Raw genomic sequence first — 61919 nt, forward strand, 5'->3', positions numbered from 1 at the left:
TTCTAAAACTAATCTCAGTCTCTATAGTGCACATAGTTTTCCACATAAATCTCTCTCTCACCGTTAAGGCTATCGATGTGTTGAATCTATACCTCCCTTTGACATGGCCACACAGGCGTTAGCTGCGATATATAACGGGGAAAACACCAGAGAATGCCCGAGGGCCAATACCTTGAATATCTGGAAATTGTGGGTAGTACTGGCAGTCACCATTTCTCTAATAAAAGTTTTTTTCTACCTTTAAAATTTTACTTTATTAACTTGATTTTAAAATAGTAAGTGAACATTCATTATCATGAACAGCAAGATCCTAAGTACAGTTTCTTAATGAAAGTTCCTGAAGCATTATTTAACCAACAGTGTCTTGAATAGTAACAGATCAAAGAACAGCTCTCAGACTCAATTTCCAACGCTTAAACTCAAAATTCCTTTTTAAGCAAAGGAAAAAATACTGCATAGTGCAAGGTAAAATAAAAGATTCCAACGCCACATGGCAATACCAAAATTTTCCTAGATATCGCTTGTGATCTCTAAAGGCAATAAAATATTGATCACAATATTTTAATTAAAATAATAACTTAAATGCAATGAAATCTGATTACTATCAATGTACATTCAAACCCTGTAGCTTCTACCATGCGCACTGAACCACAAAATGTTTTCCCTCCGCTGGATAGGTCAGGAGTCCACTACACGCAACAAGCGGCTACACGGGTAGCAGGGGTTGTGTGGCGTGGGCTGGGCGGTTTTTTAGGTTAAATGGCCTTGGGCAAGTACAGAAAGGGCAACAGCCTCAACGGGTGCGGGGCAAAGTCAGGACATGCGGGGACCAAGCAGCAATCGGTATTGTAATTGTCAACTGTCGAAGCTGCGTTGGTAAAGTACCGGAACTTCAAGCGCTGATAGAAAGCACCGAAGCTGAAATCGTTATAGGTACAGAAAGCTGGCTGAAGCCAGAGATAAATTCTGTCGAAATTTTTACAAAGGTACAGACGGTGTTTAGAAAGGATAGATTGCATGCAACCGGTGGTGGAGTGTTCGTCGCTGTTAGTAGTAGTTTATCCTGTAGTGAAGTAGAAGTGGATAGTTCCTGTGAATTATTATGGGTGGAGGTTACACTCAACAACCGAGCTAGGTTAATAATTGGCTCCTTTTACCGACCTCCCGACTCAGCAGCATTAGTGGCAGAACAACTGAGAGAAAATTTGGAATACATTTCACATAAATTTTCTCAGCATGTTATAGTCTTAGGTGGAGATTTCAATTTAGCAGATATAGACTGGGACACTCTGATGTTTAGGACGGGTGGTAGGGACAGAGCATCGAGTGATTGTACTGAGTGCACTATCCGAAAATTACCTCGAGCAATTAAACAGAGAACCGACTCGTGGAGATAACATCTTGGACCTACTGGTAACAAACAGACCCGTACTTTTCGACTCTGTATGTGCAGAACAGGGAATCAGTGATCATAAGGCCGTTGCAGCATTCCTGAATATTGAAGTTAATAGGAATATAAAAAAAGGGAGGAAGGTTTATCTGTTTAGCAAGAGTAATAGAAGGCAGATTTAAGACTACCCAACAGATCAAAACGAAAATTTCTGTTCCGACACTGACAATGTTGAGTGTTCATGGAAAAAGTTCAAGGCAATCGTACAATGCGTTTTAGACAGGTACGTGCCGAGTAAAACTGTGAGGGACGGGAAAAACCCACCGTGGTACAACAACAAAGTTAGGAAACTACTGCGAAAGCAAAGAGAGCTTCACTCCAAGTTTAAACGCAGCCAAAACCTCTCAGACAAACAGAAGCTAAATGATGTCAAAGTTAGCGTAAGGAGGGCTATGCGTGAAGCGTTCAGTGAATTCGAAAGTAAAATACTATGTACCGACTTGACAGAAAATCCTAGGAAGTTCTGGTCTTAGTTAAATCAGTAAGTGGCCCGAAACAGCATATCCAGACACTCCGGGATGATGATGGCATTGAAACAGAGGATGACACGCGTAAAGCTGAAATACTAAACACCTTTTTCCAAAGCTGTTTCACAGAGGAAGACCGCACTGCAGTTCCTTCTCTAAATCCTCGCACAAACGAAAAAATGGCTGACATCGAAATAAGTGTCCAAGGAATAGAAAAGCAACTGGAATCACTCAACAGAGGAAAGTCCAATGGACCTGACGGGATACCAATTCGATTCTACACAGAGTACGCGAAAGAACTTGGCCCCCTTCTAACAGCCGTGTACCGCAAGTCTCTAGAGGAAAGGAAGGTTCCAAATGATTGGAAAAGAGCACAGGTAGTCCCAGTCTTCAAGAAGGGTAGTCGAGCAGATGCCCAAAACTATAGACCTATATCTCTGACGTCGATCTTTTGTAGAATTTTAGAACATGTTTTTGGCTCGAGTACCATGTCGTTTTTGGAAACCCAGAATCTACTATGTAGGAATCAACATGGATTCCGGAAACAGCGATCGTGTGAGGCCCAACTCGCTTTATTTGTTCATGAGACCCAGAAAATATTAGATACAGGCTCCCAGGTAGATGCTATTTTTCTTGACTTCCGGAAGGCGTTCGATACAGTTCCGCACTGTCGCCTGATAAACAGAGCAAGAGCCTACGGAATATCAGACCAGCTGTGTGGCTGGATTGAAGAGTTTTTAGCAAACAGAACACAGCATGTTGTTATCAATGGAGAGACGTCTACAGACGTTAAAGTAACCTCTGGCGTGCCACAGGGGAGTGTTATGGAACCATTGCTTTTCACAATATATATAAATGACCTAGTAGATAGTGTCGGAAGTTCCATGCGGCTTTTCGCGGATGATGCTGTAGTATACAGAGAAGCTGCAGCATTACAAAATTGTAGCGAAATGCAGGAAGATCTGCAGCGGATAGGCACTTGGTGCAGGGAGTGGCAACTGTCCCTTAACATAGACAAATGTAATGTATTGCGAATACATAGAAAGAAGGATCCTTTATTGTATGATTATATGATAGCGGAACAAACACTGGTAGCAGTTACTTCTGTAAAATATCTGGGAGTATGCGTGCGGAACGATTTGAAGTGGAATGATCATATAAAGTTAATTGTTGGTAAGGCGGGTACCAGGCTGAGATTCATTGGGAGAGTCCTTAGAAAATGTAGTCCATCAACAAAGGAGGTGGCTTACAAAACACTCGTTCGACCTATATTTGAGTATTGCTCATCAGTGTGGGATCCGTACCAGGTCGGATTGACAGAGGAGATAGAGAAGATCCAAAGAAGAGCGGCGCGTTTCGTCACAGGGTTATTTGGTAACCGTTATAGCGTTATGGAGATGTTTAGCAAACTCAAGTGGCAGACTCTGCAAGAGAGGCGCTCTGCATCGCGGTGTAGTTTGCTCGCCAGGTTTCGAGAGGGTGCGTTTCTGGATGAGGTATCGAATATATTGCTTCCCCCTACTTATACCTCCCGAGGAGATCACGAATGTAAAATTAGAGAGATTAGAGCGCGCACGGAAGCTTTCAGACAGTCGTTCTTCCCGCGAACCACACGCGACTGGAACAGGAAAGGGAGGTAATGACAGTGGCACGTAAAGTGCCCTCCGCCACACACCGTTGGGTGGCTTGCGGAGTATAAATGTAGATGTAGATGTAGATACCATAAACGTCCCTACATGTGATGCATACGACACCCAACGAATTACTACAAATAATTGAGCATAGATGTTATAATTAACCAGCTATGTAAATCTTTTCCTTTCCAAAAAAATAAAAAACACACAAATCAACTCTTAAGCTCAGTGGTTACATCCGTTAAAAAAAATACAATACATATCTTTCGATTTTGTCATGGTCTTGCGCTGTGCATCGTGCTGTCCTTCAGGATCATATGCAGCATGGGAAAGATTTTACACGATGTACAAACTGTTAACAGAGCGCAACCAACTTACAGAAATTGCCTGCTGGGGTTATACATCGATATAAATTTATATGAGACTGCTTCTACATCGTAAAGAACAAAATTATTTATTTAATTAACTTGCTTGCTCTTTGACTTTTTGTCTTTGACAAAGGTAAGATAGGAATTGCATTAAAACAAACTCTCTTTTTAATTTTTTGCCTAGATGCATACATTATAAAATTTTTACCTGTCTAATACAAACAACCTGTGAAAAAAAATTGACTATAGATGAATGTGTTTTCTTCGTGGTTGCTGTAAGGAGAGAACGGGTTAGTTACAGGATGAGTTGGCGATTGGAGGTTTCTGCTCCTCCGGTTCTCAGAGAACGCCAGGCAAAGTCGGGAAAAACTGCTACAACTCGCGATGAAGACGCCGTCTGCCTTAGCAGCTACAACATTCACAGCCGCTGTAAGATTTTCTCTTCTGGAAACTCGTTCGGAATGAAAAGGCTGAACTAACAGTGGCAGTGTAGTATCTTCTGACTAACAAACTGTTTGCTTAGGGAACGTCTTGAACACACAAGCTGACGGCGAAATATTGCACGTCGTTCGGACCGTGATAGTAGCAGGGAAGAAATCACTATGTACTGTACTGCAAAACACACTAACAGTTTTTATGTAGATCCGAGGATCCAACATCGAATAAAAGTTTGTAAACGATATTTACCCTTTTCACAAATTACATTTTTTTTTCTTGTTAATCGCGATTACATGTTGACCTCTGCACTTCATATTACTTCTATATGCAAACTTACCTGGCCTCAAAAGGCGCAATATCCAATCGACATTTCTTATCTCCAATAATTACGAGGAAATATAGATGCTCCTCTCTTTTTTTCCAGCAAAGAGCGTTGTCATCAGAGAAAGAGCGTTGTCATATCAATTTCCAGTAGCGCATCATTGCTGGTACTCGCAGCCGGAAAATTATAATCATATCACGTTACATAGGGACATTACAAGTTGTGGCTCGCAAAACTTGAAACAGGCAAGGGAGTAGATGCGGTACTACTCGCAAGGCAGTAAGAAAATATTGGGGGCTTTAAACCCTTGGGAGGGCCACACCAAACCACAGAATGAAGTCCCAAGCTAAATAATGAAAATACTATTGGCGATTTCGCCAAAAGTAGAACCATAAAATACCATAAGAAGTGAACTGCAATTAACACTATTGATAAGCGTCCAACTGAAAAGCCCCACAGTCGTTCTTTCCATTACTACAAACACTTAACAGTGCCTCCAAAGCTCACCTGTGGACACTACCAGAGTGTCAAATTACTCATTATAACTATAGATAATAGAGTTTAATACGCTGGGTGCTGACTTAGGTTACTTAATAAGACAAGCAATGATTCGGTCCCTCACCTGGATCCATCATTGATCCAAAACAGTCATTTACTTCAAAGCAGCTGAATAGATGACAATGCCGATTTCAGCGCTCTGCTCCCAGGCAGCGCTCTAACTGGAGACTGTAGTACCGAAGCAAAGCTTTCACCACTCACAAGTCTGATATATGCGCCACCAACGTGCACCCTTTTAGAATTTTTATATTCACCTCATACACCAAACTTCCCATAATTCTTCGTCAGAATCCAAGGGCAGAACCAAGAAATCACTTCTCAGCCCTTGAATGACCACACGATGACCGCCATCATGACAACACTGGCCCTATACAGTAGGATCTTCGAGCCCACGGTGTTTCGTCCCCAACCGACTGCTTCCACGGGGCCCACCGACCAAGCGGCGTTGCTCTCCAACGCCGACGTCGCTCCTCACACACAGTCCAAACTCCCAGCAACTCCCTTCTTCCTCCTGTTGCCTTGTGGCGCGCAGAAGGCCAACTCGCGAAAGATATTCAGCGACCAGAGACGCCAATCCGGTCTCGATAAGGACATCGCGGCGAGCACTGAGAAGGTGGGTGATTTCAAAAACAAAAAAAAGTTTAAATAGCGGGCCATACCAGCTCACCCTGATGACCGGACAAAGCCATATTCTCTGCACATGCCGGACCATTAGCCGCAGTAACTTTACACTGCAACATATACACATTTCAGACAAGCAGTGTAGTTATATGTGTACAGCACCTGGAAAAATTATGATATGCCCACACTCACTCCAAGTAGGTTTGCCGATTCTCTTCAGACCTAGCCTTCCAGTCAGTTCCAGAAGGTGCTGCATTCTGCCAAGACTCTGAAGTGTTGTAAAGTACAGATGTCGTGCACTGTGTGCTAACCAACAGTGATCCCGCAGACGAAAGGGCTGGGAAGACATCACTGATACAGATTGGTGTACTGTAATCAAAATCGCAGTCAGTAGTGCAACAAGGAAAACGTGAGGATATGCTTGGGAAAACCGATAAGGGGACGTTCTGTGTATCCATTTTGGTACAGCCATATTGCCCATCCTGTTTGTAGACTATGGCAGATCCAGTTGAACCTAGGCATTACTATATTGTGCAGCTGTTTATGAAATAAATCAAGCAGCTATTATATTCAGATATGCTTCTCAATGCGTTGAAATTACAATTCACCACATCGAAGCTATTTTCCCCTTATGTCACACATACATAATTTTTTCACATGAAGAGCAGCTTGATTACTTCCCACAAACGACTGGTGATATGTCAGACCGTAAACCACAGCACCTTTACGTTCAAGTAGCATAACATTTCCATCATTTATAGGCGTATAAAAAAAATTATGTTACGTCCACACTCGCACCTGCTGGATGTCGTTTTCACACTGAAGTAAATAAGTCCCCCACCAGCACATATTTGTCAATGAATAAAGGATGTAATTACAATTTAAAAACGCCCTAGCGTCTTTTTTTATTTCATAGTTTTCTCTACTTCCACGAAACCAGTTCGTATTTTTGATACTTGTAAATCCAGCCAACACACAATACCGTCTCATATACACTCCTGGAAATTGAAATAAGAACACCGTGAATTCATTGTCCCAGGAAGGGGAAACTTTATTGACACATTCCTGGGGTCTGATACATCACATGATCACACTGACAGAACCACAGGCACATGGACACAGGCAGCAGAGCATGCACAATGTCGGCACTGGTACAGTGTATATCCACCTTTCGCAGCAATGCAGGCTGCTATTCTCCCATGGAGACGATCGTAGAGATGCTGGATGTAGTCCTGTGGAATGGCTTGCCATGCCATTTCCACCTGGCGCCTCAGTTGGACCAGCGTTCGTGCTGGACGTGCAGACCGCGTGAGACGACGCTTCATCCAGTCCCAAACATGCTCAATGGGGGACAGATCCGGAGATCTTGCTGGCGAGGGTAGTTGACTTACACCTTCTAGAGCACGTTGGGTGGCACGGGATACATGCGGACGTGCATTGTCCTGTTGGAACAGCAAGCTCCCTTGCCGGTCTAGGAATGGTAGAACGATGGGTTCGATGACGGTTTGGATGTACCGTGCACTATTCAGTGTCCCCTCGACGATCACCAGTGGTGTACGGCCAGTGTAGGAGATCGCTCCCCACACCATGATGCTGGGTGTTGGCCCTGTGTGCCTCAGTCGTATGCAGTCCTGATTGTGGCGCTCACCTGCACGGCGCCAAACACGCATACGACCATCATTGGCACCAAGGCAGAAGCGACTCCCATCGCTGAAGACGACACGTCTCCATTTGTCCCTCCATTCACGCCTGTCGCGACACCACTGGAGGCGGGCTGCACGATGTTGGGGCGTGAGCGGAAGACGGCCTAACGGTGTGCGGGACCGTAGCCCAGCTTCATGGAGACGGTTGCGAATGGTCCTCGCCGATACCCCAGGAGCAACAGTGTCCCTAATTTGCTGGGAAGTGGCGGTGCGGTCCCCTACGGCACTCTGTAGGATCCTACGGTCTTGGCGTGCATCCGTGCATCGCTGCGGTCCGGTCAGGTCGACGGGCACGTGTACCTTCCGCTGACCATTGGCGACAACATCGATGTACTGTGGAAACCTCGCGCCCCACGTGTTGAGCAATTCGGCGGTACGTCCACCCGGCCTCCCGCATGCCCACTATACGCCCTCGCTCAAAGTCCGTCAACTGCACATACGGTTCACGTCCACGCTGTCGCGGCATGCTACCAGTGTTAAAGACTGCGATGGAGCTCCGTATGCCACGGCAAACTGGCTGACACTGACGGCGGCGGTGCACAAATGCTGCGCAGCTAGCGCCATTCGACGGCCAACACCGCGGTTCCTGGTGTGTCCGCTGTGCCGTGCGTGTGATCATTGCTTGTACAGCCCTCTCGCAGTGTCCGGAGCAAGTATGGTGGGTCTGACACACCGGTGTCAATGTGTTCTTTTTTCCATTTCCAGGAGTGTATATTCAGACTGCCAAGTTGATGTTTGTGTCAATGCATTCTCCCATAGTCCTACCATCCAGATCATACAAATATCCCCTGAGTAAGAAATCATTGCACATGCCAAATAGACTAGAGCACACCGATTCGGAGTTCACTTACAGGGGCCAGGCACATAGGTGGAGGAACCGCAAAACTGTTCTAGTTTAAGCACATCTTTAATTTCCCTTTGCTAAGCACCGTGCCTGTTTAACTCTTCGGAGCACCGAGGATGATCACCGCAAGACGGATCTGTTGTTGCAGTTGGAAAAATTGGGTTTGTTGCGAAAAAACAAAAGAACCTGTTAGAGTGTCATACAAAGGTTTTGTTTGTTAGTTTGTGAGAAACATCGACTTAATTATTCAGATGTGTTTAGGTCCTATAATAAATGGGTGGGAGCTGAATTTTGAAAAAGGAATACCATGTTATGTAGAAACCTTCAATTGCTTGAATGCAAAGAATGCTTTATTCTAAGTGTACAACAGAGTTCTTTGTCCCTTTCAGCGCACAAGCTGTATGTAATTCAATAATCACTATGAATCCATCGTCATTCAGTTAATCAACTTCAAGTGTGTGCATGATGTCTGTGAATAAGCTAATGCCATAATTCTAATAGTGAATTTGAGGGGAGGCAGTGAGTGCACTGTGCAAAGTATGGTCACGCTTTAGTTATCGCTATTAAAGGGGACTAGTGACTGCACAACTCCGCTTGTTCAAGAACATAGCTACAGCCACACATCAGAAAAAATACTCTACAGCTCTTACTTAATGTTACGACAGTTAGCCTTGAGGACTACGGTTTCACTGTGAAAAGAGTATGTTACTGCTTACAACGTGTTTGACTGGGTAAAATCAAGAAACGAGTGTAATGTACTCTCGGATATTTATATGAAACCGATTGAAAGTCGTAGCCATGTGAGTGCTTTTGATTAGTACATGTTTCCTACACAATATGTACCATTAATAAGTGCTATATATCGCACAGATTTTATTTGCTACATGGCGTTTTTAAAAGGGATGAACTCTTTTCAAAGCATGGGCCCTGCTTTATGCACTATAACTCAAATGTGCGCTCTCAGATTCATGGACTACTATCAATTTAAGATGTATTGGTTGTATGGCTGAAAAGGTCAATAATAATAATGTTCGTTCCATAGCCAAGTAAGATGCTACTACTTTTTAATGACCTATTTCTTCACTTCGGGGTCTGTATGATGATGAGCGTAGTCAGTTCATATTTAAAACATATGGCATACACAGAAGATACTGGCACAATTGAGACATTTGCAGCAAATATTGCATCACCGAGGTCTTTCAAGGATGTGAAGTGCGCTAAGACACGAAATAGTGCAAAGTGGTTAACACATTTCTACCATGGATGGAAATAAAAGAAAGGTTCAGGAGTGGAATTAAAATACAAGGTGAAACGATATCAATGATACGATTCGCTGATGACATTGCTATCCTGAGTGAAAGTGAAGAAGAATAAAATGATCTGCTGAACGGAATGAACAGTCTAATGAGTACACAGTATGGTTTGAGAGTAAATCGGAGAAAGACGAAGGTAATGAGAAGTAGTAGAAATGAAAACAGCGAGAAACTTAACATCAGGATTGATGGTCACGAAGTCAGTGAAGTTAAGGAATTCTGCTACCTAGGCAGTAAAATAACCAATGACGGACGGAGCAAGGAGGACATCAAAAGCAGACTCGCTATGGCAAAAAAGGCATTTCTGGCCATGAGAAGTCTACTAACATCAAATACCGGCCTTAATTTGAGGAAGAAATTTCTGAGGATGTACGTCTGGAGTACAGCATTGTATGGTAGTGAAACATGGACTGTGGGAAAACCGGAACAGAAGAGAATCGAAGCATTTGAGATGTGGTGCTATAGGCGAATGTTGAAAATTAAGTGGACTGATAAGGTAAGGAATGAGGAGGTTCTATGCAGAATCGGAGAGGAAAGGAATATGTGGAAAACACTGATAAGAAGAAGGGACAGGATGATAGGACATCTGCTAAGGCATGAGGGAATGACTTCCATGGTACTAGAGGGAGCTGTAGAGGGCAAAAACTGTAGAGGAAGACAGAGATTGGAATACGTCAAGCAAATAATTGAGGACGTAGGTTGCAAGTGCTACTCTGAGATGAAGAGGTTAGCACAGGAATGGAATTCGTGGCGGGCCGCATCAAACCAGTCAGTAGACTGATGACCCCCAAAACAAAAAAAAAAAAAAAAAAAAAAAAAAAAAAAAAAAAAAAACCATGGAGTTTACTGGGATGATCCTGGCATACTCTAAAGAGATATGGTGACGTCGCTTCGACTATTCGACCATCGTCTACCTGAAAGAGATCTCAAGTTTGCTGCTACTCAAGACTTGGAATTCTACGGGTATCTTGCTCTGCATCGACTCAAGAAGAAAAAGAAGTCTGAAAATAATGTTGCTGTCTCTGCCTATGAAAATGTACATTTTCTTTGAGAAATAAACGAAATTTTACCTCACAATCTGTATGAACTGTTTTGTCTTTTACATCTTGACAGTATCCAGTTTCGTCCAGATATTATGTCTGTGGTTCTCCTAGATTCAATTTTTTAGACATGTTTGCTATATGTCTTTGGAAGTGGACACATTCACATGCTTCCGGCTCCCATTAGCCAATTGATGCAACTATTTCAAATATCTTGTTAACTGTCATCTTAAACTTCAACTCCTTAATGTTACTCATCTTCAGAAAAATTAATGTCATTTGTGTCCTGCACAACTTTTATATATACACACCATGCAAAAATGGATAGGTTTTCTGTAAAGAACGACAACAACAAAAACGTACAGTAACGAATTTTTTCGTTTATTCAGTTCACACAAATACAATGCAGTTCTTGAGATTCTTCAGATTACAATTCAGTTCTTGAAATTACAATTCAGTTCTTGAGGTACAGTTCAGTTCTTGAGGTATTATATATTTCTTAGGGTACAATATAGTTCTTGAGGTACAATATGGTTCTTTAGGTACAATTTCACTCTGCTATTCCAATGCAGAGATACTTATAACTTACATGCTACAACAGTAACACTGGCTGAGAATGTTCTTTTATAGTTTTTTTCAGTAGCACTGTATGAGAATGTTTACAATTTTTCCATATACGAGGGTTGGAACTTTATTAGTGGCAACTAGTTGTTTACAGCTCGTACAAAATAGATACTGACCTTCGAAGTAGTCACCAGCATTGTGTATAACCCGTTGCCAGCGATGTGGAAGTCGTAGGATACTCTTAGCAATGCCAGTTGTGTTGACAGTTCGTATGGTGCGGTCTACTGCCTAACAAATTTGTAGCAGTTGTGAAGCGAATGCCATGAAGTGTTTCCTTCAGTTTAGAGAGCGAGTTGAAATTACAAGGGCTTGGCTCTGAGCACTATGGGACTTAACATCTGAGGTCATCAGTCCCCTAGGCTTAGAACTACTGAAACCTAACTAACCTAAGGACATCACACACATCCATGCCTGAGGCAGGATTCGAACCTGCGATCGTAGCAGCAGCGCGGTTCCGAAACTGAAGCGCCTAGAACCGCTCGGCCATATGGGGGCTTAAGCCAGGGGGGCGCAGTAGGTGGTATCCAAATACTTGTATGGGAAAACCACTCTCCTAGTTACAAGCAGAAAGCTTTCCCCGTCGGGAAATGCAGCTCGAGTGATATGCATATACCCCAAGGTAGAGTTTCTGGAGTGGCGCCTACATAAAACGTAGTGTGTCGAGGAAGTGGAGTGTAATATTTGGCGTCATTTGCTTGAAGAATGAAATGTATTTCTCTCCACCCTAAAGCAGGACACTGACCTGATTTTGCTGCCGATCGAAACCAGGCAAGCTCTCAACAAGAAAGTGAGAGTTACACCCACTTAAATTATGGAAGAAAAAGGGTATGTGCTTTGGTAGCTCATACTTCAAATTGCATGTAACGTGATCTGCACCACAGAACTTCACCATAAGATGACAGTGGTCCCTACGAGGCGTTTCCTCTTTTCTATCTAATGGCAGCCCACAAATATGACAGTCAACCACGTTATTGTACAAATCTTCATTCTCCTTCGATTTGGTCATTGGAAGCTTACCAACTTCCCATGAAATTTTTTCAAGCTCAGTGAGCAGCCAAACTGCAGGATTATCCCTGACATAAGATTTGTAGCAAGTAAGACTCGAATCATAGAACAATACAATTTTGTACACTGCCGCGTATAGTACGTATTTTTCTGTAAAGGTGGTACGTGAGGTCGTGATGTCACGTTCACAGCAGGTCAAAGGAGCAGGGAAGCATTCAAAGTCGGTGTACAGTACAAACGGGCACTTTTAAACTTCATGAATTTGTTTTCCTCAGTAGGCATAAATAACATGTACTGGGTCCCTGGAAGCGCAGTCTACTAGATGCGCCGCTAATAACTTGTCTGAGGCAAAATCATTTGGGCACCTTAAGCAAATATGCTGTTTATGTTCATGTTTACTCATCTGGGGGGCGAGAAGGAGTAGCATGTCACTGATCCAAACATAATGATAATTGCCTTTTCATGTTTACACGCATCTGACGCTCACCAGAAAGTTTTGGGAAATGCAGAACAAGACTGATGCTTTCTGTTTCCGACATTAATGCATGCCCTCTTATTAGCTTGTATAACCAGACCGTCCATTTATCGGATTGTAGACATGATATGGATGTCCAGGTGTAGTATTCGGCTGAGTGCTTTAACTGAGCCCCTAACTTCCATCTCGGGAAACCAGTCTATTATAACACACAAAGTGAATCACGAAATCACTCGGAGATTTACATGTTCCGCGACGTCACTCCATTTTCCCCCCAAAGGTAATCAAGACTTGTCTTTTGAATATAGAGTCAACTTTGTGGGGGGGGGGGGGAGGGGGGTACTACAGATCGATGCAGAGCACTGCCCTCCATTTAATGGTGGGATATGGCGGATCATTGACTATTTTGAGGAACACGAAAGGCACACCCTGAAAACCCGACAGGGTCGCGGTACCCTTCTGCCAGATTCTTGATCCTTGTGAATGAGATTCGCTCCTCGAAGGCGTCGGCAATCACCGAGTATTCTAACTGCAGTATGGTGTCACTGATCTGGTGTCCTTCACTAAAAGGGTTGGAGAGGGAACTGCCACTAGCCACAGTATCATTTTTATTACTAATTCTATAACTACAACTAGATAATGAAACTGCTTATGGTGACGTGTTGATGGGTACGTGCCATACCTCATGAGACTGGTGAGGACGGGACGATGGAGGAGGAGGACGAGCAGAAGGAGATGCTGCGGAATTGGACCAGTGTTAGCAGTCTTGTCGCTGAAGCCCTGACCCTCTTGCCAGAGGGAGTGTCGCTCATGGACTCCATAGCGGAGCTGGTCGGGTACGGAGCCGGGGGCAGCAACGGGGTTGGAGGCGACGGCCACGGTGGTGGCTTCCCGTGCGCCAGCTAGTGGCGCTCTTGCTGGCGAAGTGTGGCGCACAGAACCCCGTCTCGATGTTATTAGCTTTGCCGCCCCTGGTACCTGAGCCACGGTGTATTGCAGGAATTATTCCCCTGATGCAGCCTCTGTAGAAAAGAGAAAGAATAATGAACAAATTCAGCATGACATTCTAGACATAACCTGCTGCTGTTGCTGCAAGGAAAACGAAAACGCTGATTATTTTTAGGCAGAGTGAGTATGTATTGACCATTTCGCTTTAGCTCCTTGGCATCTCCCTATCTCCTCATGACGACGGAGGTCTTTCTCTCCCTCTCTTCCACTCGCCGTGGCATTTCACCCTTGCCTGAAGTGGGAAGGGCCCATCGATACATTTCACCGATATCGTCTACAATATAATGGTCTAATAATAACAACATTCGCACACAGACACTTTGGGAAACAAAAATATTTTTTAGTATTTTTTTAGAACATGCACTTAGGTGAGATCTGTGATGGGTATTGCATATCTCCAGTACATACCCCTCCCTGTCCTGTCCCCCTCCTTTGTGTGCCAGGAAGCCATCTACAACAAAGAATATGCACCATATTACATATACGAAGAAGTTTAACTATGTATACACAGAACTATGGAGACGAAAAAATTTATATATATATATATATATATATATATATATATATATATATATATATACAGAAGCAATACGAAATTCTTAGTGCTAAGAAAGGAAGTAACGTTTTAACGTTTTCGATCCTCCAATTTACCTATAACAATAACGACAACAACATATAACGTACAGGTTGAAAATTCTTAGAAAGAAAGTACGTATACATGACATATACTGCAACAGTACGAAATTCTTAATGAAAAAGAAAAATTTATCGATTTTGGTCACTCAAATTAATCTACAACAGCCTCGAACTTGTTGGTCGCAAAATGTTACGTATATATATTACTATTATTATTATTATTAGTCGTAAAGCTCCCAACATGGAAGACGCTAAGTAAAGATGGTTCACTTCTGGGGCTTCTTATTCTTCTTGTTTGCCCACCAGGTCTTCATTCTTTGCGAGAATTCAGCTTTTCTTTCTTCGCTCCATTTTGTTCCAGTTCTCGGCGCTTTTGTCTCTGGTTTGACCTCCCATTTGTCAACTTTAAGTTTGAAATTGTTTCTTTTGTTCATGTCTTCAGTAGTAATGTTGGCTAATTCCAGATCTTTCTTTACATTTTTGATCGATTCTCCTCCATTAACAAGGGATGCTACGTATCTTACTTTTTTTTTGTAAGTCTGTGATCGGGAAGTCTCATTATGTGGCCATAGAATTTTAGACGCCTCTTCCTCATGTCTATCTCTATGTTAGAATATTCTTCAATTTTAGAATTTTTCTGTAATCTATACCCCTCTTTGGTCCATCTTGGTCCCAGAATTTTCCTAATGATTTTCCTTTCCTCTTTCTTCAGGTTTTCCATATCTGTTTTCCTTTTAAGTGTCAAGGTTTCGCTGGCATATAGCATTATTGGTTTAATTACCGACTTATAATGTTTAATTTTTGTATTTATAGATAGACATTTTTTATTGTAAATGTTTTGGACCAGCCCTAGACCCCTATGAGCTTTTAATATTCTTTCTTGTTGTGAGTATTTTTCAGAAATTATCTCTCCTAAATATTTAAAGTATGGTACCCTCTTAATTTCTCCATATTTGGTTTGTAACTTAGAAATTTCTAGATTTGTTGTTGTAAACACCGTTTTCTCAAAAGATATTTGTAGGCCAACTTTTCCTGCACACTATTTTAAGGTTTCTATCTGTTTGACTGCCATTTCACTAGAATCTGCCATTATTGCAAGATCGTCTGCGTAGGCTAAGTAGGGGATTTGTAGGTCATCTTTTTTGGTTCCCAGTGATATTGGTTTCCAGTACTTTTCTTTTTTGAGTTCTTTTTCCCATTCTGCCATGACTCTATCCAGAACTAAGTTAAATAACAGAGATGATAATCCATCACCTTGTCTAACCCCAGTTTTTATCTCAAATGATTTTGAAAGTTTTCCCATGAATTTCACTTTGCATTTTGTATTTGTTAATGTCTGCTCTATGATGTTCCGTGTCTTCTTATCCAGTCCTTGTTCTTCAAGAATTTTAAATAGTGTGGGTCTGTGAATTGAATCATATGCCTTTTTAAAGTCGACAAAGACATATACTGTAGGCTTCCTTCGCATTTGTCTCATCCTTGTAATCAATTTCAAGTTTAAAATTTGTTCTGGACATGATCTGTTTGGTCTGAAACCAGCTTGGAAATCTGAGATTTTGGGTTCTAGCAGTTTTTGTGTTCTTTCAAGAAGACAAGCTGATAATATCTTGTATGTGACGGCAAGTAAGGAAATTCCTCTATAGTTGTTCACATCCGATTTATCCCCTTTTTTATGTAACGGATGTATTAGGGCACATTTCCAATCTTCTGGTATTTCTTCAGTAACCCATATGTTTTGAATAATTTTAACTAGCTCATTTCTTGAGTTAGACCCTAGACTTTTGAGAAATTCGGCTACAATTCCATCTTCTCCTGATGCTTTGTTATTTTTGAGTTTGTTTATGTGTTTGATAATTTCTTCTTCAGTTGGCGGTACAGAGTCTTGCTGTTGCGGGGCTTTAGTGCTGGATATTGGAAGAGCTTCTGTTGGTTCTGGATAGTTTAGTAGCGTTTCAAAATATTTGGCTAATTCTTCACAGTTTTCTTCGTCGCTTAGTGCCAGATTCCCATCTGATTTCCGAAAACAGACATTTTGAGGGATATACCCTTTAATTTGGTTTGCAAAAGTTTTGTAGAATCCATGCGTATTATAATTTTTAAAATCTGCTTCTATTGATTCCAGTTGCTGAGTTACATACTTTCTCTTCTCTTGTCTAATAAGTTTATTTGAAAGTTTCCGTGTTTCTAAAAAGTTTTGAAGAGTTTTCTCATTTTTATTTGAACTGTACTTCGCAAAGGCTTCTGTACGAACTTGAATTGCCTTTTCGCATTCCATATATATATGATATAGCTGCTGTTGCAGTTCCTGGCAGCGCTGCTGCTGCTGCAGCTGCTGCCACTGCTGTTGCTGTTGCTGTTCCTGCTAGTGCAGCTGCTGCCACTGTTGTTGCTGCAGGTGCAGCTGCTACCACTGTTGCTGCTGTTGTTGCTGGTGCAGCTACAGCAACAGTTCATGTTATTGCTACTAGTGCAGCTTCTGACAATGTTGTGGGTGTTGCTGCCGGTGCAGCTGCAGCCACTGTTATGGCTGTTGCTGCTGGTGCCGCTGAGCCATTGTTGCTCTTGCTGCAGGTGCAGCTACTGCCACTGTTGTGGGTGTTGCTGATGGTGCAGCTGCAGCCACTGTTGTTCCTTTTGCTGCTGGTGCAGCTGCAGCCACTGTTGCTGTTGGTGCTGGTGCAGCTGCAGCCACTGTTGTTGCTGTTGCTGCTGCAGCTGGTGGAGCTGCAGCCACTGTTGTTGGTGTTGCTGCTGGTGGAGCTGGAGCTGCTGTTCTTGCTGTTGCTGGTGGTGCAGCTGCTGCTAGTGTTGCTGTTGCTGCTGGTGCAGCTGTGGCCACTGTTGTTGCTTTTGCTGCTGGTGCAGCTCCCGCACTACTGTTGCTGTTTCTGCAGCTGTTGTCTCTCGGTTTCTTCTACTGCCTGGTGGATAAATGCTGAATCAATAAGACATGTATTGAGTGTGAAATACTTAGTGAAAAAAATTACAGTTTTCGATTCTGGTCCCTCGAAATGATCTACAGACGTGCTGTTTACACCAGTACCATGAAGATGCTGCCGATGCTGCTGCTGCAGCAGCTGCTGCTCCCACTGTGTCTGCTGTTGCACCACAGCATTCATTTCATCAACGCTTTGGTGCAGGTGGACATGCGCTGAGACCATAGGGAGAAGTGTATTCAATACTATGAAATTCTTACTGGAAAAGAAAAGTTACAGTTACCGTTTTGAATCTGTACTTACAAGGTAAATCCCCATCCTGCTCCAATGGTCTCTGCTGTTTGTCGTCACTGCCGCTGCCGGTAGTGCTTGATGCCGCTGAAAGCTTCATTTTTCACCTAAACTGGTAACAAGCACGCACGAAAGTACGACTGACGGTAGAGTGGCCCTTATAAACCCTCTGCCTCCTCCGCCCACTACTTCCCCTAGGTTCGAATCCTGCCTCGGGCATGGATGTGTGCGATGTCCTTAGGTTAGTTAGGTTTAAGTAGTTCTAAGTTCTATGGGACTGATGACCTCCGATGTTAAGTCCCATAGTGCTCAGAGCCATTCGAACCATTTGAACTTCCCCTAAGGAGTCAATAGGAACGTAGAATGCTATCCCATCTGCAGAAGAATGGTGATCTGAGCGCACTGGTCACTTTGGTGCCGGTCAAAGCGCAATGGACAAATCTGTGGCATGACTGAGTCCTGCTGGTTGTGCGGTTTTTGCCATTCGACAAGAGCGAACGTAAGATTAAACGTAGGTAACGGTCGCCCACATTTCACGATAACTCTACGTTCAGCTCTCTATGTACAGTATCTAGGGTTGCCATAATCCCGAGAAAGCTTCTACACTGTCACAGCTTATGACAATTTGACTCGCTGCTCTCCCTGGACGGGTGAATGGTGAACTAATACCCAGTATGCTTTGAGTCGCCTTTGGGAGTGCATGTCTTGCGTGTATACTCCATGGAAATTTGAGAAGATTAAATATGACGTGTGTCTGCGCTGGGAATATTAGTAGCATTCGGATTCCTACCACTCAAGTCGTCCTGGGGAGGACTCTCGACCGCAGACGGCCTCTCTCTGACTGATACGCGCTTCTACGTGTGTGTTTACAGCAGTATTTTTCTCCAATCTCTGAGTGCTGGAGCTGTACTGAGGCATAGAGCGCTGACTGTGGACGTCTGGAAGTGTTTCCAGCGATCTCGGCCATCTATCTCGGAATAGATCGTGTATCTCAATACATCGCAGCGATATTTGTTGTTGCTATCCTATACTGTAGTAAACGCTTTCCTCCCTCCTTCTAAATGTAGTGGAGACGACCGATTTAGGAATTCTACAGTGCTTTAAAAGCCCAATCGCAAAGTCAAATTCCCAATTGATCAGTATCTTGTTTCTGACAGTTGTATTGCGAGTACGCAAGCGCTCGGTTCGGGCAGCCATGGCCTGCGCACGTGTCGGTCTCCCTTCTGGCTGGTGCTGACGGGGTACCACGTAGTCGGCGGACAGTGCGCGCCTCGCGACCGCTAGTTTGTGTGACCGGAAGGACTTTTTTTTTGCCACATATGTTTCGTGGAAACGTTGTGGTAGAGAAGGGTGTTTGTGCTCTGAAACGTCGGTGTGTATAAGACGTCAAATATATTTCATGCTGCGAGCTATTGGTCGTGGAAATTTCATTGCTTGATTTGCACTATGTTTGGGTGTGATATTCAAAGGTTGCAAATATGTTTTATCATGAAGGAGGATCATCATAAGGTGTAGGTGAGCGTTTCAGGCGATCTATTTGACTCTTGTAAACTGATAAACAATTTATTTGATAGGGTAGTGCCAATCGATTATTTCACGTTATTTTTAATATCGAAATTGTGTCAGTTTTTCCTTTGTCTCCAGCATTTGCCAGTAGGAACACTGAGGAGAGACGAAAAACTTCGTTTGAATGTTTCGAGATATTGGTTCACTCAGACGAACAAGGAGTGGCCTCTGGAGAAAGACAGAGTTAGTCTGGAATACCACAATTAACGAAGTGCTGCCACTTGGTGCTTTGTTTGGGGACCGCGAGATCAAAGGAGGCCGATATGCGGTCCTTGGTCGGTGGTATTTAGTAACGTGATCTGCAATTAGGCCATTGGGTGGTTTTGACAATCGTGGCGGCGTCCTAGCGATCGACACACGCGCGGTCTACCCCAAATTATGGCTAGTATACCGCACTTCATTCCATTCATGCTCTGTAGACCACTTTGCCGGGCTTAACTGTCAGTGCAATATGATTGCTGTAAGTTTCTTGATCTGCACAAAACAATTTGTTGCTCAGATTCTAGTAATTTGTCCGTCTGCAGAAAAGGGCGGTGGGTTTCGAAATATTTCATGAACTTTCAGATACGCAATTGTTATGAGTTTCCCGTCTGTGCCTATATGCCAGCGTGCTTCGAAAAGTGACGAAAATAAAAAATAAGAGCTTTAACATCCATGACTCTGGAAGAAAATATAAACTAAGCCCACTTAGAGTTTCCACAGTTGATCAGAATAAAAAAGCGCCGCAATTATTTACATATTTGATACTGCCTTTTCACCCACAAATTGTTTAAATAAACTGTATTCCATACGCTGCAGTCAATTTTCCGACAAATTCTGTAATTAAATAAATAAATCATATTCCAAACACCGCCTTGTATCCCATAAATTGTTTAAATAAACAATATTCCGCACATCGCCTACGTGAAATTGTTTAAATAATATTCCATACACTGCAATCGATTTCCTACCAATTGGCCAGTCAACTAAATGTTTTTCCCACCAGTTTCCTTGTGGAGAAGGGATCGGGGTTTGGAATTTTCCCAGAGGGGGAGGGGTGAATTGATTTATCGATTTAATTAATTAGTGAATCAAATTAATATCAATAATGTGCTTGTATTGGCGATGGGAGTTCCCAGAAGGGTGGGGGAGGAGGGGGTGCATGGGGTTTCTTAGAAAACCACTTAACCGAACAACAGGTTAAGGAAATGTCAATGAAAAGGATTGATTATCCCCTGTCGGTCATAATCCTCTTAGCAGAACAATAGGTTAAGGCCCTGTCAATGAAAAGAGAACAATGGGTCTGCCTCTGAATGTATACTTGCTCCTGGTGTACGTAACGCGCAATGTGGGGCGATGCCTCCCTTAGCCTACCACTCGTGTTCAAGTGTAGGGCCTTTCATCGTACTAGCAGTAAAATAACAACGAGGTTTTCGCTACGCGGTTACGTGCAATGCTGCAACATGTGCGTCATCCTCTGTGTTTGCAGTAGTTACATAAATCTCCCAGGGTCATATTGTATGATGTAATACGGCAGGATGATAAATGCTATAGAGTATCTCAACTGTCGTGGAACACAGCAATAATTATCAGTTATTCGTAACAGCCTGGTAATGTGTTTGATCACTAAAGATCGACTATGTGTCCATACACATTATTCCAGTGTGTTGTGTTAGTGTTTTTCTGTCCAAAATTTCGATTAGACCCTACGTGTTTATTCAGTAGAGGGTGCATAGTTTCAGCACATAGGGGACACGCCTGTTACGGACTCAGTTTGTAAAACCTTTTCAGAGTGTGGCTTGACAGGCAGCTACTGTGAGGAATATTCACAGCTACTTAGGAGTTGGGGCTGTATTCCATTTTATTAGGTGACATCAGCGCCTATATTGATTCGTGGTATGTGCGGGAGATGAATGTGAAATTCATGTTTATGCCGTTGTAGAAAGATATTTAATTAATGTTTAGTAATTTTGAGGGTGAAAATCGATAGCCTCGTTGACTTCGTAGGTGGATGACGCAAGTCACGCCTGGAAATTCAGAATTTTAGTATGAACGTGAAATTATGGAGGTATTCGATAATACGTATTGTTTGGATTGTAGTTTGAATAAGATTTCATTATAAGCGTGACTTTATTTGCAGTGCCGTTAAGGTTCAGCTGTTTCATGCATCGTTCAGATATTTGCTTATGTTCCTCGTAGCGGGCAAACCACGAAGATGCACACAATAATAATGTCCTTGCTAATACATGGACCTCTATTAATCACCTATGCCACGATAATATAAAAGACAATTCAAGCCAACTGGAAGGGTATCTTAGCAGGGCAGACAAAATTGTTTAGCCAACAGCTAAACGGACCGCAGTATTAGTTCCTAGGAATTAAATATCGAAATCAAATCACATGTGGAATCCAATAAAATCTTCTCAAAGAGCCACGGATGGTGTACATTATTTTTCGAAAGGCTTACAAGGAAGTCTCAAAAGAGTACTGAACATTCCAGGAAATGCGCCATGCATAGTTAATTCGTGTGTACGGCAGTGCTACAGGGTGTTACTTTTATGCTTATCTCTGTATTTTGCTGTTTCTCTTCCCATTATTTTCGAAGAATGACATTACGATGCTACTACAGTGGGATCGATATCGCGTATTTTTCTGTCGTGTGGTAGTATTAGAAATGGACGACAGGTTGCGCTGAAGGCTCTGCCATAATTTGTTTTCTTCGTAGTCGTCATATGGCAGGCTTAGGGCATGGTCGAATATAGGTGCTCAGCGTCCATTGCGCTAAGATTGGCTGTTTCGCGTGACTTTCGCACTTTTCGTGATGGCTGCTACACGATGGAGAAGGGAAGAACCTGCGCAATACAAATTCGTGCTCGGTGTGACGTATCTGTATGGAGTTCCCCACGAAATTTAAACCGACGTTGCTATTTATATGTGACTGTCTACTTATGCAATGAATGAAACATTCCACTTCACCAATGTAATCGTACTTTCTCGATGTTCTAATGTTTCCAATTGGTCATTGCTTAGCTGTGTAGTAGATTGACTGAGAGTGATTAGTTAACTGTGTGGTGGTACAGTGTCAAGCTTGCTACATGTCGGCGGATCCAGTGTAAAAGCTAAGCACCCTATCTTCGTGGTTGAGTCTTATTCACCAGCTCGTTATGGTAAATTTGTTGAGTGTCACTGAGAGTTGCATGAAAAGATGAAATTGGTAGACTTTCTGCCAAAAAGTAATTCATATCCTTTGCGTGTACACAGACGCTCGAGTGAGCCTCGTATAGAGCAAAAGTGTTCTTACTCGAACAGCTATGCATATTCCTCCAGATCTGGGTACAAAAGATCCTGATGTGCCAACTTCTCCCACAATTGTTTCGTTATCAGAGGTGTAATTGCACGAACCTATCTCACAGGCAAATTCTTCTTCCTACTTTGCTTAAACGGTTCTTCACAATGAACTTCTGTTTCTATAACCTCTTCTCCCCCTGCCAATATTGCCAATATCGTTCCACTTGTACTGTCGACATCTCATTCAGCAAACCGCCAACACAAACTGGTACTCTACACTTCCTTCCTAAGACTTCTGGTTTACTTATGTGTCGCTTTATGTGGATTTGCAATCAGTTGAAAATGTCGTTCCGGCTGAGTGGATCGAACAGAAAGTCCGATCTCAATGGTATTCGAGTTTTCTCATCAGTCCAGAGAACTTTTACCATACTTCAGCTGATCCCGACAGAGGTGGTAGTTTTTAATGACTATGTACGCAGTTCTATTGGAGCTTGTGGAAGAGGCCTCGTACACAAGTTCCTCGTGACTGAGGAGCATGCTTACTGCCAAAACAGTGAATTGTGTAACTGAATTGTCTGGAGAACATTCTGTCTAATCTAGTCGAGCGATGTCGTTATCCTGGAGGAAGTCATTCACAAGATGTGCACGATGGGGGCGCGAATTGTCGTCCATGAAGACGAATGCTTCGCCATTATGCTGCCGATATGGTTGCATTATAGGTCAGAGGATGGCACTCACGTATCGTACAGCCGTTACGGCGCCTTCCTTGACCACCAGCGGCGTACGTCGGCCCCACATAATGCCGCCACAAAACATCAGGGAACCTCCACCTTGCTGTACTAGCTGGACAGTGTGTCTCGGGTGTTCAGCCTGACCGGGTTGCCTCAAAACACGTCTCCGACGGTTGTCTGGTTGAAGGCATATGCGACACTCATCGGTGAAGAGAACGTGATGCTAATCCTGAGCGGTCCATTCGGCATGTTGTTGAGCCAATATATACCACGCTGAATGGTGTCGTGGTTGCAAAGATGGACCTCGCCACGGAGGTCGGGAGTGAAGTTGCGCATCATGCAGCCTATTGCGCACAGTTTTAGTCGTAACACGATGTCCTGTGGCTACACGAAAAGCATTATTCTACATGGTGGCGTTGCTGTCAGTGTTCCTCCGAGCCATAATCCGTAGGCAGCGGAAATCCACTGCAATAGTATCCCTTGGGCGGCCTGAGCGAGGCACGCCATCAACAGTCCCTGTCTCTCTGTATCTTATCCATGTTCGAACAACACTGCTTAGGTTCACTCCGAGACGCCTGGACACTTCCCTTGTTGAGAGCCTTTCCTGGAACAAAGTAATAATTCGGACGCGATCGAACCGCGGTATTGACCGTCTAGGTTGGATTACAGACAACACGAGCCATGTACCTCCTACCTGGTGGAATGACTGGAACGGATCGGCTGTCGGACCCCCTCCATTTAATAGGCGCTGCTCATGCATGGTTGTTTACATCCCTGAACAGTAAAAGGGACTGTGTCTGTGATACAATATCCACAGTCAACGTATATCTTCTAGAGTTCTGGGAACCGAGTGATGCAAAACTTTTTTTGGTGTGTGTAATATCGAAATCTCGTCTGCTTCTCCTCACTCTCCATATTTTAAGTCGCTTGTGTGGGAGAAACATCTTGGACCGGCCCTGCTGGTACCTACTAACATACGGACAGTCTTCCCTCCGAAAATACCTTCTCATACTGAATTCGGCACCTCATTAATCCTTCCCTTCTTGACTGGATCATAGTTGTGGCCTGTGGCGAGGGTGGATGACAGGGCTTACCCCTTGTTCGTTTTCTCATTGTGTGTCGTTCTTCTGGGACCTCCCATTTCTTCATCATTATATGGAGCAGCCCTTTGTAGAAAACTTTGTGTTTGGTGTTGTGGACATTTCTCACTAGGATGCCCGATCGCGCGGCATTTTGTGCAACAAGGAATGCAACAACGCTCTGCAGTGTGGTTTGGCTTCCACGCCGCTGACGGTATCGTTGACAGAAACTCGGCGCCGTTCGTTACTGCGCACACTAGTCGAAACGAACTGTTCTGCTTCTTCGCGTATTAATGTTAATCGAACTGCCTCTTGCAAAGAGATGGGTGAGGCTACTTTACCTCACTATCGATCTGTGGGTTAATTCCCCGTACAAACACATCAATCGCTCTGTCTTCGGCCTTCTCGATTAGCACGTCATTACGTGTTTGATTTTTCTCTATCTTGGTAAGATACAGTTCTGACACGATCAGAAAATTTTTCGAAACCCTCTCCGTTCTTCTGTCAGAGTGTTGATAACATATCTCCCAACTTGTCGGGGTGGCGCTCTGCTAACTCCTTCACCGGGACATCAAAAGTGACTGAGCCACGCAATACATCAACTGATTGCACTTAATTTGTGTGCATCGCTCGAAAGTTTTGATTTTGTTACGTTTAAAAGAAAGCTGTTGGCCCAAGAACATGCTTGCCCTTCATTGCAAACACTTTGGAGGAACATGGTGATATTTTCACGTGGTTTTCCAGAAAATGAAGGTACAATAGTAACTGCAGGGAGGGTACTGGGAACATTAGGGACATAAATGATGGGATTCACTGCAGGAGCTCTGCAGGAGTTCGCAGCAGTCTGTATTGACGCCTGCTGGGTTTCACAGCAGGGCTCGTGTAAAGCCTTATCAAGCTGTCTCTCTAAATAATTTGTCAAGCGCCTATTGATCACATTACGTTTGTAAGAGCGTGAGATGATCCATCTGATCATTTGAAGCAGCAACGGCTGGTTTCTGGCCTCTCCGGTTAAGCACAGAGACGTCTATGGGCTATTGTTACAGTATTAGGGCCAAGATTTCTGGAGGCCAACGACGTTACAAAAGAAGGGTCTCAACAGTAGACTATACTAGATTAAGCAGCGACGCGTACGTGGGGCGGAAGCTCGCAGCTCGCACTGTGTAGAGAAGTAAGGACGCATTGCAGTGGCACATTATCATCCTGCGTCGACAAAGACAGCGACGAAGGCGACGGTGCCGATAGAGCAGGGGCGGGCATCGAGATGAGTGCTGCGGCGGCGAGGCGACATGGACTCTCGGCGGCGAGACGAGAAGGCGCCACTACGAAGATGGGGCATGGCAGGCGGCCTGCGCCAGACTGTGCCCGCACCAACGCGAAAACTGCGGCAGAAGCGTGACGCAGTCCAGGGGGGGTGGGGGGTGCGCCCACCAGCAAAGGGCCCATCTACTGCCTAATGCGTTGACAGTTCACTCTGCACGTGCTGAACGTGGCGAGCACACCAAATGCAAGCACAAACAGGGTATCAAAGTTACTTGGTAACTACCAGACAAACAGACTGCCAGCTCGTATTAATTCAAGTGGCAACTATCTGCAAACGAAACGTGTCAGCCAGTCCTAACGCTGAACTTATCCCACTGCAGCTGCCACCACTTTCTATGTCCTGGAATTGATTAGGATGGAAATGAATGGGAAATGGGGCACATCTACATCTACATGATTACTCTGCAATTCACATTTAAGTGCTTGGCAGAGGGTTCATCGAACCACAATCATACTATCTCTCTACCATTCCACTCCCGAACAGCGCGCGGGAAAAACGAACACCTAAACCTTTCTGTTCGAGCTCTGATATCTCTTATTTTATTTTGTTGATCATTCCTACCTATGTAGGTTGGGCTCAACAAAATATTTTCTCATTCGGAAGAGAAAGTTGGTGACTGAAATTTCGTAAATAGATCTCGCCGCGACGAAAAACGTCTTTCCTTTAATGACTTCCATCCCAACTCGCGTATCATATCTGCCAAACTCTCTCCCCTATTACGTGATAATACAAAACGAGCTGCCCTTTTTTGCACCCTTTCGATGTCCTCCGTCAGTCCCACCTGGTAAGGATCCCACACCGCGCAGCAATATTCTAACAGAGGACGAACGAGTGTAGTGTAAGCTGTCTCTTTAGTGGACTTGTTGCATCTTCTAAGTGTCCTGCCAATGAAACGCAACCTTTGGCTCGCCTTCCCCACAATATTATCATGTGGTCTTTCCAACTGAAGTTGTTCGTAATTTTAACACCCAGGTACTTAGTTGAATTGACAGACTTGAGAATTGTACTATTTATCGAGTAATCGAATTCCAACGGATTTCTTTTGGAACTCATGTGGATCACCACACACTTTTCGTTATTTAGCGTCAACTGCCACCTGCCACACCATACAGCAATCTTTTCTAAATCCTGGTAGTGTTGGGAAAAGGTCTTCGAAAGAAAAGAGGTACACTAAACTCAAATTCGCTATGGCAACAGGAGGTTGCTCCAGTTAAAGTGAAAGGCATCGTTGCCCCACAGGGAGGAACTAATGGACACATCTGGTCGCAGGCCGTGCTGACAGGCAAGAGAGTGTTCCAAATACTGATGTAATCCCACCAATGCGTCCAGTGCGTCCCACATGACTGTCCCCCTCCCACGACCCCCCCCCCCCACCCCTGGCCCAGTCCTCCTGTTGATGGGCGGAGGGTGCTTTAGTGGGCATCCCTCTGCCAGTGGTATTCAAACACAGTGTCTGTAATCAACAATACTACAGTGGTATGATGTTCACGTGGAATGAGTGTGACTGTTATGCAAAACTGGGTACCTTGCCAGCCCAGGCTCAGCCACTGCCTTAAGAAAGAGACAGTACTGTACATCATATGAAAGAAAAAATGAAAAATTCGAAAAAAAATGAAAATCCGCTTTTGTTCTGAATAAAACTGCTCACTGAGCACATCTTGACACATAACACCATTTAAACTGTTTAATAGTACTGAACCCAGCAATGCTTCGCACTTAATCAGATATATGTCCTGATCTCCTTCTCCCCCCCCCCCCCTCTCTGTCCATCTCCACCGCCCTTTTCTCTCTCCACCTCCTCTCTCTGTCTATCTCCTCTCTATACATCCATATTCTCCCTCCATTTCTGTCCGTCTCCTCTTCCCTCCTCTCACTGATCTTGAGTCTTGTTTATTGTGATAGCCAAAGAAAACTTCACTGGGACTCTTTAAGTCCCGTAAAATAAGTGGATAAACTGGTTGGGATCATTGGTAATTGGGGTATGAGAGATCTGTCCTGCTGCTGAATTTGTGCGGATTGTAGCTTCAGTGACAGTATTTCGCATAGTTTTCATCTGAAAAGAGGTAGGATTCCAAGTGTTCGCATGATACAGATTCCGTAGCAGTATTCCAATCATAAGGCGATAAGCCATACATACAGCTTTCCTGCTTTCTGTTAAAAATGACTGATGAAGAAAACAAAACAGCACGTAGTTGAGTATACAGGGTGATTCAAAAAGAATACCACAACTTTAGGAATTTAAAACTCTGCAACGACAAAAGGCAGAGCTAAGCACTATCTGTCGGCGAATTAAGGGAGCTATAAAGTTTCATTTAGTTGTACATTTGTTCGCTTGAGGCGATGTTGACTAGGCGTCAGCGTCAGTTGATGCTAAGATGGCGACCGCTCAACAGAAAGCTTTTTGTGTTATTGAGTACGGCAGAAGTGAATCGACGACAGTTGTTCAGCGTGCATTTCGAACAAAGTATGGTGTTAAACCTCCTGATAGGTGGTGTATTAAACGTTGGTATAAACAGTTTACAGAGAATGGGTGTTTGTGCAAAGGGAAAAGTTCTGGACGGCCGAGAACGAGTGATGAAAATGTAGCACGCATCCAGCAAGCATTTGTTCGCAGCCCAGGAAAATCGACTTGCAGAGCTAGCAGAGAGCTGCAAATTCCACAATCAACTGTATGGAGAGTCCTACGAAAAAGGTTAGTTATGAAACCTGAACGTCAACTACCCGAGGCGATGGATCGGCCGCCAGGCAGCCCGTGACAGAGCACTTCATCACTGGCCTCCAAGAAGCCCTGATCTTACCCCCTGCGATTTTTCCTTATGGGCGTATGTTAAGGATATGGTGTTTCGGCCACCTCTCCCAGCCACCATTGATGATTTGAAACGCGAAATAACAGCAGCTATCCAAACCGTTACGCCTGATATGCTACAGAGAGTGTGGAACGAGTTGGAGTATCGGGTTGATATTGCTCGAGTGTCTGGAGGGGGCCATATTGAACATCTCTGAACTTGTTTTTGAGTGAAAAAAAACCTTTTTAAATACTCTTTGTAATGATGTATAAAAGAAGGTTATATTATGTTTCTTTCATTAAATACACATTTTTAAAGTTGTGGTATTCTTTTTGAATCACCCTGTATAATTTTTGTTTAATATTATATGTAAAGAGGAACAATATATATGGAAGAAACAATTTGTCTAACATTATCATGCCCTGCCACCTTATACAAAAATTGACTGCCAGAAAGAAAACGAGACCGCACATTTTAAGAGCACAGCACCTTCTTTCTTTCAGTCGGTTTTAACAGAAAACCTGTACATTATTGTTAAAAAAATAAGTAGCCTATGCCCGTCGGAACGTCTATTAGAGTATTGTAGAATTCTATACTTAAATTTGTGTTTTATCTTCGACTGTAACCATAAGTAAATGATAAAATTTAACCAGAGTCCAGTATGCCACAACTACACTGTAAATTTGGGTTAAGCAGAAGACACGAAAGTATAAAAACACTTCTATTTCCTACCAAACAGCCACAGGCATGCAACAGACTTTCGTTGAAATTAGCACCAAGAGGTAGCAGGTACCTTGAGCCTTTACAGCAGTGCACATGCGCAAACTGGCTGGCTGCTTTAGCACTGGTGCACACAGGAGCTGTTTCGTCTGCAACATGAAATTTGTACAACGATTTCATAGGTAAGTATACGTAACAATGTGATAGCGACGCAACTTTTCTGTTGCTTTGGGCACCGACATGAAAACAAATAACTGTCTTTCCTATTCTGCCCTCCCATAGTTTAATACTGCATGCGCACACATATATTCAAGATGACGTCTCACTCATATTGAACATATTGTACAGCTCCCCAGATAGTGACAACTCGTATATTTATATGGAAATATCGGAAGAACTTCTATCTGTAGCATCCTAGTCCATTAGACATCAAAAAATGAATTTCGCTTTATTTAGTCTTTCAAACATGGGCGATTGAATAAAATATTTTCTCTTCCATTCATTTTCCTGTGTTGAATGACCAGACTAAAACCATTGTAGTCTCCCAAAAATCCATCTTTAAACATGTGCTTGTCAACTGCACCACATAAAACCATTAAAAATGAGTTTACTATAAGGAAACAGTTGCTCATCATGTGCGTTCCTCAAAAAGTGAAGCAACTGAAGATCCACAAAGACAAAAAATTGCCTGATAAAAGTCTCCCTTGTGCATCCATCCTTATATGAGTGTGGCACTGTTACATCTCGAAAGTTTTAGGTAGCATGTCGAATATAGCGGTAAGTCACATACTCTTTACATACTAAAATATTAATTTTAGATTTTGAAAAATTATGTAAGAAAAATGCGTATTCAAACATTCTTTATTGTTCCAATTCATTATGGAGCCAAGTGGGATTTACTTCTGATGTGCGAATGACTGAATCAACTAAATTGAATTTGTTGATAGTATATTTCATTTGTGTTTACAGTAAATGTAACCAAATCTAAATTCTAAATATATTCACTAAACGTAATCACGTGAATTTCAACATTTCATGCAATATTCGTGAACGTATCTATACAAGACGAATGTTTGTTTGATAAATTATTATAGCCACAAACTTGGTGCAATGACATTAATTTCCTCTTGATTAAATGAGTTTGAAATGATTTTCTGCATTCTCTTTTTGTTTTTCGTTGCCGAAAATAAGCTCTGGGATACAATTGTGAGGCCCAGCATCAGCTTTTGCCTTTAAGCACCTGCATTTCATGGTACTAATTGCTTCTCCATTGCTTTAATCTCCTCTTGTAGACCATCACTTTCATTGATTTAGTTATCTACACTAACTTATATATAAATACCTTCTTCCTCCAGTGCAATGAAGAAGTGTTCCGCCTTTTCAATGCTTCTGCGGGTGTCAGTGCCTCTTCCTCTTGAGTTACATCAGTGTCCATCAGTAATGAATCACTGATGTCTTTTTCAGCCATACCAGTTTCAACAGAACTGTTGTTTTTCATGTGGCATACCGAATGTATATGTTTACACGTACCACATAATGCTGAATCAGGACAACTGTACATGTACTGATGAACACATGCCATGCACTCAGTATATGAGATTTTTCACTCAAATGTCTGTATCACTTGATAGATAGTGTGATCCTCTTCTTTTCCGAGGAAGATACAACTCCCAAAAATCACCATAGCAATTGATACTGTAAGACTAGACATATGCCTCTTCCAAAGATCAGACAATTTAGACGTTACTTCGCCTTTATGTATGGTAAAACTTAGTCTCTCACAATAGTCATAATGGCATGGATATCTTTGTCAAAAGATTCTTGCCATACAAATAAGTATATTTAACTGTTTTGTGCATTTGTTCAATTCAGATAGCAGTGTTAAAGCCAGAATGCAGCATATGTCCACATTTGTTTTTGCTTATAACAAACAAGTACGAAATTTGTCAAAACTCTGAAGTATCAGGGTCTTCACACAAGTACTTCATGCTTGCTTATAACAGCGTTTGGACAAACTTATACACTTTGAGTTGCTCCTTTTTCGTTTTGATTCTGCAGGGGTTTCATCTCCACCCTGTATCAACATGTCAACTACAGAATAGTCTCTTCTCTGGCGCACCTATGACAGTGTACTGTGCATTATAAAAGGAATGTGGCATATCTGATGCAATATGTTAGGGATAATTTTATTTCTTTCCCAATGCACTCTCGCCAAAAATGCAGACAACGTCATTTGATCTGCCTTATTTTATATTAAAAATGCACGCAGGAGACTTTGTCTCAGTTCATCTATGTTAAGCACAGTCACGAATCGATAACAATAATTAATGAGACAACGAGTACTATCCATGCAGATGCAATGACCACCATACTTCTACTCTTTGAGTTGTTCATTGCTATTAACCCAAAATCATTTTTTTTTTATTACGGTGGGACTTCTCCTGGTGGCTAATACAAAGGAACACGCAAATTTTAACTTTATTGGATTTCGTTGGTTTTCTTCAAAGCATGAAAGTCACAAATACTGCAAATAAATAGTAGTCTTAAGAAGGTTTTACATGGGCATGTATCATCTGTGCACGTTGACTTCCATACGTAAAGATGCGTGTGTAAACACCCAAAATCGCAAGGCGTCGCAACTGTCGCATGTAGAAATTGAAGTTGAAGCCGGGTCTACTTACTTGCACGCATTGGCTTTCCCCCACTATTTATTCGCTGTCTTTGCGAGATGGCTCTTCTTGTCGAATAGCATACAGTCTGTTTTTGTCCGTTTGAGAGCTGACACCAAGTAAATTTTATTTTGTTTCCGAAGTGTAAAATACAGTGACAGTGACAAAAATGTGACCATTACAGTATAGTGTTCAATTTCTAGAGCTCTGCAAATAATAATCGTGTTTGTGGTACTTAGAAATACGAAGGAAGAAGCAATAAGATGGTGGTGGTGGTTAGTGTTTAACGTCCCGTCGACAACGAGGTCATTAGAGACGGAGCGCAAAGCTCGGGTTAGGGAAGGAGTGTGAAGGAAATCGGCCGTGCCCTTTCAAAGGAACCATCCCGGCATTTGCCTGAAACGATTTATGGAAATCACGGAAAACCTAAATCAGGATGGCCGGAGACGGGATTGAACCGTCGTCCTCCCGAATGCGAGTCCAGTGTGCTAACCACTGCGCCACCTCGCTCGGTAAGCAATAAGAGACATTGCACCAGAATGAGGGAATATATACCACATATTGAAGAAAATGGGGTAAAAACCAAAATCCCAAGTTTACGAAATGCAGACGTGATAGAGAACAAAAAGGTTAGAATTCAGTGAAGAGTGATCCTACAGCTAGCGCAATTTATAAGCCAACATTACCGTTGTTTTCTATTGCTGATTGATTTGAAAGAATACTGCGGTAGCAAGAGAAGCAAAAATACAGTTGGTTAAGCCTCCCACATTAGGCACTCTTTTTTCTGAATAGAAGTGCTTATGTGTCTCAAAAAATGTTCAAAACTACATATGTTCATTCGATAATGGTTTTGAAAGGAAGCGTCGTATTCATTTTCCAACACCCTACATTGCATTCTAGATGCTCCCAGCTCATTTCTCTTCGCAGTCCACTTTCGAAACCAACATCTGCATCTTCTGTTTTCCATGTTCAAGTCCTCTGTGGCTATTTGAATTGCAATTAAAGTCACGACTCGAATGCTCGCACGAATTAATTCAGTTGGCGGTATGTTGAAAACCTAAATTGTACATGCTTGGACTGGAAATTTTCACGCCTTTGTGAGCGGTCGCTGGCGCGCATTGAAGTCAATTAATGCATGTAAACATGTCCATGTAAACTCCGCTTTATCGTTACGAGATGAATCTCCTGCTGAAGAGCTGACACCTGACTGACAACGTTCTTGCATGAACTGCATAGGTAATCACCTTTTCGTTTGTTATTACCTTTTTTGGCACAACTTCTTCCTACTTTGGAGAGTGCGCTTTCTTAACACGTCTATGTAAATACTCGTGGAGTTCATACTCACACTGACAAATGCGACTCACAAACATTATGAGATGGTAGCTGAATTAGCACTCACTATAGACACAAGGTAAATCACACAGCACACTACAAGTAGCTAACAGGGAGCAACTTTGCACATGTGCTCTTGTGTCAAGCCCATGCATGGACACTGCAGAAGCGGCACGAGGTACCAGCTATCCCTAGCTGCTAGTTAAATGCCTCATTGCCACACTTCAACGCTCTGGCCTCTAACATAGGCGACTGTGTTTCTATACTGCCTGAAGTTCATAGTGCAAGATGGTGAAACTCACGTAAGGACTTCCCATAACATGACCTTGATTCACTGCCAGGTTGCTAAAAGCATTGTAAGTTTATCAGTCGTCCTTCACATTTATTTATTACTGGTCTCCAATGTCTGTTTTCGTTTTGTGGTAAACAGAAACTGCTTTCATGGCAGTGTGTTCCTGATTACGAACTTCTTGTGTGTATTGCACTTACTGAATTGCTTTGTAAATCTGTTACTTATATTCTGCCTGATCTTTACTTGTGACAGTAATATTGGGTAGAATAAAAGATTCTGTATTTGTTTTGTTTCATATAAAACAGGAGTTGGTTTTGTCACATAGTGTTCTGTGGACTCACATACATTTGTTCCTACTCATGGATTCATGTGTAGACTGCTTGATTTAAACATGTTCAAGTAATTGTTTAAATCCTGTTTCATTTTTTTCACATACGTTTGGCGCATTTGCTTATATTTAACGGAAAACATCATGTTAGCAAGTCTCTACAGAAGCTGTATTCAACTTTATTATGTCTTATCACAGAATGAATGTATAATTCTGGTGTTGTTTCTTGCCACTGAGTATGTTTTTTAGTCTTAAAGTCCAGTTCATTCTTCACTGCAAGTGTTAAAAATGTAACAGTAACTACGCAAATGTGTTCACACATTATTAACAGCTGCTACAGACAATACACTTTACCATCCTCCAACACTCATAAAAATTTTGGAGTTCTCCATTATATTTGAGAAAGTACGACAGATGGAGGCAAACAGAAATAAAGTGGAATGCAAGCATTATACTTACAATGCATTAAGCAGGAACAAATATATATGATTTTAAATGATTCAACTGGAGATTGTTAGTGAAACATTGCATATTGTATTAACTAAAGGAAACACTTTTTCAGCATTGTTTCACAAACTTTATTGTTACTGTACGACGTAAGATTTTGGGGTAAAATCCCATTTCCTAGTACACAATGGGTCCCATGAGGGAACTAAGCAAAGATCAACATATCGACTTCTAATCTATCAGTTCTTGACTTAATGAACATCATCTCTCTTGACAGTTTTGACGCAGTTACGAACGTATTCTACAAAATTCATTAGGATAAATTATACAATAACTACAGATAAACATACGTTAGAATAGATCTATGCACACAGGAATTTACACAGTTATCTATTTATGAATGAAGGCGCCAAAGTTCCTCTCCTATGTAGTGGTTGTGACATTATCTAAAAGGGCTGAATAATTGAATTTAGTTTGCTCAATGTAAGGATACGTAAATCTGTTTCTTAATTTCTGATATTTCTAACTGAGTGAGCTTTGCACGCTTTCTCTGTGTTTATAGGACTTCTACACCTATTATGTAGCTGCGGGTTCCATTACGCAATGTACAGCAAAGGAAGAATCTGACTGTTTAATCTCCAGTTACTGTACAATGTTTTTCACATAATTTTTTAAAATCTAAAGTTAATATGTTACTACGTAAAGAGCACGTGACTTGCCGCTCTATTCGACATGCTACAGTGCCACACTCATATAAGGATGGATGCACAAGGGAGACTTTTTATCAGGCAATTTTTTGTCTTTGTGGATCTTCAGTTGCTTCACTTTTTGAGGAACGCACATGATGAGCAACTGTTTCCTTATAGTAAACTCATTTTTAATGGTTTTATGTGTTACAGTTGACAAGCACATGTTTAAAGATGGATTTTTGGGAGACTACAATGGTTTTAGTCTGGTCATTCGACACATGAAAATGAATGGAAGAGAAAATATTTAATTCAATCGCCCATGTTTGAAAGACTAAGTAAAGCGAAATTCATTTTTTGATGTTTAATGGACTAGGATGCTACACACAGAAGTTCTTCTGATATTTCCATATGAATATACGAGTTGTCACTATCTGGGGAGCTGTACAATATGTTCAATATGAGTTACCGAGCGAGGTTGTGTAGTGGTTAACACGCTGGACTCGCACTCGGGAGGACGACAGGTTTTCTGTTATTTCCCTAAATCTCTCCAGGCAAATGCCGGGATGGTTCCTTTGAAAGGGCATGGCCGACATCCTTTCCCAATGTGATGAGACCGATGACCTCACAGTTTGGTCTCTTCCCTCAAACAACCCAACCAATCTCCAGTTTCTAGGGTGATCTCTGAGCCTAGTACAGACAGACAGACCTCCCAGTCTGTCCACTACACCAGGACCTTTTGGCATATGATATTTGCATGATGGGTAGCTGTTTATCTTTTGAACTGAGTAAACAGCTGTCCAATATTTGTATGACATAGCAAAACACAGAAAAACCATTTGGCTTTAAAGTGTTGCTTATCCTATTTGAAATTTTATGTACAAAAAATAACCTACACCTTTTTTTTCAGTATATCTACATTGTTCACTGGATACAGCAGGGATCTGGCTTGATTTTTCAGTTTATTTACGGAATATTCTGTTAATAATATTTGATTCAAATTTATTTATGTAGCAGTTTTTTATTGCACTGTGTTCATGGTCATAGCCATCTTGGGAAACAGGGATAAAAGAAGACAGTGGATCGTTTGGTGGAATGCTGTATGTTTGTAGATTGGTTGGATGTTGAGAGGAAGCTGGGATGAACTGTCGATAACGGACTCTTCATGGGAAATTTAAAAATTTATAGTTGCTGTTTTCTAACTGTAAGTTGATGCTTAGAAAATTAATGCTGGAACTTCCTAACTCCATACTGTCATGTTAGTATGCCATAATATTTTTCAAGAACTTCTGGAGATATCTAGTGGAACCTTTCCATGTACAGCGAATCTCATCAACATATCTGAACTAATACACAACATGTTTTAACAATAGTTCCCCCTTAATAAACTCTGCCTCCCATTATTCTGTAAACATTTATGTTAGCAAGGGGGACCATTATATATATATATATATGTTATTGAACATATAATGTTGTGATTATCTTCCTTCATACCTTCCTCACTAAATAAATGTATGTATGTATGTATGTGTGTGTGTGTGTGTGTGTGTGTGTGTGTGTGTGTGTGTGTGTGTGTGTGTGTGTAAGCTCTCATGCATATGTGCATGTGTTTTTAAGCGACTGATTATGAAAATCATGAATTTTTCACATACTTAGTTTGCCTAACTTATTTAATTTGATATAAAATTATTTGGATGGTTTGCCACCTTCTGCAAATGTACAAAGTATTTATAGCAACTTTGTATAGTAGCAAAAGACACAACTGTGACTGCAGGAGAGTAGTGTGGCAAGGAGAGAACAAGCCAGGAATTCGCTGACTATACAGCTGTCAGCACTTTTGCAGCTGAGGCAACTACACATGTCATATTTCTATGACAGCAGCATCAGCACTTTCTTATTGCCAAGGTCATTCCAAAAATCACAACATCCTATCTCCTGCTGAGGTCAAGGAGGGAAGGGGCAGGCCTTGCACTTCTTCAAATTTTTCATGATGTACCCCTCACCCGAAGCACCCCTCCTATGCATTTGTGGAGGTGAGACTCGACTGCAGTTACATGCATGTCATATTTTGCTGACATCAGTGCCCCATTCCCCAGTGCTCTGCTTTCCTACAACTTTCATGAATCACTCCAATCCCTGCACCCCACCATGTGCACCTGCACTCCCACACATTAATAACTTCCAAAAATTCGTTCAAGAACTGGATCACCTGTCCCCACAATGGTTACTTCGATTTGAAGCTATATCACTCTCTATGGAATATTGGATCGAGTAGATAGCATATTTCCTTATACATTATTAAAAACCATCATTTGGTTATAAAATATAAGTAACAAAATAGGAACTCTCATTTACTAAAAATGAGTTTTTTTGTCTTAAATATTGTCCCACAAGCTCTGAAAACGTAAATCAAAGCGAGTCCACTTTCACATCCTACTTGCTCCTGTCACTGGCAGATCGCTGCACTCTAGAGAACGAGAGCTTAGCGCCACCACCAGATGGATACACTGAAAAATCGACCTTAGTTCGATCTCTGTACCACACCAATAGAGGGCTCCACCATTAAAATCGTCCTTAGGTCATTCGCTGAATCCTGAGTAAATAGTCCTCTCCGTTACCAACACATGGCTCCAGAGTAAAAAAAAACTCAGCTGAGTCGTAAATTAATTATTTTCCATGGCTAAGAGTTGAAATATTCTAAAACGTCTGCAAAATGCGTCAGCTGTACAAAAAGTGCAACCAGGGCATAGTTGAGGTTAATACATAAAAACCCCTGTGAGACTCAAATCAGTTAATTATATGTCACAGTATTGCAATTAAAAACGCAATAGGATGGCAAATTAATTATATTCTGCATATAAGATCTTAAAAACGTCTAAAATATGTCAGTAGTGCGAAAAATGTGATGTTTACATAGATAGTTGATGTGAAGTTAGATCTCTAGACAACGATTTTGTACAGCCACCAGTAAAAAGCTGCATGGTTAAAAAACACAACAGAGTTGTAAATTAATTATTTTCCACATTCAACATGAAAAATTTCTGAAATACATCAGCAGCGTGAAAAAGTGCGATGTTAACATTTCTTGTTGAGGTTAACACATGAAAAACGCTGCTTGAGGTTACAATATTCCGAAAAAGTCTGCAGTGTAAAAGCAAGCACAAGTTAATTTCCACATATCAACATTTTCGCCAAATTTGTACCAAAAATTCTAGAGAATGCGCCCCAATGGTAAATTTCAATAACCAATAACAGTTGGCATTTCAGAAGTTAGGCCTTAAAATTCGACGTCTTAAAGTTACCCTGACCAGGCTTATAACAGCGGAAAAATACATATTAGCTAAGCAGGAAAATAGACAGACTGAATGCACCATTTTAGGAGGGCCGTAGATAATGCATTGTGTCATGTAGTAGAAACAAAAATAAAGCTATTCATTGCCTGTTACTACTATTATTACAAATGACAGAGGCATGCTAAATGCTGTGGAACTAGCAGAAATTTGAAGTTAGAAGGCTCCCTGAAAGCTTTATGGACTGTAGTTGTCGGATATTATAGCTCAGACTATTTTAAAAAAATACGACAGCAGCCCTAAAAGAGCGACTGATTTGATCTGATTTGATTTTATCAGGGAAGGAAAAACAACATTCGTCAAACCCACTGCTACCCACATTAAAACATAGTTTATTGTGCGGTATCGTTCTCTGTCTCTAGTAAAGCCAAACAGTGGCCTTCAACAGGGTAGATCCTTTACCAGTGCTTTACTAGACACAATTTCTTCAGGTCTGGTTGATCCAAGTATTATGTGTCTTTTCATCTCCAATGCCTCGCATTCGAAGATCAAATGTGATTCGGTTTCCTCACCCACACCACACATTCTACATTTGGGTCTTCTTCTATTATCCCCATCGTGTGTAGGTGTTTTTTGAAATTCCCATTGCCTGTCAATAGCCCAACCATGAGTTTCATTTCTCTCCCATTCAAGCCCAGGATTGAGAGACTTCTCTTAGAACATGGCTTTGGCATCAATACCTCGCCATGTTTTTGTTTTTGAACCTTAGCCCAATTTTCTACATGTTGTCTCCTTATCCAGTCTCGTAGTTTTATTTTGATCATCGCCTTGGTGACTGTCAGGACAGGTTCCAGTCCAATAAACGGTGTCATCGCCCCTATCCTAGCCAACCTATCGGCTTGTTCATTATCACTAATCCCTGAGTGACCAGGGACCCACAAAGGTTAATCCTATTGCTTTTCCCTAGCTCCACAAGGAGCCACGATATTTGATCTTGTTGCAGATACTACTAGTGCAGTGTATAATCAGGTGGCGTATCCCCAACCATACCAAGTCGACCTCACTCAGTATCTTACTGCGAGGTGCTGGATACCCTAGTGAGTTCCAGTTTTTGCCAGTCTTTAACCTGTGTACTCCAGCAGCCGCCTCTATCTTTACCCACAGGTGTAATGGGGGCATGTCCAGCATGATTTCCATCCCAGCAGTAGGTGTGCTGCTAATTCCGCCTGTAATGGCTCCTTACCAACTACCTACTGTTCTACCTTTTTCCACCACACTGTAGCCCATAGGTCTTACAACCGCGATGTATATCCAGTACATACTCTTGTGGCTTAAGCCCCAGTTTTTACCACATGCTCTTCTCACACTCATTAGAATACCTTTCGCCTTGGAACAGGTGCTCCTTATGTGAGGGGTCCACGATAGTTTCTCATCCAGTGTTACCCCTGGATATTCCACTATCCTCTTCATTGGTTAGAGTTTCATCGAGAAGCTTGAGATTCCAATATGTGTGTTGGATCTGCTTCCTCGTAAATGGTACTACAACAGTCATCTTAGGACTGATCTTAGATTCTGTTTCTTGCACCAACTTTGCACAATGTTCAATGCTCCTTGCGCCATAGTTCTGACTTTACTTGAAAATTTGCCGAGTATTACTATGCAAGATCGTTTGTATATCCCTGGCAAAAGTATTGTCTAGAGTTTCATTCTACAAAATGTTCATTCACCACAAGGTTCCACAGTAGAGGGGACAGGACCCCTCCTTGTGGACAGCCTCTGGTGGTGTTGATTACCATTTTTCTTGCATCATGGTGGCTTCTACCTTTCTACCACTAAGCACAACTCTAATCCACCTACAAATAGTGGTCTCCAGGCCATGCACCTCTGCTGCCTTAACGATGGATTCGAAATTCGTGTTGCTAAAAGCCCCTCCAATGTCCAAGAAGCTGCAGAGAGCTATTTCCTGAAAGTGTAGTGCTTTCTGCACCTTCCCAACAATTTGGTGGAGTGTAGTTTCACACGATTTTCCTGGTTGGTATGAATGTTGATTTATGTGTAGAGGGACCATAGTTAACCTCCTCTCCCTAACATGCACGTTGACTAGTTTAACTAATGTTTTAAGAAGAAAGGGGTACAGACTGAGTGGTCTTATATCCTTGGCCTTTGTATGATCAATTCCTCCTGGCTTTGAAATGAAGACAACTTTCATTGCCCTCCAGATGTTAGGATTGATTCCTGCTGCTAAGCTAACCCTAAATAACCTGCATAGGAATCTTATTAAGTTCACTCCTGCTTGTTGCAGGATCGCTGGAAAAATTCCATCTAGGCCAGGTGACTTGAAAGGTTGGAATATTCCCACCACTCACTGGATTTTTCTATGGTCAACACATTCTCTGGCAGATTCCCAGTTCTCCCTTTGAATATCTGAAAACCGATATCTCAGAGGGATCTCTTCCTGGGCTGTGTTGTCTGTCAGAGTATATTGGGGAAAATGAGTCTTGAGGAGTAGTTCCAGCATTTCAAGTACTGTCCATGTATACTCCCCATCCTCTTTGCTTAAAGTTCCTCCTGGATTAGCTGGTATCCTAGTGAGGATTTTGTAAAATCTGGCCTGCATAGCCATAACCTCTACCTCCTCACAGAATACCTTCCAGGACGCCTGCTTTGCTTGCTTAATTGCAAGATTGTATTTAACAGGGGCCTCCCGATACTCTGCTCATTGTCTCTTTGTCCTTTCCATCTCGCAAGGTTAAACAGTCTTTGTGTCTGTTTCCTCTGTGATTTCAGGTTGTTGTTCCACCAAGATACGTTCCTATTCATGCACTTCTTGGTGTTTGAACAGGTCATGATATGAGATGCTGATGGCAGAGGGCACTGCCTCTGCTACTTTCTCAAACTCTACTGGATTCCGTATCGAAGTACTGACTTGCTACAGGCTTCACTCGAGGTCCCTCCTATACGCCGCCCAGTTCATTTTCCTGGGATTCCTATAGGACATGGTATGTCTAATAGTCATTTCCACCTCGAACTTAATATACATGTGGTCTGATGAGGATGGTTCTAAAGCCACATGCCATTGTTTGACATAACTACCCACCAAAGTGGAACTGAAGGTTATGTCAGTTACCTATTCCCTTCTTATATTCTTAAATGTAGGTTCCTTGCCCCTATTGATGGTCCTTAGCTATAAGAAATTATATAAGGTACTCACCTCTACTGTTGGTGTTGGTGCTGCCGCAACCTACTTTGTGGGCATTAGCATTGCATCCAACCAATAGTTGGTCACCCTGTTTTGCACAGGCTTCTGTCAGTCTCCTCACCTCCTGAGAAAGAGGAGCACTGTTCTCATAAGGAAGTTATGCTGAGGCCATTACAAACTTCCTCGTGATACCTTCCTCACGTTGCCGCATCCTGATGGTCACTAAGTCCCTAGAACAAAAGTCCACCATCGGCAGAAGGGGAGTCCATTTTTTACATAAATGTACGTTCTGGAGTTTCCTATATTTTTAGCATAAACCAGCATACCTCCAGTGCCGCCAAGGTCTGATACCCCCCCTTTATACAAATAGGGTTCCTGAATCAGGGCCACATCCAGTTCTTATCTTCCCAGACGACGACTCAGGCAGCAGTAGCCCCTTTACTGCGTTGCAGATATATCTGCTAAACATTTAAGTCTCCATCTTGCGGTCATTGTCGCTTCTGATGTCTTTGATTACCCTGACGGTAACTTGCGAGAACCCCAAGAATAGTCTCAGGTCCTGTTTCTGCATTGCCTTCAGGAACTTCTCTTCAACTTCAACCACAAGGGTTTGGCCGTTTGGTGCAACCTTCCGGTTGATTACCCTCCAATCCTCTGTCGAGACTTTCGGGTTTTGAGGCCCTATTTTCTCAATCAGAGTCTCTGGAGAGGTATCTTTAAGGAATTTTGACACCCAGATTAATATCTTCGCGGTCCTGAAGAGCTCAGCTGCTGTCTTTCCCAGCAGCTTCGCATCCTCCCATGGTGATATTAGAGGCACATTTCCCTTACGTCAGTCCACTGTACCCACCCTCTCACAGACAAAGATAAGAGCACCGTGATCCAGATAGACTCTCCGGATTTTGGGTCCTGGGCTAGCATCCCCCCCTTCCCCTAATCTTCTCAAAGAGAGCCATCTGCCTGAGCTCCTCCTCCTGCAAGGTGATCTTGAACAGTGGATGGCCTTCCAAGATCTTATTCCAGGCGAGTGTAAAATGAATGTTCACAACGGAAAATAATAAACACTAAAATGAAGATTTGGCCCTGTCTGACTACCCCCTGAAGTAGATCTTAGGATCTCTTAATTCTATAAATTACAATGATGAAGGCAACTAATCCTACTAAATTATAAACGTTGTTCCTGCTTATATATTTACTGTAGGCTAAAAAAACCTTTATATTACAAAGTTTACATTTCCTAAATAAAATTACTGATCAGTTGCCCAACTCTGCCCCTTATTATGACTGCGTGGTCTAATATCAACAACGCGAAATGGCTATCATCTACATACCAAACACTAGAAGACACTACTTTCAAAGATGATTTATGGTGGTGTGGAACCTCATTGGAAATAACTAACGTGATCACAGCTGGTTAGCTTTTATAGCCCTAAGAAGCCGAAGCAATTTGCGATATCACCGTATGTTCTGCGTCCGGTGCGTCGAAGTGATGGTTCTCGTACTCGTCTGCGACGATGGAAGAACTCCAGCCACAAATAGACTCTTTCAAACACTAGGACGGCATAAGGCGGTCCTCTGGCTAAGATATTCTAATACTGTCTTCTCCTCTCTGTGTGCTACAGACGAGAAACGCGAACTCCTAGCCACAAGGACGGAGTTCAGATAACGTCTAAACGGAGGATTGGTCGTAGAAGCAACATACCACAGCCTGCACGTTCACCAGACCTTACATCTCCGGACTTCTTTCTTTGGGGAAAATTGAAAGATATTTGCTATCGTGATCCACCGACAACGGCTGACAACATGCGTCAGCGCATTGTCAATGCATGTGCGAACATCACGAAGGCAAACTACTTGCTCTTGAGAGGAATGTCGTCACGCGTATTGCCAAATGCATTGAGGTTGACGGACATCATTTTGAACATTTATTGGATTAATGTGGTATTTACATGTAATCACGCTGTAACAGCGTGCGTTCTCAGAAATGGTAAGTTCACAAAGGTACATGTATCACATTGGAACAACCAAAATAAAATGTTCAAACATACCTAAGTTCTGTATTTTAATTTAAAAAACCTACCTGTTACCAACTGTTCGTCTAAAATTGTGTGCCATATGTTTGTGACTACTACAGCGCCATCTATCACAAAGCGAAAAAAGTGGTCCAACTAAATCATTCATATTTCTTTACGTACTACACGAATATGTAATAAAAATGGGGATTCGTGTTTTAAAAAACGCAGTTGATATCCGTTTGACCTATGGCAACGCCATCTAGCAGGCCAACCGTACCACCTATACAGGGTGGTCCATTGATGGTGACAGGGCCGAATATCTCATGAAATAAGCGTCAAACGAAAAAACTACAAAGAACGAAACTTGTCTAGCTTGAAGATGGCGCTGTGGTTGACCCGCTAGATGGCGCTGCCATAGGTCAAACGGATATCAACTGCGTTTTTTAAAAATAGGAACTCCCATTTTTATTACACATTCTTGTAGTACGTAAAGAAATATATTGTGAGGAACTTCGTTATACGTATTGCCAAATGCACTGAAGACGTCATTCTCCATACTACGCGACCGTTACGGTCGCAGTTTCGAATTCTGCCTCGGGCACGGATATGCGGACCAACCATAGCGTCATCTGGTTTCCCCCTTCAAGCTAGACAAGTTTCGTTCTTTGTAGTTTTTTCTTTTGATGCTTATTTCGTGAGATATTTGGCCCGATCACTATCAATGGACCACCATATATATATAGTAGAGTGAAAATGGCTTGTCTGTTGTAACCACACATGTTCCGTAATCCCTGTTAGGTACAACTCCAACTGCAAAAGTGCGATAAGAGATAATGTCTCTCTCATTGTAGGCTTCCAATCCTTGAAGAGGTTTATCTGTACCTCTCAAAATAGCAATTGTTAACCATGAATTGCCACTAACTACTTCTGTTGTAGTACAAGAAAATTGAATCTTGCAACCAACAAAAGTAATAGGTCCTTGTAGTAACTCCTGTTGACCAGTTTCATTTGGTGTAATTGAAAATGTATCCACTGTCTTATACACTGTGTGCGTTCACGGTATGCCGCTGTGTAAGGCGGGTGACCTTGAGCGGGACTTGGCCGCAGAACGAGGCTGTGGCGCGCGATTCAAATGGCCTGGGCAACACGGTCCCTAGTATTACTAGGACCGTTTTGCAGAATAATTCAGCTGGTGTTGCGCAACGGCGCTGATAACTGCCGCGTGACGTCTTATCAGTGGCGTAATCCGGTCCTGAGGCAGCTGCAGGCTCATTCGACTTGAGGCAGCCGCACGCTACGCATCGCCATGCCGTACCGCCGCAGAAGATACATGAGGAGGAGCAGACTTCCAGTGTATAAGACAGTGGATACATTTTCAATTACACCAAATGAAACTGGTCAACAGGAGTTACTACAAGGACCTATTGCTGTGTGTGCGTTCACGGTATGCCGCTGTGTAAGGCGGGTGACCTTGAGCGGGACTTAGCATATATATATATATATATATATATATATATATATATATATATATATATATCACACATATTTTATTTGCTAGCTGGTGAGTTTAATAGTGATGAACTATTTTCGAAGTATGAGCCCTGCTTTAAGCACTACGTCAGATTGAAGGGACACCATCAGTTAAGATATATTGTACTGGGTGTATAGCTGAAAGATCAATAATAATAATGATATCTGTTCCATAACCAAGTAAGATGCTACTACTTTTTTAATGACCTATTACTTTCCTTCATGGATTCTATGATGATGAGCGTAGACAGTTCATATTTGAAGATATGGCGTACACAGAATATACTGGTACAAATGAGTCATTCCCAGCAAACATTGCATTGCCAAGGTTTTTCAAGGATGTAGAGTGTGCTAAAACATGGATAGTGCAAAGTGGTTAACAGATTTCTACTGTGGACTTCACTGGAATGCTCCTGGTGTAACCTGTAAAGATATGGCGACGTCGCTTTGGTTATTCGACCACACTGATACTGTCATCTACGTCAAGGGGATGGAGAAGATTGTGTGGATGCTTCGAATCTTCAAGTATGCTGGTATTCAAGACCTGTAATTCTGCGAGTGGTCTGGTCTCCATCAACTCAAGAAGAAGATGTGTGAAAATAGTGTTGCTGTTATGTCTGCTTATGAAAAATCAAAATTACTTTTAAGTTGGAAGAGAAATACAGGAAAATTTACCTCACAATCTGTCTACTTTTCTTTCACATCTTGATAGTATGCAACTTTGCTCAGATACCACTTCTGTGGTTCTCCTGAAGCACAAGACATACGAGACATAATTTTACACATTTTTGCTATATGTCTTTGGAAGTGGATACGGCCACATGCCACCTGCTCCCATAACCCAATATGTGCACACGGTAGGCATAGCCCCACACAACCATTACAAACGTTTTGTTATTCTCTGTCTTAAAGTTTACCTCCTTAATCGCATTCATGTTCAGAAATAATGTGATTTGTGTCCTGCACAGCCTTTACATATATACATAATGCAGTAGGAGATAGGTTTTCTGTAAATAAAAACAACAAAGACGTATGGCTACAATTTTTTTCGTTTATTCAATTCACACAGATACAATTCAGTTCTTGAGATACAATATAGTTCTCGAGATTACAGTTCAGTTCTTGACATTACAATTTATTTCTTGAGATACAGTTCAGCTCTTGAAATTACAACACAGTCTTTGAGGTTCATTTCAGTTCTTGAGATTACAATATAGTTCTTGAGGTACAATGTAGTTCTTGAGGTACAATACAGTTCATGACGTACAATATAGTTTTTGAGGTACAATACAGTTCTGACGTACAATACAGTTCTTGAGGTTTTGATACAGATATTTCAGAGCAAACATACTTTTAACTTACATGCTATTGCTAATAACTAAGAGAAAAAATCTCCCAACGGTAACACTGGCTGAGAATATGTTTTTACATTTTTTTTCTTCCAGTAGAACTGTAAGCTATAAACATACACTTAAAAACTAATCTGATGCGATAGCTAGTGGCAAGTGCAAAACTTAAAAACTAATGGCACACGTGGTGCATAGAAATATTTACATACATACACTGAGTGAATATACATATTTTATAACATTCGATGCAGCACTTCGTTTCCTTTAACATTGCGTGGCAAGATAACCCAGGTGCCACGTAATAATAGGCAGAACGCAGAGAATATGTGGTCATACATAGACTCCAGAATTTCTCGAAAACGTCCACAAGAAAGTGCCCGTCTGTGTCCATGTAATGTCATGTCTACTCTCCTGAAGTGGTGATGAATTCTCCCCAGACATTCACGGTATGCTCATACTATGGCATCGCCTGTAAGGCTTCTCGAGAATGCAGTATGTCGGTAGCCTGGTTTCGGTTGAGTTTTTCCATACTAACCACATAGCCGTATGGGAAAACCCACTTCCTAGTCACAAGCTGAACTTTTCCTCATCGGGAAACGCAGCCTGAGTGTTATGCATATCCTCACGAGACAGAGTTTCAACGAATTTCTGGAGTGGCGCCTGTTTAAAACGTAGCGTGTCAAGGAAGCAGACCATAATTTTCGGCGTCATTTATTTGGAGAACGAAATGTATTTCTCGACGCTCTCAGGTAGGACACTGACCTGACTTTTCTCCCAGCCGAAATCAGCCAAGTGCTCAATAACAACGTGAGCATCTCACCCGGTTAAAAATATGGAAGAAAAAGAATATGGGCCTAGGTGGCTGCTATTTAAAATTGCATGTATTTTGAGCTGCACCAAGGAACTTCCCCGTAAGATGACAGTGATCCCTACGAGGAGTTCCCACTTATCTATCTAACGGCAGCCTACAAATATAATAGATAACCATATCATTATACAAATCTTCATTCTCCTTCGATTTGGTCTTGGGAACGTTGTCACTTTAAAGCTTATCAACTTCCGATGAAAGTTTTTCGAGCTCAGTGAGCAGCCAAACTGCAGGATTATCCCCGATATAATATTTGTAGCGGTTAAGACTGCAATCGTAGGACGATAAAATTTGGTACGCTACCGCATATCGTTCGTGTTTTTCTGTATTTGTGGTCGAATGGTCACCTTCACAACGGGTCACAGGAGCGAGGAGACATTCGAAGTCGGCGAGAAGGAGTGTCATGTTTTTGATCCAAACATGATGCTGATTATCTCCTTCAGAGAACAGCAGCATGTTTACATGCGTTTTACGCTCACTGGCAAATTTTGAGAAATGGAGTGGATCGACGTCTATATGCCTGTCCTGCTTATCCGATTTGCTCTTCTTCTCCAGGCCATAAACGTGAACCAATATTCCTATATTCTGCGACTCAAATTTAGGTATATCCTGGATCTTGACAGGGAACTCGATGCTGTGTGAGTTATAACACTTATGAATATCAAGGTCTCTACCGCATTGTTACGTAAGCTGCGGATCTACATCTACATCTACATCCATACTCCGCAAGTCACCTGACGGTGTGTGGCGGAGGGTACCTTGAGTACCTATATCGGTTCTCCCTTCTATTCCAGTCTCGTATTGTTCGTGGAAAGAAAGATTGTCGGTATGCCTCTGTGTGGGCTCTGGGCTCTAATCTCTCTGATTTTATCCTCATAGTCTCTTCGCGAGATATACGTAGGAGGGAGCAACATACTGCTTGACTCCTCGGTGAAGGTATGTTCTCGAAACTTCAACAAAAGCCCGTACCGAGCTACTGAGCGTCTCTCTTGCAAAACGATGATCCTGTAACAAGGCGCGCTTCTCTCCGTTGGATTTTTTCTATCTCTTCTATCAACCCTATCTGGTACGGATCCCACACCGGTGAGCAGTATTCAAGCAGTGGGCGAACAAGTGTACTGTAACCTACTTCCTTTGTTTTAGGTCTGCATTTCCTTAGGATTCTTGCAATGAATCTCAATCTGGCATCTGCTTTACTGAGATTAATTTTATATGGCCATTCCGTTTTAAATCACTCCTAATGCCTACTCCAAGATAATTTATGGAATTAACTGCTTCCAGCTGGTGACCTGCTTTATTGTACCTAAAAGATAAAGGATCTTTCTTTTTATGTATTCGCAGCACATTACACTTGTCTACATTGAGATTCAATTGCTATTCCCTGCACCATGCGTCAATTCGTTGAAGGTCCCCCTGCATTTCAGTACAATTTTCCATTGTTACAACCTCTCGATATACTACAGTATCATCCGCAAAAAACCTCAATGAACTTCCGATGTTATCCACAAGGTGATTATTTATATATGTTGTGAATAGCAACGGTCCTACGACACTCCCCTGAGGCACACCTGAAATCACTCTTACTTCGGAAGACTTCTCTCCATTGAGAATGACAGGCTGCGTTCTGTTATCTAGGAACTCTTCAATCCAATCACACAATTGGTCTGATAGTCCATATGCTCTTACTGTGTTCATTAAACGACTATGAGGAACTGTGTCTAACGCCTTGCGGAAGTCAAGAAACACGGCATCTACCTGGGAGTCCGTGTCTATGGCCCTCTGAGTCCCGTGGACGAATAGCGCGAGCTGAGTTTCACACGGTCGTGTTTTTCGAAACCCATGCTGATTCCTACAGAGTAGATTTCTAGTCTCCAGCAAAGTCATAATACTCGAACGTAATACGTGTTCCAAAATTCTACAATTGATCGACGTTAGAGACGTAGGTCTATAGTTCTGCACATCTGTTCGACGTCCCTTCTTGAAAACGGGGATGACCTGTGCCCTTTTCCGATCCTTTGGAACGCTACGCTCTTCTAGAGACCTACGGTACACCGCTGCAAGAATGGGGACAAGTTCCTTCTCGTACTCTGTGTAAAATCGAACTGGTATCCCATCAGGTCCAGCGGCCTTTCCTCTTTTGAACGATTTTAATTGTTTTTCTATCCCTCTGTCATCTATTTCGATATCTACCATTTTGTCATCCATGCGACAAACTAGAAAAGGAACTACAGTGCAGTCTTCCTCTATGAAACAATTTTGGAAAAATACATTTAGTATTTCGGCCTTTAGACTGTCATCCTCTGTTTCAGTACCATTTTGGTCACAGAGTGTCTCGCAAGTCAAGATTGACCATGCAAAACAAACCTGACCCATTTGCTTATCAGCTATATCCTTACAGAGCTTGATATAGCTGGATCCTCCATTTACCGGAACATAGACATAGGTATGGACGTCCAGGTGTAGTATTCAGCTGGGTGCTTTAGCTGACCCTCTCACTTCCATCTTGGAAAAGTGGGCCAGTGTAGCTCTTAAGGTGGATTCACGAAACCACTCGGTGATTGATGAGCTCTGCCTTATCACGCCATTTCCCCCCAAACTTAATGAAGACTTCTTTCTTGAAGACCAGAGGCAACTTCGGGGATGTGACAGTTTGACTTCCAGCACCGCACCGCGTTTAATGGCAGGATACCGCAAATCATTAACGACCTTGAGGAGCTCCGTTTCCATGACAGGAAGACACGCTCTATGAAACCGAACAGGATCGCAGAACCCTCCTGCTGGAGTCCCGATCCTTGTAAACAAGATTGGCCCCTCAAAGGCGTCTACTTTCACTGAGTATTTTAACAGCGGTGTCACTAATCTGATGTCCTTCACTAAGAGGACGCGAGAGGGAACTGACACTAGCCATAGGATAGTACTAATATTATAACTACAACCAGATGACAAAGCTGCTTCCAGCGATTTGTTGAGGGGTATGTGCCATACCTCACAAGATCAATGAGGACGAGGAGGAGGAGGAGGACGAGTCACTGTGTGATTGGTCCAGTGCGAGCAGCCCGTTTGCTGCAGCCCTGAGCCGCTTGCCAGAGGGAGAGGCCCATGGGCGCCTGAGCGGTACTGGGGCAGCACCCCGCGGCAGCAGTGGCGGAGGCTTCTCACTCGTCGACTAGCGGCGCCCCTGCTGGCGAAGAGTGCTGTACAGGAACCCGCATCAATGATAACAGACTCCGCCGCCCCCTGTATCCATGCCACGTCGTACTGTATGAATTGTCACACAGACGCGGCAGCTATAGAAGAGAAAAAGAATAACGAATACAATTAAGTACAATGTTCCAGACATCGTCAGCTGCTGCTGTTGCTGCAAGGAAAGAAAGAACACTGATTATCTGTAGCAGGGTGAGTATGTATTACCTATTTCACTCTGCCTCCTTGGCATCTCCCTCATCTCTTCACGCGGAGGAAGGTCTCTCTTAATCTCCACCACGCAATGTGGCATTTCGTCCTCTCCTGAATTGGGAAAGACCCATCATCAGTTCTTCTCACTGATATCACCTGCAACATAATGCTCTAATAATAAAAACATGTAGACACACAAACTACAAGAAACAAAAATACGTTTTTAGGTTATGCACTTACACGAGGTCTTCAATGTCTCCTGTTTGCCTCCAGCACATACCCCTCCCTGTCCCCCTTCTTTGTCTGCCAGGAAATCATCTACAACGAAGAATATGCACCACATTACATATACAATGACATTTAATTGTGTATACACAGTACTACAGAGATGAAAAAAAAAATTAATGGGTACACAGGGTGGTCGATTGATAGTGACCGGCCCAAATATCTAACGAAATAAGCGTCAAACGAAAAAACTACAAAGACGAAACTTGTCTAGCTTGAAGGGGGAAACCAGATGGCGCTATGGTTGGCCCGCTAGATGGCGCTGCCACAGGTCAAACGGATATCAACTGCGTTTTTTTTGTTTTTTTTTTAATAGGAACCCCCATTTTTATTACACATTCGTGTAGTACGTAAAGAAATATGAATGTGTTAGTTGGACCACTTTGTTCGCTTTGTGATAGATGGCGCTGTAGTAGTCACAAACATATGGCACACAATTTTAGACGAACAGTTGGTAACAGGTAGATTTTTTAAATTAAAATACAGAACGTAGGTTCGTTCGAACATTGTATTTCGGTTGTTACAATGTGATACATGTACCTTTGTGAATTATCATTTCTGAGAACGCACGCTGTTACAGCGTGATTACCTGTAAATACCACATTAATGCAATAAATGTTCAAAATGATGTCCGACAACCTCAATGCATTTGGCAATACGTGTAACGACATTCCTCTCAACAGCGTGTAGTTCGTCTTCCGTAATGTTCGCACATGCATTGACAATGCGCTGACGCATGTTGTCAGGCGTTGTCGGTGGATCACGATAGCAAATATCCTTCAAATTTCCCCACAGAAAGAAATCCGGGGACGTCAGATCCGGTGAACGTGCGGACCATCGTATGGTGCTTCGACGACCAATCCACCTGTCATGAAATATGCTACTCAATACCGCTTCAACCGCACGCGAGCTACGTGCCGGACATCCATCATGTTCGAAGTACATCGCCATTCCGTCATACAGTGAAACATCTTGTAGTAACATCGGTAGAACATTAAGTAGGAAATCAGCATACATTGCACCATTCAGATTGCCATCGATAAAATGGGGGCCAATTATCCTTCCTCCCAGAATGCCGCACCATACATTAACCCGACAAGGTCGCTAATGTTCCACTTGTCGTAGCCATCGTGGATTTTCCGTTGCCCAGTAGTGCCTATTATGCTGGTTTACGTTATCGCTGTTGGTGAATGACGCTTCGTCGGTAAATAGAACGCGGCCAAAAAAGCTGTCATAGTCCCGTAATTTCTCTTGTGCCCAGTGGCAGAACTGTACACTACGTTCAAAGTCGTCGCCATGCAATGCCTGGTGCACAGAAATGTGGTACGGGTGCAATCGATGTTGATGTAGCATTCTCAACACCGACGTTTTTGAGATTTCCGATTCTCGCGAAATTTGTCTGCTACTGATGTGAGGATTAGCCGCGACAGCAGCTAAAACACCTACTTGGGCATCATCGTTTGTTGCAGGTCGTGGTTGACGTTTCACATGTGGCTGAACACTTCCTGTTTCCTTAAATAACCTAACTACACGGCGAAATGTCCGGACACATGGATGATGTCGTCCAGGATACCGAGCAGCATACATAGAACACGCCCGTTGGGCATTTTGATCACAATAGCCATACATCAACACGATATCGACCTTTTCCGCAATTGGTAGACGGTCAATTTTAACACGGGTAATGTATCACGAAGCAAATACCATCCGCACTGGCAGAACGTTACGTGATACCACGTACTTATGCGTTTGTGACTATTACAGCGTCATCTATCACAAAGCGAAAAAAGTGGTCCAACTAAAAAATTTCATATTTCTTTACGTACTACACGAATATGTAATAAAAAGTGGGGGTTTCTATTTTTAAAAAAACGCAGTTGATATCCGTTTGACCTATGGCAGCGCCACTTAGCGGGCCAACCACAGCGTCCTCTGGTTTTGCCCTTCACGCTAGACGAGTTTCGTTCTTTGTATTTCTTTCGTTTGATGCTTATTTCGTGAGATATTTGGGCCGGTCGCTATCAATGGATCACCCTGTATACCAGAAGACAACGGAGTAACTATTATAATTATACAAGAGTAGGAAAAGCAAGATACCTGCTCTTCGAAGCAAATCTGGCAAATAAGTTCTGGCCAGAAATAGTCTCTGCTCTAGTCTACTTAATTAACAGATCTCCGACTACACAGTGGCTGCTTAAGCAAAGGCAATTTTCGTGCATAAACTAACTATTACAGTTGCAGGGTGAACTCGACGACTGGTGTAATCATTTGAGGATCGATTGAGAAACGTATAACTATGTTTTGACACTCATAAATCCTAGTAAAATACAGAGAAAAACTTGTACGTGGAGAGCAATTTCTTCACGTGAGTGGCTGGCGGTGGCGTTAAGGCTCCTGGTAGTAGGAGCTACGTCGATCTAGAATTTCTACTGCAATTTCGAACCAAGCATCGAGTGAAATAGTATCCAACGCATGTGAGCTATTTACGCTGTCCTGTAGGATGATTTCATGAAGGCAGGTAAAGTGCTGTATCTCAATTCTGACAAATTAGAGATCATATTTTTACAGTTTTAAACGTGTTTGAAACACAGTACAGCCTTAGAAGTTATGTACGTGGCCAAAGAGTTATAGTTCAGTTTGTCAAGGTTTCCAGTTCGCTACCTCGCACCAGAATATACAATTTCATTCTGAACTCTAGAAATGAATTCGTAGTATATCTGGAAAGTTTTAGTTGTAGGTAGTACTGTGGTACTGAATTGTACAGTTCACCTCTAAATCACTCATTTATGAACTACATAGTATATTAGAAAGTAAAAGAAATTTAATAATAACTAGGTCCCTGAAGGCACTCTTTAAGAACTTCCGTTGTCAACTTAACACGGTATTCTGATAGCATTCCTCTTTAGAACAAATAGGACCTACTGTTTTTTGCTGCACTGTCACAACTCACATAGATTATGATATGAGTGAAACTATGCCAGCAATCCTCCACCACAACATCGAACAGATTTCATTGTGTTCCTCAGCGTAGTGTTACAGAGCGTAGGGGAACGATGCGGGAGACCCGCACCGCCTTACTAGGCAAGGTCCTAATGGAGGTGGTTTGCCGTTGCCTTCCTCCGACCGTAATGGGGATGAATGATGATTATGAAGACGACACAACAACACCCAGTCATCTCGAGGCAGGAAAAATCCCTGACCCCGCCGGGAATCGAACCCGGGACCCCGTGCTCGGGAAGCGAGAACGCTACCGCGAGACCACGAGGGGCGGACAAAGAATTATAAACTGCTACCTTATTGCTATCGCTGTATTCCCATCTTTTAATTTTCCACAAACATGTATTACTCATATACATTTCGATAAATTCGACAATGGACTTTCCACAACACTGACGTATATCCGTCATTTTGAAATTCACTAAATGAACAACTGAGTCAGACACGTTTTAGCGCCAGATTTGTGGCGATCTCTAGTCCACACGCTCCATCTTGTCTGCGCAGATGTGATTTGATGCCACAGATTTGAGCAATTTCGCTCAGGCCTCCAACTCCTACTTGCAAGTTTGCGCACGTCTCATATCTGCGCACATCTGATCATACGCAATGCTCTGTCTGCACAGATGTGATTTGCGCAGACAGATACTTGCGTGTTGACGGGCGTTTAGGTGCGAGGTCACTGTCTGCAAGACACGAAATCGAATTTTCGTAGCGATTTTATTTCTATGACGATAAACATGCATATTTTTATGACTTCAACAGAGAATTTAGATGTGACAATATTTGGTGAATGCTTGCCAAATGTGGAATTTTTAACAGTATATGGTAAGTTGTTTTTCTAAGACACCGACTCTGACTGACATTGTCTTAACGAAATGTCATATCACTGTTACCATTTTTGTTCGTGTATTTACAAGCAGTAGGCTGTATGTTCTTCTGTTGTCTAGGTAATATTTTGCTACTAAAAACACCTTTTTTTATTTCCTTCAATAATCAGACAATTGTGTTATGTGTGTGTGCGTGTGTGTGTGTGTTCGAGGTGGTATAGTTGCTTACACGATTTTATTTTCATGAACCATAGATTCCTGAAATGCAACTGCGGAGATTGAATGCACCTTTTACGTATTTATGTGCGTGAACAATGAACATTCCTCTTTTCGCGCTTCTGACAAATTTTTTAGAATATTGTGATTTATAATATCGGACAAATACAGTCTATAAAGCTAGTAGGGAGCTTTCTGACGTCAAACTGATGTCAAATACATAGCTTTTAATATGCCTTTGTCGTTTGTAATAATAATAGTAATTGGCAGTAAATAGCTTCAACAATAATGTTTCTAGAGAATTACACAGTGGATTATGTACGTCCCTCCTAAAATGGTGCCTGAAAACTTTTTTAAATGCTGGAATATACAATTTCGGGGTGCGTTGTGGATAGGCCTAATTAGTTACATTCAGTCTGTCTATTTTCCTGCTTAGCTAACACGTATTTTTCTGCAGTTATAAGGTAACCCAGACATTCTTTTACACTGCAGATGTATGTCACGTTCACTTAACTTGATTTTATTCTTGCAATGTTTTTTTTATTTTTTTTATTTTACATGTATGTACCTCAACAATCGAATGGGGCCTTCCGGCCAACAATGCCATATGATCATTTCCATTTTTTTTCAATGTAAACATCATACTTTTTGCACTGTCTGAGGAATATTCTATTTGGTGATGTGTTTTGAGTAGGTTTATTTAGCCACTTTCAGCCTGTCTATTTCCCTGCTTAGCTAACACTTATTTTTCCGCTGTTATAAGCCATATCAGGTTTTAAGACGTCGAAATTTTAGGCTTAACTTTTGAAATGTCGACTGTTATTAGGCATTGAAATCTACAATTGAGGCACATACTCTAAAATTTTTTCTCTAATTTGACGAATATGTATATATGTGAAAATTAACTTGTGCTTCCTTTTACACTACAGACTTTGTTTGCAATATTGTAACAGCAAATAGCGTTTTTCATGTATTATCCTCAACTATCAATGTAAACATTGCAATTTTTCACGCTGTTGGCGTATTTTGAAGATATTTCAGAATTTTTTCAACATCTTAAATGAATTTACAACTCTTTTGCTGTTTTCAACTGTGCAATGTTCTATTGCTGGCAGCACGAAATTGTGGTCTAAAGATCTAACTACCCCTCAGCTAGCTATGTAAACATCGTATTTTTGAGATGCTGACATATTTTTAGAATGTTTTGAACATTTTAGATGTACAGTATAGTTAATTTACAACTCTGTTGCGTTTTTAATTGCAATATTGTGACATCTAATAATAATTTTGGGCCTCACAGAGTTTTTCCTGTATTAACTTCAACTGTGCCCTGTATGCTTGGGATGAACACTAAACCGTTTACACAGCCGATGCCTTTTCCAGAATTGTAGAATATTGCAACACCTTAACTATGCAAAATACGACAACGTTGAGTTTTTTACTGTAGTCATGTTTTGGTAAGTGTGAGAACTACTTACTCATGGTACAACGAACGACCTAAGCACAATTTTAATGGTAGGGCCATCTACTGGTGTGGTACAGAAATCGAGCTAAGGGCGATTTTTCAGTGTAGTCATATGGCCGTGGTGCTGAGCACTCATACTCTAGAGTGCAGCAATCTGTCAGCGATAGGAGCCAGTAGGATCTGGTAGTGAACTTGCTTTTATTTATGTTTTCAGAGCCTGAGGGATAGTATTTTCAACAAATAACAATTCCTATTTGATTATTTATAATTCATAAGCAAATGGTGAATGAATTCATAAGCAAATGGTCCCCCCATGAACCATGGACCTTGCCGTTGGTGGGGAGGCTTGCGTGCCTCAGCGATACAGATGGCCGTACCGTAGGTGCAACCACAATGGAGGGGTATCTGTTGAGAGGCCAGACAAACATGTGGTTCCTGAAGAGGGGCAGCAGCCTTTTCAGTAGTTGCAGGGGCAACAGTCTGGATGATTGACTGATCTGGCCTTGTAACATTAACCAAAATGGCCTTGCTGTGCTGGTACTGCGAACGGCTGAAAGCAAGGGGAAACTACAGCCGTAATTTTTCCCGAGGACATGCAGCTTTACTGTATGATTAAATGATGATGGCGTCCTCTTGGGTAAAATATTCCGGAGGTAAAATAGTCCCCCATTCGGATCTCCGGGCGGGGACTACTCAAGAGGACGTCGTTATCAGGAGAAAGAAAACTGGCATTCTACGGATCGGAGCGTGGAATGTCAGATCCCTTAAACGGGCAGGTAGGTTAGAAAATTTAAAAAGGGAAATGGATAGGTTAAAGTTAGATATAGTGGGAATTAGTGAAGTTCGGTGGCAGGAGGAACAAGACTTTTGGTCAGGTGATTACAGGGTTATAAATACAAAATCAAATAGGGGTAATGCAGGAGTAGGTTTAATAATGAATAAAAGAATAGGAGTGCGGGTTAGCTACTACAAACAGCATAGTGAACGCATTATTGTGGCCAAGATAGACACAAAGCCCATGCCTACTACAGTAGTACAAGTTTATATGCCAACTAGCTCTGCAGATGATGAAGAAATTGATGAAATGTATGACGAAATAAAAGAAATGATTCAGCTAGTGAAGGGAGAGGAAAATTTAATAGTCATGGGTGACTGGAATTCGTCAGTAGGAAAAGGGAGAGAAGGAAACATAGTAGGTGAATATGGATTGGGGGGAAGAAATGAAAGAGGAAGCCGCCTTGTAGAATTTTGCACAGAGCATAACTTAATCATAGCTAACACTTGGTTCAAGAATCATGAAAGAAGGTTGTATACCTGGAAGAATCCTGGAGATAGTAAAAGGTATCAGATAGATTATATAATGGTAAGACAGAGATTTAGGAACCAGGTTTTAAATTGTAAGACATTTCCAGGGGCAGATGTGGATTCTGACCACAATCTATTGGTTATGAACTGCAGATTGAAACTGAAGAAACTGCAAAAAGGTGGGAATTTAAGGAGATGGGACCTGGATAAACTGAAAGAACCAGAGGTTGTAGAGAGTTTCAGGGAGAGCATAAGGGAACAATTGACAGGAATGGGGGAAAGAAATACAGTAGAAGAAGAATGGGTAGCTCTGAGGGATGAAGTAGTGAAGGCAGCAGAGGATCAAGTAGGTAAAAAGACGAAGGCTAATAGAAACCCTTGGGTAACAGAAGAAATACTGAATTTAATTGATGAAAGGAGAAAATATAAAAATGCAGTAAATGAAGCAGGCAAAAAGGAATACAAACGTCTCAAAAATGAGATCGACAGGAAGTGCAAAATGGCTAAGCAGGGATGGCTAGAGGAAAAATGTAAGGATGTAGAGGCTTGTCTCACTAGGGGTAAGATAGATACTGCCTACAGGAAAATTAAAGAGACCTTCGGAGAGAAGAGAACCACTTGTATGAATATCAAGAGCTCGGATGGAAACCCAGTTCTAAGCAAAGAAGGGAAGGCAGAAAGGTGGAAGGAGTATATAGAGGGTTTATACAAGGGCGATGTACTTGAGGACAATATTATGGAAATGGAAGAGGATGTAGATGAAGATGAAATGGGAGATAAGATACTGCGTGAAGAGTTTGACAGAGCACTGAAAGACCTGAGTCGAAACAAGGCCCCGGGAGTAGACAACATTCCATTAGAACTACTGATGGCCTTGGGAGAGCCAGTCATGACAAAACTCTACCATCTGGTGAGCAAGATGTATGAGACAGGCGAAATACCCACAGACTTCAAGAAGAATATAATAATTCCAATCCCAAAGAAAGCAGGTGTTGACAGATGTGAAAATTACCGAACTATCAGTTTAATAAGTCACAGCTGCAAAATACTAACGCGAATTCTTTACAGACGAATGGATAAACTGGTAGAAGCGGACCTCGGGGAAGATCAGTTTGGATTCCGCAGAAATGTTGGAACACGTGAGGCAATACTAACCTTACGACTTATCTTAGAAGAAAGATTAAGAAAAGGCAAACCTACGTTTCTAGCATTTGTAGACTTAGAGAAAGCTTTTGACAACGTTAACTGGAATACTCTCTTTCAAATTCTGAAGGTGGTAGGGGTGAAATACAGGGAGCGAAAGGCTATTTACAATTTGTACAGAAACCAGATGGCAGTTATAAGAGTCGAGGGGCATGAAAGGGAAGCAGTGGTTGGGAAGGGAGTAAGACAGGGTTGTAGCCTCTCCCCGATGTTATTCAATCTGTATATTGAGCAAGCAGTAAAGGAAACAAAAGAAAAGTTCGGCGTAGGTATTAAAGTCCATGGAGAAGAAATAAAAACTTTGAGGTTCGCTGATGACATTGTAATTCTGTCAGAGACAGCAAAGGACTTGGAAGAGCAGTTGAACGGAATGGACAGTGTCTTGAAAGGAGGATATAAGATGAACATCAACAAAAGCAAAACGAGGATAATGGAATGTTTGTTGTTGTTGTGGTCTTCAGTCCTGAGACTGGTTTGATGCAGCTCTCCATGCTACTCTATCCTGTGCAAGCTTTTTCATCTCCCAGTACCTACTGCAACCTACATCCTTCTGAATCTGCTTAGTGTATTCATCTCTTGGTCTCCCTCTACGATTTTTACCCTCCAGCTGCCCTCCAATACTAAATTTGTGATCCCTTGATGCCTCAGAACATGTCCTACCAACCGATCCCTTCTTCTCGTCAAGTTGTGCCACAAACTTCTCTTCTCCCCAATCCTGTTCAATACTTCCTCATTAGTTATGTGATCTACCCATCTAATCTTCAGCATTCTTCTGTAGCACCACATTTCGAAAGCTTCTATTCTCTTCTTGTCCAAACTATTTATCGTCCATGTTTCACTGCCATACATGGCTACACTCCATACGAATACTTTCAGAAATGACTTCCTAACACTTAAATCAATACTGGATATTAACAAATTTCTCTACTTCAGAAACGCTTTCCTTGCCATTGCCAGCCTACATTTTATATCCTCTCTACTTCGACCATCATCAGTTATTTTGCTCCCCAAATAGCAAAACTCCTTTACCACTTTAAGTGCCTCATTTCCCAATCTAATTCCCTCAGCATCACCCGACTTAATTAGACTACATTCCATTATCCTTGTTTTGCTTTTGTTGATGTTCATCTTATATCCTCCTTTCAAGACACTGTCCATTCCATTCAACTGCTCTTCCAAGTCCTTTGCTGTCTCTGACAGAATTACAATGTCATCGGCGAACCTCAAAGTTTTTATTTCTTCTCCATGAATTTTAATACCTACTCCGAATTTTTCTTTTGTTTCCTTTACTGCTTGCTCAATATACAGATTGAACAACATCAGGGAGAGGCTACAACCCTGTCTTACTCCCTTCCCAACCACTGCTTCCCTTTCATGTCCCTCAACTCTTATAACTGCCATCTGGTTTCTGTACAAATTGTAAATAGCCTTTCGCTCCCTGTATTTTACCCCTGCCACCTTTAGAATTTGAAAGAGAGTATTCCAGTCAACATTGTCAAAAGCTTTCTCTAAGTCTACAAATGCTAGAAACGTAGGTTTGCCTTTCCTTAATCTTTCTTCTAATATAAGTCATAAGGTCAGTATTGCCACACGTGTTCCAGTGTTTCTACGGAATCCAAACTGATCTTCCCCTAGGTTGGCTTCTACTAGTTTTTCCATTCATGTAGTCAAATTAAATCGGGTGATGCTGAGGGGATTAGATTAGGAAATGAGACACTTAAAGTAGTAAAGGAGTTTTGCTATTTAGGGAGTAAAATAACTGATGATGGTCGAAGTAGAGAGGATATAAAATGTAGACTGGCAATGGCAAGGAAATCGTTTCTGCAGAAAAGGAATTTGTTAACATCGAGTATAGATTTAAGTGTCAGGAAGTCGTTTCTGAAAGTATTTGTATGGAGTGTAGCCATGTATGGAAGTGAAACATGGACGATAACCAGTTTGGACAAGAAGAGAATAGAAGCTTTCGAAATGTGGTGCTACAGAAGAATGCTGAAGATAAGGTGGGTAGATCACGTAACTAATGAGGAGGTATTGAATAGGATTGGGGAGAAGAGAAGTTTGTGGCACAACTTGACTAGAAGAAGGGATCGGTTGGTAGGACATGTTTTGAGGCATCAAGGGATCACAAATTTAGCATTGGAGGGCAGCGTGGAGGGTAAAAATCGTAGAGGGAGACCAAGAGATGAATACACTAAGCAGATTCAGAAGGATGTAGGTTGCAGTAGGTACTGGGAGATGAAGAAGCTTGCACAGGATAGAGTAGCATGGAGAGCTGCATCAAACCAGTCTCAGGACTGAAGACCACAACAACAACAACAAGCAAATGGTGGTTTTTAGTTATTTATAGAGAAATTGGCTATCTATTCATTTCAGTATTGCATGGCAACTGATATATAGCTTCAAATCAAAGTTACCAATGTGAAGACTGATGAACCAGTCAGTAATGCAAATGTAGTTGCAGAGTGGAGGCACAAAGATCGTGGGAGTGCAGGCATGTGGGATGTAGGGCAGAGGAAACTACATCGACTTTACAGGGATACTGGGCACAGAGGGGCGGGAGTACTGATGTCAGCGAAATATGACATGCATACAAACTGCAGTCGAGAATGACTTCCATGAATGCAGAGCAGATGTGCTAAGGGTAGGGATGCTCCACGCAGAATTTGCGGAACAGCAGGGCCCTCCCCTCCCTTTGCCTCCTTGACCTTGACACATGGCACTATGTCATATTTTCTGGAATGACCTTGTAGTTAAGGAAGCGCTGATGCTGCTGTCAGTGAAATATTATATGTACAGTTGGCTCAGCTGCAATAGATACTGGAAACAAAGGCTGACAGCTGCTGAGTCATCCAATTCCTGGTTCATTCAGGAGAGAAGCCTAAAAAACAAAAAGACAACATGTGTAATTTGATATGTTTTGAAACAATATAAGTTGCAGCCAAATGAGAGAAAATAAATATCGGAGAAAGTAAAGAAGAACTGTATGTTTCTACTTGAACAGAGTTAGCTTAAAT

At 42.1% G+C, this 61919-nt stretch overlaps 1 protein-coding gene across 1 annotated transcript; it reads left to right on the forward strand.

The window, feature by feature from the left end:
• The first annotated feature begins 13672 nt into the window (after positions 1–13672).
• LOC124712325 (antifreeze protein Maxi-like) lies at positions 13673–17445 on the forward strand. The gene is made up of 3 exons (XM_047242619.1): positions 13673–13763; positions 16809–17009; positions 17078–17445. The coding sequence occupies exons 1-3, from the start codon at positions 13673–13675 to the stop codon at positions 17443–17445; spliced, it is 660 nt and encodes a 219-aa protein (XP_047098575.1).
• Positions 17446–61919: the final 44474 nt, after the last annotated feature.

The sequence above is a fragment of the Schistocerca piceifrons genome, chromosome 8 (genome assembly GCF_021461385.2).
Source record: "Schistocerca piceifrons isolate TAMUIC-IGC-003096 chromosome 8, iqSchPice1.1, whole genome shotgun sequence".
In the NCBI taxonomy this organism is placed as follows: Eukaryota; Metazoa; Arthropoda; class Insecta; order Orthoptera; family Acrididae; genus Schistocerca; species Schistocerca piceifrons.

Excerpts from the sequence above, each read along its gene's own strand:
- LOC124712325 (XM_047242619.1), top strand. The coding sequence starts at position 13,673 with ATGGACTCCATAGCGGAGCTGGTCGGGTACGGAGCCGGGGGCAGCAAC. Across the intron at positions 13,764-16,808 it reads TGGTGGCTTCCCGTGCGCCA|TTCCTGGCAGCGCTGCTGCT; the intron begins GCTAGTGGCGCT and ends CTGCTGTTGCAG. Across the intron at positions 17,010-17,077 it reads TGTTGTGGGTGTTGCTGCCG|GTGCAGCTACTGCCACTGTT; the intron begins GTGCAGCTGCAG and ends CTCTTGCTGCAG.